Raw genomic sequence first — 72089 nt, forward strand, 5'->3', positions numbered from 1 at the left:
ATCTAGGATTTTCATCGGGACGGACATTACTACTAAGGGGTTTCCTCAACAATAGATATCCTAAAGGAAACCATGAGGGGGATAGAATACACCGGTGAACACATCATTCACAACACCTACAGGTTATGAACCTACTAGCGTTCCACAGGACTATCTAGACAGAGTCCGTGGTCGTTATCCATACTCCGCTGAATAACTATATCAACAACAACAACATCGAGGCCTCTCATCTGTTTATCACACATCAACTATCTACCCATGTTCTACCCAACATATTAGTAGATAAAAATATATATATTTATACATAGTTTAAAACCTGTATAGCATTCTCATTCTATACATATTCCACATAAAAAATGAGGCACACACACACATAACACGTATTTCATAGAGAATAAATCATACCTATGAGATAGAAGAAAGTGAATATACATTCACACATATAACAACAAAATATACACATAACACGTATTTCGTATAAAATACTTCATAGTTATGCGTTAGAAGAAAGTAACTACACACTCACTTGATCAGAAGATGATCGGACAACACTACGACTTGTAGAAGTAGTATTCTTCGGTAGATCTGGAAGATCTTCACAAAAACCGGGCTCCTCGCGGGCAGAGCTTCGGCTCGGGAATCTTACTTCTCGGGATCTTCGGGGCTTCGGAACTTGCTTCGGGGCTCGGGAATAATACCAGGGCTTCGGGGTATAAATGGCACGTAAATCGAGGCAAAAACTAGAGAGAAAGGAAGAATTTGGCAAAAGAATAAGGCTGCCCTCGCATGCCCTTTTATAGGAGGCTGAGACCTCACATTACGCTGGGCGTAATGCTCTACGCGAGGCGTACTCCTCCGAAATCGTCATTGCTTACGTATCCGAAGAACTCGAGTGCGAGGCGCGTCATGCTTCGTTGTACGCTGGGCGTAACCCGGATAAGTCTGGTGACTCCCCTTCGGATAATGTCGGATTTAATAATTAAATTTATATATTAATTATTTAATAAACTTCAAAAATTAATATCTTCTTCATACGAACTCCGTTTTCGACGTTCTTTATATCCACACGTAGGTGAGACTACGCTATACAACTTTTGTTTAGACTTTGTCTACTAATTTTAAATTTATTTTTAGTATTTATTTTTAGTAGGCCGGGACAGGAAAACGCCGTTATAAAATCATAACTTCTTCATCCGACGTCCGCTTTCGCCTATCTTTTTATCATTTTACTACTATTAACGAGATCTTCGATTCTCGTTTAGATTGTTTTGGCTAAAAACCGCTCGGTCTCAAATCGAGCATTCGGTCTGCATACTGCTAAGTCGAAACTCAGAAAAATCATAACTTCCTCATACGAAGTCAGATTTGGGCGTTCTTTTAATGCACGTTCTTGGTTTAACGAACTCTACGACTTTCATTTAGATCACTAAGGCTAAATACCGATCTAACGTAAATTTCACTTTTTACGTCATTCAGCGTTGCCGGTTCTGTCGCGAAACTTCACCAGGTCATAACTTCTTCGTTATAACTCGGATTTTGGCATTCTTTATATCTCCGGAATCCTTGATTCAACTACTACAACATTATCCTTAGATATCGAGCTTATCTAACATTTCATTTTGACACTTATTTTTATTCTTAATTCAATTAAGTCACACAGTTAAGCACAAAACACATAATACTCAAATAATACACTTCTATTATTTCAAAACGGGTTACAAAGGTTAACCTAGACTATTATATCAACATTAATGACAAGCACAGAAACACAGGCGTTACAATTCTCTCCACCTTAGAATGATTCCGTCCCCGGAATCACACATCAACAAACAAATGCGGATAACGACCCATCATGTCACTCTCCGTCTCCCAGGTGAGATTCGGCCCATTCGTGTGTTTCTATCGGACAAGCACCAACTCGACCATCTTGTGTCGTAACTTCTTAGTCTTTCGGTCAACGATTGCCTCTGGTTCTTCAATCAACCTTTTGTTCTCATCGATTCTCAACTTCGAAAGTGGAATCATGTCGGGAACTTCTCCTGTGAACTTCCTCAAATAACACACATGGAAAGTGTTATGGATTCCATTCAGTTCTTCTGGTAGTTCAAGCTTGTAAGCTTGGTTCCCAATTCTCTGAAGAACTTTAAACGGTCCAATAAACGTTGGACTTAATTTTCCCCTTTTACCAAATCTTATAAGTCCCTTCCACGGCGAGACTTTAAGTAAAACCGAATCTCCGACTTCAAAAGTCATCGGTCTTCGCTTGTTGTCTGCATAGCTCTTTTGACGATCCTGAGCTGCTAACATTCTTTCCCTAATTATTTTCAACTTTTCAGCAATTTTATGGACTATCTCCGGTCCCATAAACTGCTTTTCCCCAACCTCAAGCCAACAAGACGGCGTACGACACTTCTGTCCATATAAAGCTTGATAAGGTGCCATCTTAATGCTCGAGTGCAACTATTATTGTAGGAAAAATCTACCAAAGGTAAATGTTCATCCCAATTACCTTGGAATTCCAGGGCACATGCTCTCAACATATCTTCAAGTGTTTGTATCGTCCGTTCGCTCTGACCATCAGTCTGTGGATGGTAAGTTGTACTTAAACACAACTTGGTACCTAATTCCTCTTCTATACTTTTCCAAAATCGCGAGGTGAAACGGCTGTCACGATCTGACATAATCGTTAACGGAACACCGTGAAGCCTCACAATTTCCTTCACGTAAGAATTCGCAAGCTTATCCATAGACCATTTCTCCTTGGCTGCTATGAAATGCTCACTCTTAGTGAATCGATCAACGACCACCCAAATCATGTCGTGACCATTCTTTGTTCTGGGCAGTTTAGTAACAAAATCCATAGCAATGTCTTCCCACTTACCCATAGGCACAGACAATGGTTCTAAACTCCCGTACAGTTTCTGATGTTGTGTCTTGACTCTAGCACAAGTCACACACTCGGCCACATACTTTGCAACATCAAGCTTCATCGTCGGCCACCAGTACTAGGGTTTCAGGTCCCTATACATTTTAGTGCTACCGGGATGAATCGAGTACATGGTCTTGTGAGCTTCTTCCATCAGAAGATCTCTGACTCCTCCTGTCTTAGGTATCCAAATCCGATCTTGGAACACCTTTAGTCCATGACTGTTTATACCGAACACCAAAGTTTTGCCCAAACGTTCCTCCTTTCGGTCATTCTTCTCAGAAGCTTCCTCTTGAGCTTTCTTTATACTTTCCATAATGGTCGAGACAACTTCAATTCTCAACGCTCTTGGCCTTTTCCTTTCAAGATTAACTATCCGACTGAGAGCATCAGCAACAACATTTGCTTTACCGGGGTGGTAAAGTATCTCACAGTCGTAGTCCTTAAGTAACTCTAGCCAGCGTCGTTGCCTCATATTCAATTCTTTCTGATTAAAGAGATATTGGAGACTCTTATGATCAGTGAAAAGTTTACACTTCGTGCCATAGAGGTAATGCCTCCATATCTTCAGAGCGAAAATTACCGCTGCCAACTCCAAATCATGAGTCGGGTAGTTCTTTTCATGCTCTTTCAATTGTCGAGACGCATATGCGATCACCTTATCTCTTTGGGTTAAAACACAATCCAATCCAACCCCAGACGCATCGCTATAAACAACGAAGTCTTCAAATCCATCAGGTAGAGAAAGTATCGGTGCCTCGCATAGTTTCTTCTTTAGCTTCTCGAATGCTTCTTTATGCTTATCACTCCAAGCATAAGAAGCTCCTTTGTGGGTCAAAGTTGTCAATGGACTAGCGATCGAAGAAAAGCCTTGGATAAACCTTCGGTAATATCCGGCTAATCCTAAAAAGCTTCGGATCTCCATGGGACTTTTCGGTTGTTCCCACTTTATCACAGCTTCGATCTTCGCTGGATCAACCATTATCCCTTCTTGGTTGACCACATGACCCAATAATTGGACTTCTCGAATCCAAAAATCACACTTGGAGAACTTTGCATACAACTTCTCCTTCTTCAAAACTTCTAACACTTCTCGCAAGTGTCTGCCATGCTCCTCTTGGCTTTTCGAGTAAATCAGAATGTCATCTATGAACACTATCACAAATTTATCAAGGAATGGATTACAAACCCGATTCATTAAATCCTTGAATGCTGCTAGAGCATTGGTTAGTCCAAACGACATAACCAAAAACTTGTAGTGTCCATATCTAGTTCTGAATGTAGTCTTCTTTATATCCTGCTCTCTTACTTTCAGCTGATGATATCCTGACCTTATATCGATCTTCGAGAAATAGCTCAAACCTTGCAATTGATCAAACAAGTCATCAATCCTTGGCAACGGGTATCTATTCTTTATCGGTGCTTTATTCAGCTCTCTGTAATCAATGCACATCCTCATGCTCCCGTTTTTTTCCTTTACAAATAAAACCGGAGCTCCCCGGGGCGATGAACTAGGTCTAATGAAACCTTTGTCCAATAACTCCTGAAGTTGCATCATCAGCTCCTTCATCTCCGTCGGTGCTAATCGGTAAGGTGCTTTTGCTATTGGTGTCATCCCTGCTAACAAGTCTATTCTAAACTCCACTTGTCTATCAGGCGGTAATCCGGGAAGATCTTCGACAAATACTTCCGGATAATCACACACGACAAGAATGCTCTGCATCTCCTTTTTCTCCTTCTTTGCATCAATCACAAATGCTAGATACGATGTACATCCTTTGGCCAAACACTTTCTGGCTTTCATCAATGAAATGATTCCAGAATTTACTCTGCGTTTATCTCCATACACCATAAACGACTCTTTCCCTGGCGGGTTTACCTTTACAATCTTCTTCTTGCACAATATCTCGGTGTCATTGGCGCTAAGCCAATCCATTCCCAACACGATGTCGAAACCATTAAGTTCTATAGGCAATAATTCCTCGCGGAACTTATTCCCATTCTAGTCAATTAAGATGTTTTTCATACGATGGCTACCAGGTACAAACTTGCCACTAGCAACTTCGACTAATAAGGCATTATCTAGTTTATCAACAGGCAAGGCTAGCTTCCTACCAAATTCATGCGAAATAAAGGAGTAGTTGGCTCCAGAATCAAATAAAATTTGGGCAGGCAATTCGTTAACGAGAAAGGTACCTGAAGCGACATCAGCTTCATCTTTAGTAGCTTCCAGTGTCATCTGGAATGCTCTCGCCTTCGGCTTTAGCGGAATGTTGGGTCTTGTTGCCTCCTTCTTTTTCGGGCAGTCCCTCGACAAGTATCCCTCCTCACCACAACCATAACAAACTTTCTTAGTGAGGGTGCATTCATTGGCATAGTACCCTAGCTTTCTACATTTAAAACATGTGGCCACTACCTCACATTTTCCATGATGCTTCTTCTTACATTTTTCGCACCATTTCGCTTCGCCTCCTCCTCCTCTCGAACCATACTTCGAGAACTTGTTTTTCTTGTTGGACCCTGAAGGTCCATCAAACTTCCTTTTCTCACCAACTTCTATCCTTTCTAGACCCTTTTCCTTCTATTGGGCCTCCATATTTTTAGCTGCACGAACAGCGGTTTTTAGAGTGGTTGCCATCTTGACTGTCGGGCCAAAGTCGGCAGGCAGTCCATTAGCGAACCTCTCAATCTTGGAGAGTTCCGTTGGCACTAGGTACGGAAATAACTTCATTTTCTCAGTGAATGCAGTAGCATAGTCATCTATGCTCATCCTCCCCTTCTTCAAGTTTTGGAACTCATTGTTCAGATCAATCAGATCTATCTCTGAACAATACTGCACCCTTAGTTGTTCCAAGAACTCCTCCCATGACATTTTCAGGGCATCTCCTCGTGGCATAGTATCTACCAACAATTTCCACCAACTCAAGACTCTATTCTTCAGTTGTCTAACTGCAAAGACGGTCTTCTGTTTGTTGCTACACTCGCAACTTTCAAATACCATCTCCATTTAGGAGATCCAATCCATAATCTCAACAGGCTTTGGGCTTCCAGAAAGACTTGGCGGCTTGGCGCCCAAGAAATTCTTGTACATTTGCCCATCCTTGTTGTTTCTCCTTTCCGAATCGTTCATTCGTTCTCCTTGAGTCCCATCTTGACTTACCATGCGACTATTGTTCCCTTCCTCCAATTTCTCGGGAATCAGTTCGGGTTCCTCAATAGGTATGATTGGTTCATCCCTATTTTCATGTAACATCCGTCGCATTTCTTCCCTTTGTTCGGCTAACATAGCCCGAACCATGGCTTGCACCCCAGCCATCGTTATTGGTTCTGGTGTTGCTGCTACAACAGGTGCTTGCTCAATCACTGGTGGTTGATTCCTGTTTTCATCTGCGTTTCCAACACCACTCCTGGTTCTTACCATTTTTGATCTACACACCAAATAAGGTGAAATAAGATCCTCATCCATGATAGATAATCAAATCATCCTTATTAGTCCGAAACGTTTACATGCTAGTTCTAATACCATCGTCATACTCTTATAATCCTACACACATAAGGTTTCCAGATCTGGTCGGCAACAGACCATAGATCCGAACAATTAATATTATATATGGCAACATATAACATTTAGCACATAAAAGCATTTTAGGAAACTTTCCTAAAATAACCTAGTGCTCGTGTCTGAAATATAACAGGCACACATCTAACAACCTTCACTTAGCATTCTAAGTTTAAGTCTAGAAATCCTACAAATTCCTAGTTTGCTTAAACTAATGCTCTGATACCAACTATGACATCCCCAAAATCACGGCCAGAAAAGACCGATTTCATTTATGCTTTTTTTAAAATAATTTCAGAGTAAATCCTTTTGATTTAAAAGAGTTGCGGAATTTGTTCCCAAAACAAAATATAATAAGATAATATTTATCAAAGAATTTCATCAAGAGATGCATTTTCATTATATAATCAAAACTCGGGATGTCATGTTCCGATACAGACCATAAAGCATAAATGATAACATTACAAGTCATTCAACAAATATATACATATACAGACTTGTAAACAAAACAACTTGATGATTCATCCATCTTATGCCCTCGCGCCACTACCTGTAATACAAATAAACTGAGTGGGTCAGGCTTGGGAGCCTGGCGAGCATATAGGGTTTTCAACCCACAATAAATAATTATATTTAATTTCACCAACCAACAATAACCCGATTACCCATTCCTGTTATCCTCACTTTATGTCCCTAAAACAACATCTATCTCAAGGGACCTTATCTAGGATTTTCATCGGGACGGACATTACTACTAAGGGGTTTCCTCAACAATAGATATCCTAAAGGCAACCATGAGGGGGATAGAGTACACCGGTGAACACATCATTCACAACACCTACAGGTTATGAACCTACTAGCGTTCCACAGGACTATCTAAAAAGAGTCTGTGGTCGTTATCCATACTCCGCTGAATAAATAGATCAACAACAACAACATCGAGGCCTCTCATCTGTTTATCTCACATCAACTATCTACCCATGTTCTACCCAACATATTAGTAGATAAAAATATATATTTTTATACATAGTTTAAAACCTGTATAGCATTCTCATTCTGTACATATTCCACATAACAGATGAGGCACACACGCACATAACACGTATTTCATAGAGAATAAATCATACCTATGAGATAGAAGAAAGTGAATATACATTCACACATATAACAACAAAATATACACATAACACGTATTTCGTATAAAATACTTCATAGTTATGCGTTAGAAGAAAGTAACTACACACTCACTTGATCAGAAGATGATTGGACAACACTACGACTTGTAGAAGTAGTATTCTTCGGTAGATCTGGAAGATCTTCACAAAAACCGGGCTCCTCGCGGGCAGAGCTTCGGCTCGGGAATCTTACTTCTCGAGATCTTCGGGGCTTCGGAACTTGCTTCGGGGCTCGGGAATAATACCAGGGCTTCGGGGTATAAATGGCACGTAAATCAAGGCAAAAACTAGAGAGAAAGGAAGAATTTGGCAAAAGAATAAGGCTGCCCTCGCATGCCCTTTTATAGGAGGCTGAGGCCTCGCATTACGTTGGGCGTAATGCTCTACGCGAGGCGTACTCCTCCGAAATCGTCATTGCTTACGTATCCGAAGAACGCGAGTGCGAGGCGCGTCATGCTTCACTGTACGCTGGGCGTACAGCCCTACGCTGGGTGTAACCTGGATAAGTCTGGTGACTCCCCTTCGGATAATGTCGGATTTAATAATTAAATTTATATATTAATTATTTAATAAACTTCAAAAATTCATATCTTCTTCATACGAACTCCGTTTTCGACGTTCTTTATATCCACGCGTAGGTAAGACTACGCTCTACAACTTTCGTTTCGACTACGTCGGCTAATTTTGAATTTATTTTTAGTATTTATTTTTAGTAGGCCGGGACAGGAAAACGCCGTTATAAAATCATAACTTCTTCATCCGACGTCCGCTTTCGCCTATCTTTTTATCATTTTACTACTATTAATGAGATCTTCGATTCTCGTTTAGATTGTTTTGGCTAAAAACCGCTCGGTCTCAAATCGAGCATTCGGTCTGCATACTGCTAAGTCGAAACTCAGAAAAATCATAACTTCCTCATACGAAGTCAGATTTGGGTGTTCTTTTTATGCACGCTCTTGGTTTAACGAACTCTACGACTTTCGTTTAGATCACTAAGGCTAAATATCACTCTAACGTAAATTTCACTTTTTACGTCATTCAGCGTTGCCGGTTCTGTCGTGAAACTTCGTCAGGTCATAACTTGTTCGTTATAACTCGGATTTTGGCATTCTTTATATCTCCGGAATCCTTGATTCAACTACTACAACATTATCCATATATATCGAGCTTATCTAACATTTCATTTTGACGCTTATTTTTATTCTTAATTCAATTAAGTCACACAGTTATGCACAAAACACATAATACTCAAATAATACACTTCTATTATTTCAAAACGGGTTACAAAGGTTAACCTAGACTATTATATCAACATTAATGACAAGCCCAGAAACACAGGCTTTACAACCCTTAAGATAATTCTTTAAGGAATATCAAAGAAGATAACGGTGATGGGTAATCGGGTTGATTGTTTGATGTTTAAATATAATAATTATATTATTGTGGGTTGAAAATCCTATGTACTCACCAGGTTTCCCAACCTGACCCAGTCCAGCTTATTTGTATCACAGGTGTTGATACGAAGCTACTTTATACTGAGAGATTTAAAAGAGATGTAGTTCACTAGTGTAAATGAATGTAAGTTCTGTTTATGCTTATGCTTCTATATTGACGATGACATCCCAAATGTTTTAAATGAATAAAAATACATTTCTTCGAAAATGCATTGATAACGTATTTATCATGTTTTTTCTAGGAACAAATTCTGCAACATTTTTATTAAAAGAAGTACTCTGATTTTTACAAAGCATAAACAAAAATCGGTCTTTTCTGGCTGTGAAAATGGGGATGTCAAAAATGCCTCCATATCTTCAGAGCGAAAATAACCGCTGCCAGCTCCAAATTGTGAGTGGGGTAGTTCTTTTCATGCTCTTTCAGCTGTCGAGACGCATATGTTATCACCTTTTCTCTTTGGGTCAAAACACAACCCAACCCAACACTAGACTCATCGCTATAGATAGCAAAGTCCTGAACTCTATCGGGTAGAGAAAGAATCGGTGCCTTACATAACTTCTTCTTTAGCAACTCGAATGCTTCTTTGTGTTTATCACTTCAAGTATAAGTAGCTCTTTATGGGTCAAAGATGTCAATGGAGTAGCGATCGAAGAAAAGCCTTAGATAAACCTTCGGTAATATCCGGCTAATCCCAGAAAGCTTCGGATCTCCGTGGGACTTTTCGGTTGCTCCCACATCATCATTGCTTCAATCTTTGCTGGATCAACCATTATCTCTTCTTGGTTGACCACGTGACCCAAGAATTGGACTTCTCGAATCCAAAAATCACATTTGGAGAACTTTGCATACAACTTCTCTTTCTTTAAGACTTCTAACACTTCTCGCAAGTGTTTGCCATGATCCTCTTGGCTATTCGAGTAAATCAAAATGTCATCTACGAACACTATCACGGATTTATCGAGGAATGGTTTACAAACCCTGTTCATCAAATCCATGAATGTTGTTGGAGCATTGGTTAGTCCAAACGACATAACCAAGAACTCATAGTGTCCATATCGTTTTTTGAATGTAGTCTTCTCTATATCATGATCTCTCACCTATAGCTGATGATATCCTGACCTTAGGTCGATCTTTGAAAAATAGCTTGAGCCTTGCAACTGATCGAACATGTCATCAATCGTTAACAGTGGATAATTATTCTTTATCGTTGCCTTATTCAGCTCTATGTAATCTATGCACATTCTCATACTCCCGTCCTTCTTCTTTACGAATAACATCGGAGCTCCCCAGGGTGATGAACTAGGTCTAATGAAACCTTTGTTCAATAACTCCTGAAATTGCATCATCAGCTCCTTCATCTCTGTTGGTGCTAATCGATACGGTGCTTTTGCTATTGGCGTCGTTCTTGGTAACAAGTCTATTCTGAACTCCACTTGTTTATCAGGTGGTAATCCAGGAAGATCTTCGGGAAATACTTCCGGATAGTCACACACGGCCGTAATACTCTGCACCTTCTTCTTAGCATCGATCAAGAATGCTAGATATGATGTACATCCCTTGGCCAAACACTTTATGGCTTTCATTAGGGAAATAATTCCAGAATCCACTCTGCGTTTGTCCCCATATACCATAAATGACTCTTTCCCTGGTGGGTTTACTTTTACTATCTTCTTCCTGCACAATATTTTGGCATCATTGGTGCTAAGCCAATCCATTCCCAGCACGATGTCGAAACCATTTAGCTCAATAGGCAATAATTCCTCGCGGAACTTATTCCCATTCAAGTCGATGAAGATGTTTTTCATGTGATAGTTAACATGTATAAACTTGCCACTAGCAACGTCGACTACTAAAGCATTAACTGGTCTATCGATAGGAAAAGCTAGTTTTCTACCAAATTCATGCGAAATAAAGGAGTAGTTGGCTCCAAAATAAACAAAATTTGGGTAGGCAATTCGTTTATGAGAAAGGTACCTGAAGCGACATCAGCTTCATCTTTCGCAGCTTCAAGTGTCATCTGAAAGGATCTCGCCTTCGGTTTCGGTGGAATGTTGGGTTTTGTTGCCTCCTTTTTCGGACAGTCTTTCAAAATGTGCCCTTCTTCATTACATCCAAAGCACATCCTCTTGTTGGACGGACACTCGTTGGTATAATGTCCAGTTTTTCCACATTTGTAGCAAGTCACTTCCTCACTACATTTCCCAGAGTGCTTTTTCTTTTGCTTTTCACACCATTTCACTTCGCCTCTTCCTCCTCCTCCAAACTTCTTCGAATTAGACTTCAAAATTTTACTTTTCTTGTTGGAACCTGAAGTTCCTTCAAACTTTCTATTTTCGCCAACTTCAACCTTGTTGGGGGTTCTCCCCTTGATCATGTCCTTAACAGACTTGGCAACCCAAATAGTTGCCTCTAGAGTAGGTGCCTGACGTACTGGTACCGCATACTCCTATAGGAGTCCCTTTGCATACCGATCAACTTTTGTCAGCTCATCTGGGATGATGCGCAAGGCAAAATCCATCTTTTCTGTGAAGGCATTAGTGTATTCATCAACTGACATGATGTCTTTCTTTAATGTCAAAATTTTGTTCTCCAACTCAAGAAGATTTTGGGCCGAGCAGAACTTGCGCTTGAATTGCACCAAGAACTCTGCTCAAGTCAGTTGCAGTGGCTCATTAGGGCTTAGGATCTTCCCCATAGTGTTCCACCAACGAACAGCGCCACCCTTGAACTGACGTACTGCATATATGGTTTGTAGTTTTCCCTTGCAACCGCATGTCATTTAGGCCAACTCCATTTATGAGATCCAATCCATAACTTCAATTGGATCTTCCTTTCTAGTGAAGGTCGATGGTTTGCAAGTCAGAAAATCTTTGTACTTGCATCCAATTCCATCATTTCCTCCCTCTTGGTTGTTTTATCTAACTAACGGTGGGTTGGCTAGACCAAAAATCTCACTAAAGTTACTTCCTCCTTCACGATTCTGCTAAAGCAGGCATCTAGTTTCTTCCATTTGACGATCCAACATCATTTAAATCATCACTTGTACCCCAGCCATTGTCATTGGCTCAGGTGCTGCTGCTACAACAGGTACTTGCTCAATCACTGGTGATTGATTCTTGTTTTCATTTGCGTTTCCAACTCCACTTCTGGTTCTTACCATTTTTGATCTATACACCGAATAAGGTGAATTTAGATCCTCATTCACAATTGATATTTAAATCATCCATATCACTCCGAAACGTTTACATGCTAGTTCTAATACCGTAGTCATACGTTTAGAATCCTAAACACATAAGGTCTCCATATCCGGTTGGCAACAAACCTTAGATCTGAACAAATAATATCATATATGGAAAACATATAACATTTAGCACATCAAAGCATTTTAGGCATCTTTCCTAAAATAAACTAGTGCTCGTGTCTAAAATATAACAGACACTCATCTCACAGTCTTTACTTTGCATTCTAAGTTTAAATCTAGAAATCCTACAAATTCCTAGTTCGCTTAAAGTAATGATCTGATACCAACTGTGACATCCCAAAATTCACGGCTAGAAAAGACCGATTTAATTTATGCTTTTAAAATAATTCAGAGTAATCATTTGATTAAAAGAGTTGCAAAATTTGTTCCCAAAACAAAATAAGATAAAAATTTATCAAAACATTTCTTAAAGAAATGTATTTTCATTATATAACAAAGTCTCGGGTGTCATGTTCCGATACAGACCAAAAGCATAAACAATATGAAATAGACCGTACAACAGTTATTTACAACTACTGGTCTATAATCCAAAATATCTTGATAAGTCATCCAATTTATGCTCTGGTGTCACTACCTATAATACAAAGAAAACTGAGTGGGCAGGCTTGGGAGTCTGGTGAGCATATAGGGTTTTCAACCCATAATAAATAATTATATTAATTTCATCAACCAACAATAACCCAATTACCCATTCCCATTATCCTCACTTTACGTCCCTAAAACAACTATCACAAGGGACCTAGCCTAAGGATTTTCATCGGGGCGACAACACTGCTTTGGGGGTTTTCCAGCAATTTATGTCAAATAAGGCAACCATGTGGGGGATGGAGTACAACAATTGAACACCCAAGTTCAATAACACCTACAGGTGCGCGAGTCTGCCAGCGTTCCACTGGACTGTCCAGAAGAGTCGGTGGTCATCATCTAAACTCTGCTAGATGACTGAATCAGCAACAACATCGAGGCCTCACATCATTTTACTTAATCACACATCAACTATCTACCCATGTTTCACCCAACATAATTGTATATAAAAATACATATACAGCGTAAAACGTGTATAAAACATTCATTCAACACTTATCTCAAATAAACAAATAATATATAAACACATAGCACGTATTTTATAGAGAATACTTCGTATCTATGTGCTTGAAGAAAATGAATATACACTCACTTGATAAGACGATGATCAGACAGCACTACGGCTCTTTAAAGTAATATTTTTCGATGAAACCGGGATGTTTTCTAAAACACCGGGCTTCACGCGGGCAGAGTTTCGGCCCGAAAACTCTTTTTTCTCGGGATCTTCGGGGCTTTGGGACTTGCTTCGGGTGTCAGGATGATACCGGGACTTCGGGGATATTTCTTTCAATAAAGGAGAAAGTATAAGGGGTGAAGGAAATGAAAAGTAGCAAAAAAAACCCGGAGGTCTCGCTTTCTGTTTATAGGAGGAGCCTGGCCAGGCCGAACGCAACGCGTTCCGGCGGGGCGAGGTCCTCTACCCAATGACAGTTCGTGTCAGCTACGACGTGGCTCATCCGAGGCTGAGCAAAACGAATGTGGGGTGTTCCCCTTCTGAACGCGGGGTGTTCCCTTTGGATAAGCTTCAGTATGTGTGCCTCGGACTTCAAAAATTCATAACTTTCGCATACACAGTGTCGTGCCGGTTCTGTCGCGAAACTTCGACAGGTCATAACTTCTTCGTTATAACTCGGATTTCGGCATTCTTTATATATCCGGAATCATTGTCGCGACCACTACCTCTTTATGTATAGATATTAGGCTTATCTAATATTTTGTTTTAACACTCATATTTATTCTTAATTCACTTAAGTCACACAATTAAGCATAAAACACATAATACTAAAATAATACATTTTTATTATTTCAAAACAGTTTACAAAAGGTTATCCTAGAATATTACATCATCATTAATGCCTAGCCAAGAAACATGGGCATTACAAAATTTGATATAATAGTTCGTATACTGAATTGATATAATATGTTGATTATTTTGAATTATATGATAATATATATATTTATTATAACTGCATAATTTCAATCGTTTGAATGACTTCTACCCACGAGTTACACATGAATAAAACTAAATATAATATATGGTTTAATGTTATTTATAGTAGTTTTTATTGTTAATTAATTTTGTAAAATTTATTTGCTTGATTTTTTAATTTCTATCATTATAATTATTTAAAATATCAGAAATTGTTTTTTGATTTTAAAGGTAACAATATAATCATTTATATAGAGTTATTTTTAACTATTGTTATTGTAAGTTATTTTAAGCAACTTATTTGAAAACTTTTAACCATTATAAAAATATCTTTAGGGAAATATTTTAGTTAAATTGATATTATAATTTAGTTTTTGCATTTGGCACTCCAAATTTATCACTTTTAACTATTCACAAAATATTCATTGGATTTTTTAAGTGGAACTGAATTTATATTTAAGTTGATACTATAATGTTATATATAAATTAACAGTTTAAGTATTTTGTCCAAACTGTTCCAAAGTTGTAGTTTTAAATTGATAATGGTTTACATATAACAACATATTAAATCTAATAAATTAAGTATAATATGTTAAAAGTTGAAGACATAATTTTATAAGTAGAAGTAAAAATATTATTTTAATATTGAAATTTAGTTTATTTATGATTACACTTTAGGTTTGATATTTATTTAACCTTATTAACCAAATTATAATCATTATTAGAAATACACTACAATTTATCACTTTTAACTATTTACAAAATATTATTTGGGTTGTTTAAGTTAAACTAAAATTTATATTTAAGTTGGTCCCGTAATGTTATATTTAAGTTTATAGTTTAAATATTTTATACAAATTGTTCAAAAGCTGTAGCTTTAAAATGATAATGGTTTACATCCAACAATATATTAAAATTAATAAATTAAGTATAATATGTAAAAAGTTAAAAAACATAACTTTATAAGGAGAAGTAAAGATATTCTTTTAATATTGAAATTTAGTTTATATATGATTACACTTTAGGTTTGATATTTATTTAATCTTATTAACCAACTTATAATTATTATTATAAAGAAATTGAAAAGAAATGAGAGTTTCAAATGAATGTGGTGAAAAAAAATATTTCATTTATAATACAGTACTAGGTGAATACCCACGCGTTGCGCAAAATACAGTAATATATTTGAAATATTTAGAAATATGTTTTTTTTAAATATATCAATGAAGTTGTTGTTAGTTCTTATATAATAAATTTTACAATAAGTTGGTATAAACATTATTTTTATTTAATTATATGATAATATAAACATCTTTTAAAATTATATAATCTCAGTTGTCTCAATGGTATCTACCTGCGAGTTACTCATGAATAAAATTAAATATAATATATAGTTTAATGATATTTATAGTTGTTTTTATGATTAATTAATTTTAAAAATTTTATTTTTTTAGATTCTAATTTCTATCATTGTAAGTATTTAATACATCAAACATTGTTTTCATTCTTAAAGGTAACAATATATTTTTTAATATAATGTTGATTTTTAATTATTGTTGTTGTAAGTTATTCAAAATAATGTATTTGGAGACTCTTAATTATTTTATTCTGGTTTCAGAAATTTAACTTTTAAAATTTAATTGATCAATATTGTTAGTTTCTTTGATTGTAATTATTTAAAACAACAAACATTGTTTTTGTTTTTAAAGATTACATTATAATTTTTTATATAATATTACTGTTAACTATTCTTATTGTAAGTTATTTTTAAGCTATTTATTTGAAAATTCTTTAATAATATAGAGAATAGTTTCATAGTCATTTTTGTTAATTTAGGATTACAATTTAGGTTTAACATTATAATTTATAACTTTTAACTATTTATAAAATAGTCTCTCGATTTTCTCAAGTTTAAGTGAAATTTTGATTTAAGTTAATCGTTAACATTATATTGAAATTAATAATTTAACTATTTTGCATAAAATCATAGATTATATAAAAGTTATGACTTTACAATGACAATTGTTCACATACGACAACGTATCTAAATTAATAAGTTAACTATAGTATGTTAAAAAGTTAAATTCATAATTTAATAAATAGAAGTAACATATGATATTTTAATATTGTCGTTTAGTAATTTCTGATTAGAATTTAGTTTTTTCATTCATTTAATATTATTAACCAATTTATAATAATTATTAGAAAGAAATTGAAAAATCATAGAGGTTTTTAATGCATGTGGTGCAAGTAAAAATGTCTTTAGGCGAATATTCGCGCGTTGCGCGGAATACAATTATAAATTTAAAATATATGTTGTTTAAATATAAAAACGCTAGAGTTAACTTTGATATAATAATTCTTAAACTTATTTAGTATAAAATATTGATTATTTTGATATATATGATCATATTAAATCTATTACAACTATATAGGCTTAATCGTCTCAGTGGACTCTATTAGCATGTTACTCATAAATAAAATTAAATAGAGTATATGAATTAATGTTATTTATGGTTGTTGTTATGATTAATTAGTTTAAAAAAATATATGTTAAAAACTAAATTTGAGTAAGTTTTTAATTTCTATTATTGAAGTTATTTAAAATATCAAACATTGTTTTTGTTTTTAAAGGTAACAATATTACTTTGAACTATTATCGTTGTAAGTTATTTGTAAGATATTTATTTAGAAATTATTAATGTTTATAAAAATGGTTTTAGGAAATACTTTAATTGATTTGGGGTTACAATTTAGTTTTTAGGTTTAACACTATAATTTATAACTTATAACTATTTACAAAATAGTCATTGGATTTTCTTTAAGTTTAATTGAAATTTCCATTTAAGTTAATACTTTAACACTGTATTTAAATTAACAATTTACGTATTTTATATAAATTATTCAAAAGCTGTGACTTTAAACTGGCAATTTAGGAAATAATATATCAAAACTAAGTAGAAGTCAAATATATTAATTTAGTATTCAAGTTTAGTTAATTTTAGGATTACAATTAGCGTTTTACACCTATTTAACATTATTAACCAATGTATAATCATTATTAGAAAAAAACTGAAAAGTAATAAGAGTTTCAAATACATGCTGTAAAAAAAATATATCTTTCAGATTTACATGGAAAATTTAAAATCTTCACGACTTTTAGTTAGTTACTTTTTTGAAACGATACAAAACAAACGATAATATTTAACATATCTAACTAAATATTATCCACATCACGGTATATAACATATGATTGATAATATCGATCTGATCTAATATATATATATATATATATATATATATATATATATATATTAACGATCAAAGCACAACATAAAACAATTGTATTAAAAGAATCTAAACCAAGAAAAATATAAAAATAATTAGTATATAACAAACTTACAAATCAAAATCTATAACATAATAATATATCTCAAAAAGTAGTCATAATACCTCAAACCAACACAAAACCCTTTAAGGTTGTCTTCTTTATGAAGTTTGTATGTGATTTGTATGCATGTCTACCCAAAAGATTGATTTTTTTTGTAGTAAACATTTCATAAAGTGCTTATTAAACATAATATAAGTTGTAAAACCTTTGAGTGTTAAATCATTATTAAGGGGCTGTTTGTTTTTTTTGTGAAGAGCTGCACAGCCACTTTTGTCTGCGCCGCCCAGACAACGCGCAGATATATGCCCTCGCAGAGTGTTTGTTTTTTGGAAGTGCGCAGACCAAAAAACGTCTGTGCGAGGTCTTCCTGGCGTAGACATGGGCCACTGTCTTCAAAGGTCTTCAGACCTCATTTTAACAAAAAAAAAAAAAGAAAAAAAAAAAAAGACCACCCGTTTTTTTTCTCTTTTTGCTGAAAATACATTTTTAATCTTTATGACATGAAATTAAGTTTGAAAAATTAATTTATTTCAACAACTGCAGATGTTAAAAACAAACAGTCTTCTTATTGCAGACTGCAGTCATTTGGTCCACCTCTTCTACCGCAGAGGCTTGCAGATGTGGTCCGCAGACTGCAGACATTTTGGCTTCAAAAAAACAAACAGCACCTAAGAAGACTTTTGAGTTGTATTAGTTAAAGAATTGTTATGATTGATTAATTTAAAATTTTACTTATGCGATTATTTTCTAATTTCAATAATAATGTTCATTTAAAATACAATATATATGTTGTTAACATTATGCAATTTACAAATTGATGTTATTATCATTTAAAATTATTGTTCTTTAGTCTTAAACAACTTATTATTATAATAAGTTAAAGAAGACTTTTAAGAAATACATACCTTTAAAATCAAAAAACAAAGTTTGATGTTTAAAATAATTATAACGATAGAAATTAAAACATATAGCAAATAAATTTTAAAAAAATTAATAAACAATAACAACAACTATAAATAACATTAAACCATATATTATATTTAATTTTATTCATGTGTAACTTAAAGGTAGAAGTCATTTAAATGATTGAGATTATACAGTTATAATATATGTATATACTATCATATAAGTTGCGTAAAAACACCTATATAGCTGAAGTCTTTATACATATACGCTTTTTTTTAATATAATAATAACATTGTTGTTAAATTTGATATAATAATTTATATACTAAATTGATATAATATATTGATTATTTTGAATTATATGATAATATATACATCTATTATAACTTCATAATCTCAATCGTTTGAATGACTTCTACCCGCGAGTTACACATGAATAAAATTAAGTATAATGTATGGTTTAATGTTATTTATAGTTGTTGTTATTGTTAATTAATTTTATAAAATTTATTTGCTTAATGTTTTAATTTCTATCATTGTAATTATTTAAAACATCAAACATTATTTTTGATTTTTCAGGTAACAATATAATCATTTATATGGAGTTATTTTTAACTATTGTTATTGTAAGTCATTTTAAGCTACTTGGAAATTTTTAACGATTATAAAAATATATTTAGGAAATATTTTAGTTAAATTGATATTACAATTTAGTTTTTGTATTTATCACTATAATTTATCACTTTTAACTATTTACGAAATATTCTTTGGTTTTTTAAGTGGAACTGAAATTTATAATTAAGTTGACATTGTAATACGTAGAAACACATATATAGTTGAAGTCTTTACAAATATATATTTTTTTCAATATAACAACAACGTTGTTGTTAAATTTGATATAATAATTCGTATACTAATTTGATATAATATACTGATTATTTTGAATTATATGATAATATATATGTGACAACCGTCAAATTCTAGTCAAGTCAAAGTCAAACAAAGTCAACAAGTCGAACCGGTCAACTCAACTAACCCTTGTATACTAGTTTTTACGTTATGAAATTTCTATACAACTTGTTATTCTAATGAGAAATCATCAATTGAAAAGTTCGTATATCTGGATTTCTTTAACCTAAAACTATGGTAAGTAATGAACCAAAGCGATAAAACACTATTGCATACTCATCGGGAGTGTGTAAGATCCTTAAACATGGCTTAACGGGGTTTACGGACCTTGCGTTGCGAAGCCGGACACTCAAAAAGGTCCTATAACATTTTTAAATCATTCGGGTCATCCCGACCCTTAACCAGGTCAAAAATCAGTTAAAACGGGGTAAAACAGCCTAAAGGAACCGAAACCACCCCTTGGGGAGCGAACCCTCTTAGGGTCGAAGGTCCCCTATAGGGACCAAACCTGCTAAGAACCGAAGTGGCTTGAACCGAACCCGAACCTCACAACCAGGACCGAACCTCCTTTCGCCTTCGCTCCATCTACTTTCGCCTTCGGTTCCAGCCTTCTCAAGGCTGAACCCTCGCACCTTCGGTCCCCCATGCGAGAAGCCTCGTAGATTCAGCCTTTCTTCCCGGTTTTCGACTACGACTTTATTTTAGGCCCGTTTTCCATTATTTTTACGTGGGATTTTCACCCAAAATCATGTTTTAACATATAAAACCCCATACTTCATGAATAATCACGTTTTTGAGTGCAATCATTGTCCAAAATTAGTGGGTGAGATACTTAAGGTTGAGTGTTGACTTTGCTTTAGTGTATGACACAAGCAACCACCCCATGCCCACTCCATGACCCACCCTTGTCCTTCCACCATACCTAGTCATTCCATAGTACTTTTCCCACCATTTTCCAGCCACAAACTTGGTCAAGGGCCGGAAAACCCTCCTCTCTCCTCACATTTCTCTCATTCCTCTCATTTTCCACCAAATAACAAACTTCATTTTCTCTCACTTTCTCTCTCTAAAATTTCGAGATTCAAGGCTATTCTCCAAGATTTTCTTCTACTTTTGGTAAGTATTAACATCCTCCATATGATTATTTCACTTCTTTCTACTCAAATCATGGATATCTTACACAAACATCATCACATTCATGTTAGATCTTCGAATCTTCAAAGCATCTTCTAAGTATTCTTGAGTTGAACACTTATTTTCTTCAACATCCATCCACTAATAACACACAAGGTGAGTTCATACCCCTACATTTTCATGTTTTCTTCAAGTTTTAGGAGGGTAATACAAGTTAAATCACCATAATATAACTTAAACTCTATCATCAGCTTTCAACAGGAAAGTTGAGTCCCATTCCCGGGCTGTTTTGACATTCATAAACTTTTTATTTTCCAAAACTGTTTAATATGAAAATAGTTCAGGTTAATACCTTTAAAATGACTACTTGCACATCTCCACACGATTTTTCTACAATTTATGACGATTTTTACAAAACAGCCTATCATTTCAGAAACCACTTCGGACCAGTTTGTGAAGTTGGACATTTTTACACAAGTTAAAGGTCACTAAAAATCATGATAAAAATTATTAAAAAAATAGACACATTTTATAATCTCTCAGAATTTACGAATTCTGATTTCGAGTTCAAATGAGTTTTCTATGATTTTTGTAAGAATAGGAACAACAAGGTAAAACTAGAAAATGGTTAACAATTTCATTTGCACCTTGTAGCTTGATGAGCAAGGTGTGTGTTCTTATATATATATATATATATATATATATATATATATATATATATATATATATATATATATATATATATATATATATATATATATATATATATACACATGTTGTTGATAGTACATATTATTACCCTAGTCTAAAGGTACGAATCATATACAAGGGATTACTACCACTACAAATAATATTAATAAGTTATAATAGGCATAGTTAAGCCTTTATACACCACAAACAAATATGCTAAACTATAATAGGTATAGTTAGGTTGCATATGCATTACAAACATTATGAAAAACTATAATAGTTATAGTTTATGTTACATTTTCATTTCAAACTCATTACGAAAGGTTTTCTTTTCATATAAAAGGTGTACAAATACAAACTACCGGGTCTATACAAAGGGGTACATTACAAAGTTCCGGGTTTTCATATAAAATGGGTACAAATACAAAGTACCGGGTTTTCATATAAAAGGGGTACAAATACAAAGTATCGGGTCTATACAAAGGGGTACATTACAAAGTACCGGGTTTTCATATAAAAGGGGTACAAATACAAAGTATCGAGTCTATACAAAGGGGTACATTACAAAGTACCGGGTTTTCATATAAAAGGGGTACAAATACAAAGTACCAGGTCTATACAAAGGGGTACATTACAAATTACCGGGTTTTCATAACTAAAGGGGTACATTACAAAGTATCGGGTTTACACAAAATGGTTTTATGATATTAGAACTACAATCCATCTAGAATTTGTTAGTTTCCGATTATAATTGCTAAGTGTATATGTCAGAGTTATATAAGAATTTAGTTGCGATCGACTTAAAATTGGTGGGTCCGCCTTACTTCCTGTTCCTTGTTTGGTTGTGGACCTAGGGAAGACCTTTTTTATTCAACGGTTTATTTAACTTAAATTTTATATAACTTATATACACTGGATGATTATAGAGGAAATCTATGGGTCCTTCTAGGGTACATTATTGCATAACATAGGAGCTTTCCTTACACATATTATAAAGAAAATATTGGATTTTCTGGAATCATACTCATTCGCTTTTACAAGGAAAATGACATCTTTATCAAATAAAACTCTTATGAACTCACCAACTTAATTGTTGACACTTTTTCAAAACTACTTGTATTCTCAGGGAAATAGTAAAACAGGAAATCAGCGGCTTTTGAGGATGGAACGCTTAGGCGTTAAACATTTCATTTTTGTCAACATAATATAATTGATTTAGAAACATGTAAACTCATACTATGGTGTAACTTTTTCAATTATATTTATGTTGGTTGTTTTTACTTTGAGCACTATTATACTCGTTGTTGTGATACTATACATGAAGTCCTCCACCCTCAGACGTTTCCACCATCCTTGGTTTGGGGGTGTGACAATATACATCTATTATAACTTCATAATGTCAATCGTTTGAATAAATTCTACCAACGAGTTTCACATGAATAAAATTAAATATAATATATGGTTTAATGTTATTTATAATTATTGTTATTGTTAATTAATTTTAAACAAATTATTTGCTTAATGTTTTAATTTCTATCATAATAATTATTTAAAACATCAAACATTGTTTTTTGTTTTTAAAAGTAACAATATAATCATTTATATAAAATTATTTTTAATTATTGTTATTGTAAGTTATTTAAACTACTTATTTGAAAACTCGTAACGGTTATAAAAATATCTTTAGGAAATATTTTTGTTATATTTATATTACAATTTAGTTTTTGCATTTATCACTACAATTTATCACTTTTAACTATTTACAAAATATTCTTTGGTTTTTTAAGTAGAACTGAAATTTTATTTAAGTTGACTATGTAATGTTATATTTAAATTAACAATTTAAGTATTTTGTCCAAACTGTTCAAAAGTTGTAGCTTTAAATTGATAATAGTTTACATATAACAACATATTAAATCTAATAAATTAAGTACAATATATTAAAATTTAAATACATAACTTTATAAGTAGAAGTAATATATTATTTCAAAAATAAAAATTAGTTTATTTATAATTACACTTTAGGTTTGATATTTATTTAACCTTATTAACCAACTTATAATCGTTATTAGAAAGACCCTACAATTTATCACTTTTAACTATTTACAAAATATTTTTTTTGGTTGTTTAAGTTAAACTAAAATTTATATTTAAGTTGACCCTGTAATGTTATATTTAAATTAATAATTTAAGTACTTTTATACAAATTGTTCCAAAATTGTATCTTTAAAATTATAATGGTTAACATCCAACAATATATTTAAACTAACAAATTAAGTATAATATGTTAAAAGTTAAAAAACATAACTTTATAAGTAGAAGTAAAGATATAATTTTAATATTGAAATTTAGTTTATATGTGATTACACTTTAGGTTTGATATTTATTTAAGCTAATTAACCAAATTATAATTATTATTATAAAGAAATTGAAAAGTCATGCGAGTTTCAAATGAATGTGGTGAAAAAAAATCATTCCTTTATAAGTATACTAGACGAATACTCGCGCGTTGCGCAGAAACACCTATATAGTTGAAGTCTTTACAAATATATGTTTTTTTTAAATATACCAATAACGTTATTGTTAAATTTGATATAATAATTTGTATACTAAATTGATATAATATATAGATTATTTTGAACTATATGATAATATATAAATCTATTATATCTGCATAATCTCAATCGTTTGAATGACTTCTATCAGCGAGTTACTCATGAATAAATTTAAATATAATATATGGTTTAATGTTATTTATAGTTGTTGTTATTAATAATTAATTTTAAAAATTTATTTGCTTAATGTTTTAATTTCTATCATTATAACTTGTTAAAATATCAAACATTGGTTTTATTATTTTAAAGGTAACAATGTAATTATTTATATAGATTTATTTTTAACTATTTTTATTGTAAATTATTTGAAGCTACTTATTTGAAAATTTTTCATGATTATAAAAATATCTTTAGGAAATGTTTTAGTTAAATTGATATTACAATTTAGTTTTTGCATTTATCACTACAATTTATCATTTTTAACTATTCACAAAATATTTTTTGGTTTTTTAAGTGGAACTGAAATTTATATTTAAGTTGATATAATGTTATATTTAAATTGGCAATTTAAGTATTTTGTCAAAACTGTTCAAAAGTTGTAGCTTTAAACTGATAATGGTTTACATACAACAATATTTTAAATATATTAAATTAAGTATAATATGTTAAAGTTAAAGACATAACTTTATAAGTAGAAGTAAAAATATTATTTTAACATTGAAATTTAGTTTATTTATGATTACACTTTAGGTTTGATACTCATTTAACCTTATTAACCAACTTATAATCATTATTAGAAAGACACTACAATGTATCATTTTTAACTATTTACAAAATATTCTTTAGGTGTTTAAGTTGAACTAAAATTTATATTTAAGTTGATCCTGTAAGGTTATATTTAAATTAACAATTTAAGTATTTTATACAAATTGTTCAAAAGTTGTAGCATTGAAATGATAATGGTTTACATACAACAACATATTAGACCTAATAAATTAAGTATACTATGTTAAACGCTAAAAACGTAACTTTATAAGTAGAAGAATTTATATTCTTTTAAAAGCACACGAAAAGACGTCATTTTACACAATTTAAAAATCAATTAGAGTGATTTCAAACTGATATTAGCAATGTACTATGGGGTTCCACCAATAATAGCAATGAAGTTTGAAAGAGATTTGTAGCAACAACAGTAAGATAAAGTTGCAGCAACAGCAACTACAAGTGCTATATCTTTTAAAAAATGAACGACTATAACAAAAGCAAACTTTTACCTTCCAAAGCTTAACCAAGGGTAGTATTTTAATCATCATCAGTACCCTCAGTGATCCGATAATTCCAATCTATCTCAATAGTGAACCGTAATTCAAACGATATTAAACTTTTGATACTTTATCTCCAAATCTAAAACTTAGAATCTTTGATTAGAACCAAAAGACTTTGTTTGATCGACTCTAAAGTGATTTCTTTGGACCTCACTCGCGATGTTAATTTAAAGTTGTGAATATCGACGGGGGCTCGTGCGGTACTAAGGAATGACCTCCTAAGAATGATGGGAATATCTCCGTCTTCTTCCATATCAAGTACAACAAAGTCGGTTGGAAAATGAATTTATCAACTTTAACAAGTAAATCTACTATTATACCTCATGGATATGTGACAGATCGTGTAACACCCGCAGATTCGGTCTAGTCAATTAAGAAATAATAATCGTTAAAAATGATTTTTTTATAGAAGATTATCTAGGATAAATAATCTTAACCAAAGTAATAGTTTGGGTTAACAATTATAGCCTATTTGACGTAATAAAGAATAATTATTTGAATATTATATGTTTCATGATTATTATAATATAATAAAATAAGAAAAATCAGTCGAATCGTTCGTAAATCATAAAATAAGTGCGTCGAAACATATATATTATTATATATTTAGGAAGTATACGTCATCCCGATCCCGAAAATATAAATTTCGTCGAAATTAATTTAATATATTTAAAATGTTGTTATATGTAAACCATTATCAGTTTAAAGCTACAACTTTTGAACAGTTTGAACAAAATACTTAAATTGTTAATTTAAATATAAAATTACAGTGTCAACTTAAATATAAATTTCAGATCCACTTAAAAAATCAAAGAATATTTTGTAAATAGTTAAAAGTGATAAATTGTAGTGATAAATGCAAAAACTAAATTGTAATATCAATTTAACTAAAATATTTCTAAAGATATTTTTATAATAATGAAAATTTTTCAAATAAGTAGCTTCAAATAATTTACAATAAAAATAGTTAAAAATAAATCTATATAAATAATTACATTGTTACCTTTAAAATAAAAAAACATTGTTTGATATTTTAACAAGTTATGATGATAGAAATTAAAACATTAAGCAAATAAATTTTAAAAAATAATTATTAATAACAACTATAAATAACATTAAACCATATATTATATTTAAATTTATTCATGAGTAACTCGCTGATATTATGGCGTAACTTTTTCAATTATATTTATGTTGGTTGTTTTTACTTTGAGCACTATTATACTCGTTGTTGTGATACTATACATGAAGTCCTCCACCCTCAGACTTTTCTGTCATCCTTGGTTTGGGGGTGTGACAATATACATCTATTATAACTTCATAATGTCAATCGTTTGAATAAATTCTACCAACGAGTTTCACATGAATAAAATTAAATATAATATATGGTTTAATGTTATTTATAATTATTGTTATTGTTAATTAATTTTTAAAAAATTATTTGCTTAATGTTTTAATTTCTATCATAATAATTATTTAAGACATCAAACATTGTTTTTTGTTTTTAAAAGTAACAATATAATCATTTATATAAAATTATTTTTAAGTATTGTTATTGTAAGTTATTTTAAGCTACTTATTTGAAAACTCGTAATTGTTATAAAAATATCTTTAGGAAATATTTTTGTTATATTTATATTACAATTTAGTTTCTGCATTTATCACTACAATTTATCACTTTTAACTATTTACAAAATATTCTTTAGTTTTTTAAGTGGAACTGAAATTATATTTAAGTTGACAATGTAATGTTATTTTTAAATTAACAATTTAAGTATTTTGTTCAAACTGTTCAAAAGTTGTAGCTTTAAACTGATAATGGTTTACCTATAACAACATTTTAAATATATTAAATTAAGTATAATATGTTAAAACTTAAAGACATAAGTTTATAAGTATAAGTAAAGATATTATTTTAAAATTAAAATTTAGTTTATTTATGATTACACTTTAGGTTTGATATTTATTTCACCTTAATAACCAACTTATAATCATTATTAAAAAGACACTACAATTTATCATTTTTGACTATTTACAAAATATATTTTTTTGGTTGTTTAAGTTAAACTAAAATTTATATTTAAGTTGACCCTATAATATTATATTTAAATTAATAATGTAAGTATATTATACAAATTGTTCCAAAATTGTATCTTTAAAATGATAATGGTTTACATCTAACAATATATTAAAACTAATAAATTAACTATAATATGTTAAAAGTTAAAAAAAAATAACTTTATAAGTAGAAGTAAATATATTATTTTAATATTGAAATTTAATTTATATATGATTACACTTTACGTTTGATATTTATTTAACCTTATTAACCAACTTATATTTATTATTAGAAAAAAAATTGAAAAGTCAAGGAAGTTTCAAATGAATGTGGGGAAAGGAAAAATGCATGTGAGTTTCAAATGAATGTGGTGAAAGGAAAAATGCATTATTTATAAGTAGAAGTAAATATATTATTTTAATAAAAAAACATAATTTTATAAGTAGAAGTAAAGATATTATTTTAATATTGAAATTTAGTTTATATGTGATTACACTTTAGGTTTGATATTTATTTAACCTAATTACCAAATTATAATAATTATTATTATTATAAAGAAATTGAAAAGTTATGGGAGTTTCAAATGAATGTGGTGAAATGAAAAAACAATGGAGGTTTCAAATGCATGAGATTCAAGAAAAAATGCTAGCTTTATAAGTATGTATGATATATATATATATATATATATATATATATATATATATATATATATATATAATTTTCCGATAGTTAGTGAACATCAAGACTGAAAAAAGATTTTTGCATTCTTATTTAGTTTTATGAAACAAACAAAATATCAAAAAAATTAAAAATACTCTTAAGTCTGTAAAAAATAAAGTGAACAAGAAATATTTTTTGCATTATTTTTTTACGAAACGAACAAAACGTCAAAAAGTTAAAAATATTCCATAGGCGCAAAAAAATAAAACCAACAAAACATATTTTGTTGCATTATTTTTTTAGGATACGAACAAATCATCAAAAAGTTAAAAATACTCTTAAGTCGTAAAAAAATTACAAAAAATAAACATAATAAAAAATAATTATGTATTCAGATGATCCGTTTTTTTGTAAAAAATAGTCGCTACGGTTGGTAGGCTATTTGATTTTGGTTAAATAAGAACCGGTTTTTATTGGATTTTTGCGTGAGATATGAATTTATAGTATAATCATGTATAATTTTCGATAATCCGTGTTTTTAAAAATTTAATTTCGAATTAGCGTATATAAAATCTAAAACATAATATAGAAAATAAAAATAAAAAAACAATCCAAAAAAAAAACTAATTGTAAAAAATCTTTTTTGCTCATGGAGCTATATTTTTTATTAGGGATTACAATCCGGAACAGAATGTGAATAAAATTTAAATGAAAGAGAAAAAAATTAGAAAAACAAATAAATTAATCAGAAAAATAATTTAAATAAAAAATTAATAATAAAATATATTAAAATAAAAATGACCTAATTATTTAATTTAATAAAAATAAAAGAAAAATAATAGTTATAAACAAGTTCATAAAAGAAGCTAAAACAAAAAAGAAATATAATAATTAAAAAATAATTAAAGATGTGATGTGAGTGATTTGATTATAGGTTTTTTTTAAGAAATTTGGAGGTTTTTTCTAAGAAACTAAAATATTCATTATAAAACTATTAGGTGTGGGCAATATGTTATTATGTTCAAAATGTGTCACTTCATCATTCTACTTAGACATTGGTGTTATAACACCAAATATGAAAATTGACAACACCAAATAACATGTGATAACACCCATTATTTGTTTTTTAACTTCTATTTTTCCAATATGTTATTTTTTTGTTTTTTATTTATGTCATAATATTTAAAAACATATATTAATAACACATGTAATTTAATTAAATCATAAATTAAAAATAACATTTAAAAAACTAAAAATAAAATTTTAATAAATCTTAAATTACATTTTTTTCCTAAATTATTCATCTTCGTTACCATCGTATATATGATCTGCCAAGTCTTTTCGAAGTTGTCTGTGTTTTCGTTAGTCTTGAATATCAACGACTTTGTAAGTATTTCGTTGTCTCTAGTTGAAATTGCATGTGTCTAGGTTCCGTAGTCAAATACTCCGTAATATTTCGTCATTTATTTTCAATCACCGTGTTATGCATTATGATACATGCATAAATAATATCCCGTAGAGTGTCCAAATGATATGGTCGTGTCACATGTTAACTATGTGCCATTTTGATTTTAGTGTAGGTTATTATACAAATAATTTAGGTTATTATTGTTTTCGTTTCAAAGCCAAACAAAATCATTTCTTAATAGGATATCGCTTTTATAAGATAAACAAGTAATTTAGTTGTCATTCAAAGACAAACAAAATAATTTCTGAATACGATGTTGCTTTTATAACATATATAAATAATTCAGTTGTCATTATATTCCAATTACTTGTATTGTTAAAACTTAAATCTCTAGAACATTTTGCTATTATATATTGCCTAATTAAATAAATATCTTTTACGCTTTCTTGGATTTTGTCTATATATTATTTTGCTATTTTTATTGTTTTACGTGAAAGAAACAGATATCGGTTTAACCTATAAAGTGAATAAGTTAAAAACAATTTTTTGGAGGGGAAAAAGAAAAAAAAAATCAACCAAATCAAGTCGATTCATGTTAACCCCTCCATATTCTATAGAAAAAAAGGACCAAATCAAGTAAGATGAAATCTTTGTTACATCTATTATAACTTATAGCAATTCATTGGACAATAATCAATAGATGAGATGAAATTAAATATTAATTACAGAAAAGGGCAGGCCATATCTTCTCTTAAGTCCAAGTTGCAAGAGAAGCCATTAATCCAGCCCCAAGAAAAAGCGCAATAAAAGACACCATTTGATCCCCTAATTTGCTTCCCATCCTCTTGCTCAAAAACTCAGCAGCAATCAAATCCACTAAAGCCATATAAACTAAAATCCCAGCAGAAATAGAGTCCAAAATACCTTCAATAACCAGAGCTTTAGGGCTATTAGGATTATAAAATGAAGAGATCCCTATCCCTATCCCGACACTTAAAGGTGTCGTTATCGCAAAAAAAAACGCCATCACTGTGGATCGAAGCATCCCGAATCTTGCCTCTGAGATGCAACCAGACAATGCAAACCCTTCAAAAAACTGATGAAAAGATAGTGCCCCGAGCAATGGTCTAATCGTACATGGACTTTGTGAAACTCCTAGCGATAGACCAATGATGATCGAATGTGACACTATTCCAAGTTCCAGTACCTGTGTAAAAGTTAAGTTATTAACAGGTACAGGTACACTGATACTGATACTGATACCGATACCGATACCGATATTGGTACAAGTATTACCTGAGAAACGACAACATGTCTTGCAACGCTGTCGGTATCATCACCAAAACCATGAGAGTGTGAGTGGCTCTCCGAGTGGTCGTGCATTTGACCATATTGACCATCCACACTCGCGATTTGAATCCCACCCCCATCCTCGTCAGCACCGTCATCTTTCACCACCAACGGAACCACCACGGATGCAAAAGCCAAGTCATCAGGCTCAATTTTACTAGTTTTAATCTGCTTATTCTTGTGTTTGCTCTCATAATATTGAGTGGTTATGAAGTCAGCAAGCAGTGTGGTCAAAGCAGCCATCATTGCAATGAAACCAGCAAAAGGGAAAGTTGACCAAGGGATTTCAGGGAGACAAGGGTTAGATAATGCTGACATGGCATCTGGTAGCATGTGGACGAATCCTGTAGCAAGGATGACACCAGCTGCAAAGGCTTTAATGGCAAAGAAGAAACTGGAGTCCGTTTTGAGAAGTCGCCAGTTCTTGCCAACTAGTGGAACGGCGGACCCTAGGGTTCCGGCGAGAAAGATGGAAGCAATGGCCACGATTTTGAGAATCAGAGCAGTTTTCTCATCCCGGCATGCTTCTAATTCCGGCGACCCACTGCAACTACTGGTTGACATTGATATTGAAAGATTGCTTGAAAGGAATCCCTTTTTTGATCCAAAAGGAAGAAAGTATCAATTTTGGTACTTGGAACAGGAAGCTATCATGAAGTAGTTGCTGACTGACAGAATTGAAGAATTCCCTCAAACTGTTCAAAATAAATTCATTTTCATTGAAAACTAATTGTCGTTATTACAATAATAACGCCAAAAAAATCTCATTGACAAAATCGTAATATCTTTGTCAAATTCTGGAAATGTAATTGCTCATTTTCACCAATAAACAAAAGATGTTCAGATAAATATGTAAAAGATGTTCAGATAAATAACTTCTCGATCATGAGGTGGTTTATTAAGCCACAGATAAACATGTCTAATAATATCGAAACAAAACTGAAATTTAAAGCAATCAACAAAAGATGGACAAGCTATGATCATCGATCAAATGGAACTAAGCAGATATGCTATTGAACGGATAAATGGATTGTCGAAATCACCTGGTGAAAAGGGAACGTTTTCTTTGATTATGTGTAGAAAAAGCAAAGGGAAGAAATCCTGAGAGAAGAAAGAAAAACAGTGAGGAGTTACAGATTTGAAGAAACAACTGGAATTAAATGAAAGAAAGTAGAAAGGGAAGAATTGCCTGAAGCGGCGACATGGAAGTATTCTATGAATGATAAATTTGGGGAAATAAGATAGCGTCTGGTGTGAGAATTGAATAATATTAATGGAGTTTGAGGAAGATCATGGACGCACGCTTTCTTTGTTGTCTCTCTCCTTCTCTTGCAGTTGACAATTGGGAAGAAAGTGAATATAAATGCCTTTTCGAAACTTTTTTTTATTTTGAAAATACTATGAAAAAATTCTCTCTACATGAGAGCTTTTTTATTCAAAAATTGTTTTAAAGAAATTTGTAGATATACATACAAGTTATTGCATTGGCCTTTTCTATTAAATTTTGTGGTGGGCAATGTATAACTTATATAAAAAATAATAAAATAACATAAATAAATTTGTTTGTGTGGGCCACTGTATTTATATTCAATTAATGGTAAGCACCAAACGTATATAAAAGATAATAAAATAGTATAAATAAATTTGATGAGTCCAATAAATAAGTTAACGAATAAGCTTTTATATTGGAGATTTTTGTTAAGTTTTTTGAGTTAATCAGTTGAGTATGACATGATACAAGAAAGCTTTTATGACTTCAATAAAAAAACTACGAGTTTACGATTATAAAATACATCATCAACCTGAAAAAGAAAAACATATAATATTAACCCAAAAAAGACAAATATATGATATCTACGATTCCAATTACGCAGACGTGGAGCTAGAATTTCAGGATAAGGGGCTTACGTCTTAACAAAATATTAAAATATTTTTTGTTTCTAAATAACATAATCGAGTCTGTAAAATTGATAAAATAGCCGTTTATAAACACCAATTTTCATCGTTATTCTACTAGTATTAAAAAAACTAATTAGAACATACATATATATTGTATTATGATCAATTTTAGAGAAAATAGAACTAAATAAAATTTATAAGATTATAGGTAGTATTTTACTCGTTTTACGTTAAGATCGTCTTTATTTTAAAGAAGAGAAATCATCTATAACTTTATATGTAGATAGTAAAAGCTACAAATTATATACCGGTTAATCGTCAATTAAATAGAAATTTAAGAACAAAATGTACCTATTAATCTACGATTAAAAGAATATTAACATGAATTAAAATAAATGGGTATACAGAATAGGCGATTAAGTTAAATGGATATGGACGGCGTAACATTTTCCAATAAGATTGTGGGTCTCATTTACTTTTAATGATAATTGACAAAGGCTTATTATTTTTTAATATAATAATAGAACTTTAAAAAAATAGAAGGGGCTTAATAATATTGATAGCTGATCTGAGCTTCAAATTATTCATAGATTTATTAACTATATATATTATAACAAAACTTTGAAAGGGATTAAGGGGGGCAAAATATCTCGTAGCCCCTTATTGTCTCTGCCCCTGCAATCATATACACTCAACGACTCCTAAAATCATATACATCAAATCAATAAACCTGGCTAAATGAGTGACATGTGTGTCGAATGGGTAGTTAATATCATAGTAAATTATTTGAACATTTTTATATGTTGTATTGTATCTCAGGGAAATAGTGTATGTATCCCTAACGATTTAACAATTTATATGAGTGGAAAAGATATATATAATAACATCCTAAATTATTTTCAATGTGATTTAAGACCTGTCAAGAAATGCAAGCAATCATCTCATATTTATATTCATGTTCCTTAATTTATATGATTATATTGTCTCTTTCAAAACTTTGTTCTCTACATAACATATTTTTAAAAAGAATAAATAAAATATTTGACAAATTCATCATCAATTGAGTTATTTTTAATGAAAGTCATAGAGTAACATTTTCTTCGTCTTCAAATAAATTACATTTTAGAAAAGTATAAATAAAATATTCGACAAATTCATTACCAGTTGAGTTATTTGTAGTGATATTCATGGAGTAACTCAAATATAAAGCTAATTGTTTGATATATAAGTTAAAAGATGTTTGGATACGTTGCAAACGTTATTATATGGTTTGGTAAAATCATTATAACTTATTTCTTGTTTTGGTTATGAAATTATTAACTCAAATATAAAGCTAATGGTTTGATATATAAGTTAAAAGATGTTTGGATACATTGCAAACGTTATTATATGGTTTGGTAAAATCATTATAACTTATTTCTTGTTTTGGTTATGAAATTATGACTTTTAGATGAGAAACAATTATTGACTTTCTTTTTTAACAATTTTTGGACTTTTAATTTTTCCAAAAAAGTAAAATAAGTCTAATATTTGGCAAAATAGAAAAAGTTCTTTTAAATCAGTGTTTTGTCACGAATAAAAAGTAACTTCTTCAAAAATCATAAAATCCTATTTTTTCCTAACTTTTAGTTTTTAACTCTTAAAAGTCATAAAAGTCAAACCAAACACATTTTAAAGATCTCATTTTATAAAAAAAATCCTTTTTACAAAAGGACTTTTAAGGTGAAAAATAAATCTCAAACACACCCTAAATGGTTGTATTCTTTTTATACAAGAATAAATTCCACCAACTTTACGACACATAAACAAAAAAAAAATTAGTAACCCAAAAATGATGTGTAACAATAAATCATGCTTAATAAAGAATTTATATAAGTGGGTATGTATCACCTCTTTTACAACAAATTTGTGTCATATCATATAGCACATCATCTTCCACACCATCCCGATTTTAGCTAGAAAATGGTCACTATACCACCACATCAATGACGTTATTAAACCTATACCGAACAACCTTATCAAGAAAGATAAATTGTAATGCAAAAAAGATAAGTTTAATGCAAGAATTATTAGAAATGTAAATCCATCAGAAGACTTGTTTGCTAAAATAGCTTAGTTATTAGTTATATTATCTAATTGTTTTAATATCCCGAGATTAAAGATGACAGTTTTGCCGTTTTTCTAAAGTAGTTTAATTATCATATCATATCATACTATATTATAAATGAAATATTTTTTCTTTCACCACATTCATTTGAAACTCCAAACTTTTCATATTTCCATACAATATACTTAATTTATTAACTTACATATGCTTTTAGTTGTAAACATTATCATAAATAGAAGAATTTGTGACTTATCAATATGATATACTTAGGCCCCGTTTGATAGTTGCTGATCGAGAAAGTGCTGACCGAGAAAGGTCTGTCTCAGTAAGAAATTCTAACTGAGTAAGAAATCATGCTGTTTGATTGAAAATCTGACTGAATGTGCTGACTGGTGCAAAATGATCATTTTACCCCGATGTTCTACACGTTTCTATGCAATATGAAGATAACAACAACAACAACAACAACAACAACAACAACAACAACAATAATAATAATAATAATAATAATGTATAAAAAACTTCCAGCATAATAGACATTAAATATATTATTTTAGAAATAAAAAACAAAAGCTCATTCAGCTTGCTGGTAAACACTATCCCTTTTACAAGGGAGACCTAAGTTCTAATCCCGCAACCTTCATTAGCTATGAATTTTTAACCAAGCCAAGGGTACTATTGGAAACCCTCACTTTCTTTCTGGGTCAGCCATCTCCCAACTTCTTTCTCGGTCAGACCTTGCTTTCTGAGTCAGACGTCAAGATTTTGTCTATCAAACACCTTTCGTCTGACCGAGTCAGCCAAAAATGTCTGACCTGACTCGGTCAGATGCATATCAAACAGGGCCTTAGATTGTTAACTTTAATATATAGTTAAATAAATAAGCTACATTAATATATCAAATAAGCTTAAAAATTTAGTGTAAAATTGAAAACCTAAAGTAAAATATCAAATAATGTTTAAAAAAAATTCAATATATATTTTTTAACATAGTTAAAAGGAAAACATTAAATATAACAAATATAAAAGAACCTAAATTGATGAATCAAATTAAATAAAAGATGTCTGAAAACTATATTTTATAATAACTAAAATTCAATTCAGATGTTTTTAAATCAATTTATAATAATAATAAGACAAAATTGCAAAAATGGTCCCTGTGGTATGCATTTTTTTGGGGTTTTAGTCCAAACCTTGACTTTTTTGGATTGGTGGTCCTTTTGAGCTAGTTTCGTTGCGGATTTGGTCCCTCAGTAAACTGAAATGACTGTAATACCCTTGTGGTATTTATTTTTCATTTTTCTTTGATTTTTTTAAATATAATATCTATTTATTTATTTTAATAATTATTTTAATAATAAAAAATGGCCCACTTCTCTCTCTCTCTCTCTCTCTCTCTCTCCAGAAAAAGAAATACACCCAATTCCCATAACCACCGTCTTCTTCCTTCTTTCATCTTCTTCCTTCTTCCCTCTTCCACCTTCGTCCATTTCTATTTTTCTTTTAACATACCTTGTTTCAACAGATTGAGTCTGATACATCGAGCAGTGTAAGTAGGTTATTACAAGGTATTTGATTTGGATGATGAATCAATATCCGGTTTGTAAATCAACAAATGAACGAAACAGGTGTGGTGTGGGGATCTCGGTGAATAGTAGAGAAGAAGATGGTGTCTGTAATGGAGGTGTGGTGTGAACTCGATGGTGATGTAGAGAAGATGGGGCCAGATGCCTCTCTATCAATTTCTAGGTTTTAATTTCTTGGTGTACCTACATCTGTATGTTTTTGTGTATACCTACATCTGTATATTTGGTCTCCGATTTGGCCCTCTCATCCCCGATTTCGTTCCAGGTACATTGGATGGACTTTAATTTGTTGGTTTTTGAAGTTGCTTTTGTATATAATGTTGTTTATTGGAAAATCTTGGTAGTGATTCCAACAAGTGTCAAATGGTGGAGCTTGTGAAAGAACTAAGAACCGACACAAATGAAGGAGGTGGCAGCTACTGTGATTTACCTCGGTGGAAATAAGGAAGGCGGTTGAAACAGTGGGTCACGACAGGGGAGGGCAGAGTGGGCTGAGAACGACGGTGGCAGCCGGTGGTGCTCGCTTTGGCGACTCCCGCTGCTTCTCTTTATTTCTTCTGGCGAGGTCGACTCGTGAGAGACGATGGGAGGAAGGAGTAAGGGTCGGGGATGTTTGGGGCTGCTGTACTCGACAAAATAAACACGGTGGTGGTGGGTTTTTACCATGGCAGCATGGAGTGGCGGAGGGAGCTGCTCCGGTAGCCAGCAACAGTGGTTCTTGGTTGTAAGTGAAGAAGAAGGAAGGGGAAGGTTGGTCCGGTGAGGTATGCACGAGAGAGAGAGAGAGAGAGAGAGAGAGAGAGAGAGAGAAGTGGGCCATTTTTTATTATTAAAATAATTATTAAAATAAATAAATAGATATTATATTTAAAAAATCAAAGAAAAATGAAAAATAAATACCCCAAGGGTATTATAGTCATTTCAGTTTATTGAGGGACCAAATCCGCAATGAAACTAGCTCAAAATGACCACCAATCCAAAAAAGTCGAGGTTTGGACTAAAACCCCAAAAAAATGCATATCACAGGGACCATTTTTGCAATTTTGTCTAATAATAATAGGTAAAAATAATAGAAAAATAAAAATTAAATTATGTTAGATTATAAACAGTTGTTGATAATTTAAATAATCATCATGATGAAATTAAAAACACCGTCAATTTTTTTTAAAAAAAATTAATAAATCATAACATTAGTAAGTTAAAATAGTTGACAAATATAACTTATGTTGTACGTAAAATATAAGTAGAAACCATTAAATGATTAGATTTTAATAAGCGTTGTTTTATCTATTGTTCAAAATAATTATAATTTTATATAAACTAAATGTAATAATTATTATTTTATAGTTAATATAAATGATATAAATATTTTCAATAACATAAGATTATCAAAAGTTTTAATTTTATTCTGTGCAACGCGCGGACATTCGCCTAGTTAATTATATAAGCAAGACCAATAGAAACACCTACACCGCATTCCACTCGGCCATCTAAGCGCCACGTCATTTTCTTTTTACTGCCTAAGTTGTCCACCGCAAGAAGATTCAATGCACGGTATAAACATCAACGGCTTGGCCATAGTGTGGTGGATGTATTCCTTTTGTTTTAAATGAACAAATGAAAGTTATATATGTTTTAAAGAACAAATTAAGTAAATTATCTTATATGTAAGGGATAATGTCATATAAGTCTTAAGTTTGTCAGAAATTTATGTTTTCACCATTTGACGAAATTTTGACTCGTTTATGCAATTATGCCGCAAACTCGCAATTTTTTTCAAGGTTTGCCCTTTTTAAGAGTTAAACCGGTCATCCTAGGCCACATGTGTGTTGACTAGGCGTGATTAGTTAACGTTGATACCCACATGAGCGTCCTCAATTTCAATAAAAAAATTAATAATTTGGGAAGGAAATGGGAAAGCAAGGATTTGTTTATTAGGCAAACTCGCAAGAAAAAATATTTGTTTTTGCCCCTTTTACAGGTTAAACCGGCCACCTTAAGCCACATGTGCACTAACTTGGCGTGATTAGCTAACATTGATGCCCACATCAACATCCTCCTTTTCAGTGAAAAAAATAATCATTTTTGGAAAGGAAATTTGTAACATCCGCAGATTTTGGCTACTCAATTAAGATATAATAAGCGTTAAAAATAATTTTTTTTATAGAAGATTATCTAAGATAAATAATCTTAACCAAAGTAATATTTAAGGTCAACAATTATAACCTATTTGACGCAATAAAGAATAATTATATAAAAATTATGTGTTTCATGATTATTATAATATAATAAAATAGGAAAAACAGCCGAATTGTCCGTAAATCGTAAAAATAAGTGTGCCACACACACACACACACACACACACACATATATATATATATATATATATATATATATATATATATATATATATATATATATATGTACACGTCTTCCCGATCCTGAAAATATAAATTTCGTATAAATCCTACTCCGTATGAATTATATATGATTTTAAAATATAAAAGTCAGTCGTGCACAATAAATGTATGGCGTAAAAACCTACGAAGAGAATGATTGACTTTTACCTAAAGCCACCAAACACAAAATCGTAGTACTCTTTAAAATAAGAATTTTGTGAAAAAGAATGTCAAAAACGGAGTCCGTACGTGAATGTTTTGATTTTAGCAATATCATTTAATTTTATAAAAAATATAAACGAAAAATAAAGTCAAAATTAGCCGACGGAGTCTAAACAAAAGTTGTAGATCTCTACGCGCAGATATAAAAAACGTCAAAAACAGAGTTCATATGAACGAGTTATAATTTATAATAGCATATTTACATATTAAAATAAAGTATAAAATACACACACACACACACACACACATATATATATATATATATATATATATATATATATATATATATATATATATATTGTGACATCCCCATTTTATCGGCCAGAAAAGACCGATTTATTTATGCTTAATTGGAAAATCAAAATATACTTTTGAAGAAATATGTTGCAGAATTTGTTCCCAAAAATATGATAAAGAATTTATCAAAGCATTTCCAAAGAAATATATTTTCATTATATTAAAACATCGGGATGTCATTGTCAATACAGATAAAAAGCATAAAAAGAAACAACATAGGCCTTACAACATCTATTTATTCTAGTGGCCTATAATTCATTGATCTATCATCAGATCATCATTCATGTGCTCTCTTGCCACTACCTATATACAAGAAAATGAGTGGGTCAGGATTGGGATCCTGATGAGCTTATAGGGTTTTCAACCCACAATAATTAAGTTTATTAATTTCTTTAAATCAAACAACCTGATTACCCATTCCCGTTATCCTCACTTTCTGTCCCTAAATCATCTAAAGTAAGAGACCTAGCCTAAGGATTTTCATCAGGATGACAACACTGCTTAGGGGATTCCTCAGCAATGTATGTCAAATAAGGCAACCATGAGGGGGATGTAGTACATCTAGTGAACACTTAGTTCAAAAACACCTACAAGTTGCGAGCCTGCTAGCGTTCCGTTGGATTGTATAGAATAGTCTGTGGTCATCATCTATACTCCGCTAGATGACTGGATCATCTTAAACATCAAGGTCTCTCATCAATTTTATTTCCTCTTTCATCATCTATTTCATCTACACATCTTTACCCATCATAATCATAGGTATAAAATATATATACAGTTTAAATCAAGTAAAACATGTATATTTTGTTCATCCATCGTAAATATCAAGTACACAGATAATATGCACACATAGCATGTAATTTATATTAAATACTTCATATCAATTTGTAAGATGAAAGTAACTATGCACTCAGTTGTTAAAGTGATGATTCCCAACTCGGGCAGCGCTTCACTTCTAATAATTCTATTTTCCTTCGACGAACCTAGTATCATTACCGCTAGATTTTATTATAATATTTATTGTGACTATTTGCGAACGATGTTGTTTTATAAGTGTTAAACAATACTTTTCAACCACTATGTACAGATAGGGGCCAGACATGAAACACCGGAGGGCAGGACCATTTTGGCATTATAGCACTTCTGAAATCCAACAAACCTATGCGGCCCTTCAAACCAGATTCCGTGTGTAACGACGTAAAATTTCAAACAATTTTTCTCATTTTAAAAACACAATATAACTCATTTCATAGTTCTCAAATCACATATGTCTCAAATGTCAACAAATAAAACACAAATCCCATAATCATAAAGACAATCTCTCGCCAGTGTGTACAATCATGCCGGTGCCTTGTCGCGATCCTCGAAACTACCTGAAACACATAACACATAACACGGTAAGCATAAAGCTTAGTCAGTTCCCCAAAATACCACATATCACACATTATCCACTCGAGGTTATAACTTTGTAGGACCTTCCAGTCAATATGTCTCAGTGGGGCCCTCCGGTCCCATAACTCAGGTGGACCCTCTGGTCCCTCAGTTCAGCAACTCAATATAATACACAATAAACATATCACAATACAAATAGCAGGATATCTCAATACTAAACACAAGCACATAAGACCCACTGGTCACACATAAGTTACCACTCAAGGTAAGTATAGTGAGAAGACTCACCTCGTAAGCTAGTGAATGAACATCTCGTACTCGGGATCTCGAACTCTACCCACTGGTCTAGACTCCGCCTAACACATAATAATTATCCCTAATTAATATTGGCCCTCAAGAAGCTATACTAACCCTTCTACAACTCACAAAAAGGTAAAAGACCATTTTACCCCTCCATAGGCTTAATTGTAACGCCCGTAGATCCGGGCTAGTCAATTTAGAGGCAATAAGTGTCAAAAACGACTTTTCGGAAAGAGATTCTTTATAATAAATAGTATTAACCAAGTTGTAGAATATGTCTCAAGGTTTCCGTACATATAAAGAACTCTGAAATCCGAGTTATAACGCAGGAATTATGGTCCGTCGAAGTTTTACGGCAAAACCGACACGGCACCGGGAAGCATAAATAGTGAATTTATGATAGAGCGAGATTTAGCCTTAGTGATCTAAACTAAAGTCATAGAATATGTTAAACCAAGAAAATCCATAAAAAGAACGCCCAAATCTGACTTCGTATGAAGAAGTTATGATTTTTCTAAGATTCGGCTTAGCAGTGCACGACCCGAAACTCGAATTTCAGTTCGAGCAGTTTTTGGCTTACGCGACCTAAATGATAGTTGAAGATCTCATTAGTAGGAACTCAACGGTAAAAATACATACGAAAACGGAGTCCGTATGAAGGAGTTACGAATTCTTCGCGGTCATTTAGCAGTCTAATCTCCTCCTACTGTTAAATTTAATATCGGTCGAGAATTAGCCGACGGAGTCTAAACGAAAGTTGTAGATATTGATTTTACCTACGCGTGGATATAAATAACGTCAAAAACAGAGCTTGTATGCGAAAGTTACGGGGCTTAGAAGTCGGCAGGGTGCTGCTGCAAAAGGGGTGACGTGGTTGAATATGGGCCAAGGCTTTCTCCCCAAGGAAAGCCATCAGATGATGACACGTGGCACCAACTCGGCGAGTAGGTCCTCCTACTCTGCGAGTTCGTCAGGATTTCACCCTATAAATAGAAGTGTTGGGTTTCTCTCATTTCTCACACCTTTCCCCACTTCTTTCTCTCTCTACACTCTCTCTCTAGCTTACCTTAAGCCCCCTAAAGCCTACGTAAACCCCCTAGCACCCGAAGGAAGCCCCGAGGCTCCCGGATTCCCGAGAAAAGAGCCTTTCGGCTCAGAAACGCTGCTCCAGCGAAGCCCGATTTTCGAGAAAACCCGTTGTAAGTGAGCCACGCCTAACCTATCTTTAGTATAGCTTATGTTTTAATATAGTAATGTTAGTAGGACCTTATAATAAGTATTTGGGCTATTATTATGAGTCATATTGAGTGTTATTTAACGCTTATATAATAATAATAATAATAGTTGGACTATTAATTAGTCGCGATTATCGTTAGACTAAACCCTAGTGGTATTGATACTAGGTTTTATCGAAGGAAATCGTTTTGAGAGTATCGAAGCGCTGTTCGAGTGCTGAGTCACCACCTTTCAAGTGAGTGCATGGTCCCTTTCCGCTTACACATAGATATGAAGTATTTTACATAAATTACATGCTATGTGTGCATATTATCTAAATAATTGCTATCTATGCTGGATGAACGTTTTATACATGTTTTCAATGATTTAAACTGTATAAGTATTTTATATCTACAAAATATGTAGGGTAAAAATGGGTAGATGAATGATGAGGAATAAAAGCTGAAATAGAGGAACACTAGTAGTGCAGACCTAGTGCCCTATAGGTATACATTGACAACAGTGGACCTAGTACCCTATAGATGAGCACTGGCAGCTGCGCCACAACCCGTAGATGTTTTAGATATACGTTAAACGTCCTAGCAACTACGCTCTAAGGATAGTATCGGCAGTTGTGCCTAATAGGGAGTCTTATGACCATGACAGTAGCGTTTAAAGGTCAATATTGGCAGAAGTGCCTCATAGAAAATGTCCAAATTCTGGTAGCTGCGCCTAAGTGATAATATTAGCAGCTGCGCTTGACCAATGTGTCATTGACAACAATGGAATTCATGTTGTTTCCTTAGGATGATCCTTAGGAATGAATGAATGAGAAATAACGGATTCTTAGGGTAGATCCTTAAGAATAAGGAAGATAATGGGGATGGGTAATTGGGTTGATTGTTTAATTGTTTAAACATAATAATTATATTATTGTGGGTTGAAAACCCTATGTACTCACCAGGTTTCCCAACCTGACCCATTCAGTTTATTTATGTCACAGGTGTTGTTATGAAGTCACATTACACTGAGCAATTAAAGAGATGTAGATCAATAGTGTAAATAAATGTAAGTTCTGTTTATGCTTATGTTTCTGTATTAACGATGACATCCCAAACGTTTTAAAATGAATAAAATACGTTCCTTCGAAAATGTTTTTTTAATAACGTATTTATCGTGTTTTTTTGGGAACAAATTCTGCAACATTTTTATTAAAAGAAGTACTTTGATTTTTATAAAGCATAAACAAAATCGGTCTTTTCTGGCCGTGAAAATGGGGATGTCACATTAATAGTCCTTAATCTTGACCAAACCCAAAAATTTAACGAAAGCCAACAGTAGGGAGTACGCTGCGCGTACCACCTCCCTATGTTGGGCGTACTCGGCTGACACACTGAATCGGGGGTGCTCGACCAGTACGTTGCGCGTACTTGGGGTTACGCCCAACGTACGCCCCTGTTTCACACTCTTCATGTTTTTGGTCTTAATCAGTTAAGACATGGACTCATATTTTAGATCTGGTCACTCTAATGTCCCTTAATCCATAAATTCAGTGACTTTAAGCCTTTGCATGGATGAAAAGGTCACCAACACTCAAAACACACAACCCCTTTCCTTAAGAAGCTCACATCTCATGCATGGATCACTCTTAACGTCCAAGATGGAATTTTTATGACTCTATATCACTATATACACTGAAAAGGGGTAGATCAAGGCCTTTAGAGTTCATTTACTCATAAAGTCTCCACCTTTTGGACTAAAACCCTAAATACACCAAATGAATGAACCAAAGCAAAGGATAAGAAAGCCTGAAGCTTTATACCTTTTTAGGAAGCCTTTCACGTTGGCTAAGCTCAGATCCAAACTCCTAGTCTCTCTCTCCTTCTATTCCAAGCTCTTTCTCCACCTCAAGACCACAAAGATGTACTCACAAGCTCCTAAATGCACTCTCCAGCTACAAGGACGAAGAATTAGGGTTTAGAGGTTTTGGTGGCTGGGAATGGTGGCCATAAATGAGTTTATCATGTCCTTTAAATAAGGAGCTTGCTCACAATTAGGGTTTCATTCTGCGCCTATTACGCCCAGCATAGCGTACTAGGTGGCTATCCGCGTTACAAACACGCAAACGAGTACGCTAAGCGTACTCTCAAGTATGCCCCGCATACTCGCTCACCACTCTTTTCTCAATTAAGGGTCAAAAATGAACAAAAGCTCAAGGTCAGGGTTTTTATAGAATATACCTAGACTTGGGATGTTACACCACATACCGCGAGTAGTTAAAATATATTATAATAACACTTTGTATATTATATTTTATAATATATTTATTTTTATAAGTTTATAATAATGATAATAAACTTTAACATAAGTTATACTTACAGTAGGGTAAGCATAACTCACTTACTAGGAGGTTTGGCTAGGAACCAGACTCTGAGGGGGTAGAACTTCCGCGCTGAAACGCTCTTCTTCTCGAAGCCTTCTGGCGCTCTGAGACTCACCTCTTAGCACTTGGGAAGTACTAAGTCTTGGGAGAGGTTTAGAGAGAGAAAGAAAAGGGTTAAGGTGTGAGATTTTATGGAAACCCTCACACCCTTTTTATAGGGAGCATGATCTTTGGTATGTTGGGCGTACTCCTCGTAGTACGTTCTGCGTACTCAGTACGCTGCACATACGAGGGGGGCACCTGTCATCATCCGAAGCGAGGACCATATGGAGCAAGAAAGGGCTCGGATCGTGCCACGTCACCCACTTCGCATCAGCCCACTTACGACTTCTAAATTCTGTAACTTTAGCATACGAGCTCCGTTTTTGACGTTATTTATATCCACGCGTTGGAGACGTACTCTACAACTTTTGGTTAGACTCTGCCGGCTAATTTTGACTTTGTTTTTAAAGTTATATTTTAACAGTCTTGGACAGGTAAAGTCCGTTAAAAATTCATAACTTTGTCATCTGATGTCCGTTTTCGTCTGTCTTTTTATTATTAAGCTCTTATTAACGAGATCTTCGATTCTTGTTTAGGTTGTGTCGGCTAAAAATCAGTCGATCTAAACTTCGAATTCCAGGCTGCATACTGCTATGCCAAAATATTAGAAAAATCATAACTTCCCATACAAAGTCAGATTTGGCGTTTTTTTATGCATGCTCTTGGTTTAATATATACTACGACTTTCGTTTAGATCGCTAAGGCTAAAAAGTATTTTATCGCAAACTCACTTTTTACGTCACACAACGTCGTGCCGGTTTTGTTGCGAAACTTCGACAGGTCATAACTTCTTCGTTATACGTCTTATTTCGGTGTTTTTATATCTTCGGAATCCTTAACACATCCACTACAACTTTCTTTATAGATATTCGGTCTATCTATTATTTTATTTTTGACGTTTATTTTTATTCTTAATTTATTACATCATTATAAACAAGTTTAATGCACATAAATCACATAATACTCAAATAATTATTCTTTATTACTTCAAGATGGGTTACAATTATTGTCCCTAACTATTACATCATCATACTAATGCTTAGCCTAGAAACATGGGTGTTACATATATATCATTAGAAAGGTATCGACGATGTGGTCGTTATAAGAATAGTGTTGAATACTTTCGCCATTAGTTTAGTATAAATATCATTTAATCTATTTAAAATAGTATTATAAAGCCCTCACTCTTTTAAGTCTAGTGTTTGGGCTTAGACCCATTTCAGTGGTTCTTAGGGGTAAAGCTGGAAACTTTACCGCTCTAGATCTAATTTTGGTTGAGATCTGAGTTGTGAAGCTCTTAGAGTCGATAATGTCGGCTTAATGTATTAAAAGGTTGGGTTTCTGGCAAACTCGACTGTTTATGGATAAACTCAGCGAGTTAGCTCGATTTTCCCCGACTTTATAGATAATGGAGAAACACAGTGAATTGAAGGACAACTTGGCGTGTTGGGTCAACTCGGGCCGTTAACCTTGACTTTTGACCCTATCTTTGACCAAGTTGCTCTAAGGGGGTACTTGAGGTAATCAGAATTATAACTAAGGAAATTATGGGCTTAGGATAAGGCCCATATTGGGTTGGACCCAATTTGGAAAGTTGGGCCATTAGTGGGCCTTTGTGGATCTTTTGGATTTAGGCCTTAGTTTTGATGCATGTTGGGTCAGGGGTAAAATGGTCATTTTACCCCAAGTATGAATGGTGGGCCTTAGAATGGAACCCAATTGCTAATTGGGTGTTATTTTGATCTGATAGCTCGGAGGTGTCGTCATGGTAGCAACTAGGGATTTCTTTCAGTAAACTTCTGCATTCGAGGTGAGTCTTCTCACTATATCCATGGGTTGAAGGCACCAATTCCGACCCATTACGTGTTATGTGGTATGTTAGTTGTCTTTGTAATACTTGAATGGAAGACCCCAGGGGGAGCCTGTGACATTTGAATATCAGACCATGGGGGACAACCCATGACATTCCAGGTAAAGACCATGAGGGAACCCATATCATACTAGATAAAGACCATGGGGGGAGTTCATGACAACTATATGTATGTTGCATGATAATCTGTGTTTGTATGTTTTATGATATTTTGGGAAACTCACTAAGCTTCGTGCTTACGGTTTTTAGTTTATGTTTCAGTTACTTCGATTTTCAATTGGGAGAGCTTTGGATGATTGCAGAGCACACACCACCTATTTTCGTATTCTGCGAACTACTCTGATTTGATGATGTTATGTTAAATGTTTTGTTACCCTGGTTATTGGGAATAATATGTATTAACGATTTATATATCTAAAACAAAAAATTTTTATGGCATGATTTTTGGTCGTTACATACACACTCATTAGCAACATTGTGGATTCCATGTTTATTATATTGCTCTGATTTTCGACAAATGTAATTTGGAATAAATGGTTTTCTTAAAATGTATTTATAATTGTGAAGTTTTACCTTTATAAAAATGTAATTTTTTTGTTGTGAAAATGCGGCGTTACAGTCTCCTTCATTTGGCAACCGACTCTATTATGATTGACATCGTTATCCAACATGTTTAATCTTTTAATCTCTTGTTTTCCGCTTTATTCTAGCATAATTGAATTTAGCGCATTGTCGATTGACTATCACACCTTCACCTACTATCCTCTCCTTCGAACGTCACTACTCACTACGATTGCTGACTACAAAGGTGGTCGCTACCGCACCCTTACGCCCACCGCCATCGTCTATGAAGTCCAAATTGTAAAATGTAAAGTCTATACTAGCTTACGATTTTGAAATCCAAGTATGTTTCTCACTTTCTCTATAGGTAAATTTTGTTATAAATTATTCTACGATCTTCTCTAAACCATTCATTTTACATCATAAATCTACACCTTAATTTGTTCGACTCACACCCTTCTATTTCATTCATGATATACAAGTACACATAAAGCTTGTCATACAATTACACATGAAGCAGCCACTTGGAACAAGTTTGAAACTTGAGATTTGGTATTGTAAGTTGGAACTTTGTATTTTATATTTGATTTGAAACTTTGTATTTTATTTTTCTTTTGGAACTTTATATTTGATGGTTGAAATTTTAGATATTTATATTTGAGAGTTTGGACTTATTTTTTACTTTAAAATTTAGTTTTATCGATTTGAAAACTAAACCAAACCGAATTGTAATTTGGTTTGAGTTGCCTTGAATTTGGTTTGAACCTAAAAAATTTCAAACGAATGAAACTTAAAAAACCATAAATCAAAATGATTCCCATCCTAAGAGAGAGAGAGATAAGAGATAGACGGTTTAAAAGATGATATATTGATATCGTTCTTCCCATGAAGACATGATAATTTTATGGGAATATTCCTTTCTCATTAAACCTAACTTATCAATAATTTATCTCAATTAACTAAAAAAAAAGCTATTTATAAGTTATTTTTATATTGTACAAGACAAATCTATGTAGTAATAATACATGCAAGGAATGGGCCGGCCTATACAAGAGCTGAAATATAATTCATAAATAAATACACAAAATATACATTACACTAACAGTATTTATTGCTACAATTATCAGTAAAATTTAAAAAAAGATAAAACATATATCATGGAACCCTAACCTATTGATGATAAACATGTTTTCCAACTGACCCATTCTGAAAATTATAAAATTTGATCCGTATTTTCTTCCGAAAGACCGAATCCTACCAGCAACAATGTTGGATTAGGCTGGGAATCTAAAATGATATGGGCCCAGTAGAAAACAGCCCTAATTTAAAACCGATTTAAATTTATTCCCACGAACACTTGCTACTGAACACTGAAGAACTCGGACGTTTTCTGTGATATTACGAGAGACTTCGAAGAAGACGCTAGATCGAGGGAAAAAAGTATGTTTCTTCCTCAGAATTTTCTTGATTATTTTGTTCTATAGGCACATTCTTGTTAGCATAAGGAAATGCATCTTTGAAGATCCGAATCTTTTCGGTGACTAGAAATTTAGTGAAATAAAATGCAGTTCTGCTGTAAATCTTTGATTTATTTATCATTTTCCGTGACATTACGAATTACGAGTTAAAAGAAGCTCGTGGAGTTGAAATTGTTAAGGCCTCACATTTTTTTTTGCTGTAGGAGCTACGTTGTTAGTCATATATCATCTGTTGTAATGTACATTTCTGATCCGGTTGTCAGGCTTCTCGGATTGTCCTCATGACCATGTATACATAAACTTGAACATGACAAAAAGGCCTGTAGACCTCACAGAAGTTAGATTTTACGAATACACATGTCAACATTAGCTCTTTCCTAGTGAAAATTGGCAAAGTGACTGTTCTATCTGTTGTTAAGAATAGTTTATTTTTCGTTTTCACTTTTCAATAGAAAACCTGAATTTATCAAGAATTATGTCTGCAAATTGGAAACCCTAGAAACAAAAATCTTGAAACCCCTAGTTATCTTTGTCACCATCATATTTTTTGCTTGACCCAGGGTAAAATGAATAAGTCCATGGACGTGCAAAATGAATAAGAAAAGAGTACAAGAAATCAGTTAAACATCAGCTGAAAAGGCTTATTTGCTATCTGTTTAAAAGTCCATGGGCTGTTTTGTTATCATTACTTTATAATTTGTTTTGAATTTATGGTGAAAGTTCATTTGCCCAAGTGGTTCTTTCCCCTATTCTTTTATGTGCAATGTACAGAGCAATTTAAAGTTCCTACTTTTATATTATATCTAACTAGAAACTTGATCTCTTTTGTTTCAGATCATAAAAACTTTCAAGGCTATTGGATTTCTTGCTTCTAATGGCTGTATGTTACTATGTTATCTTCATAACTGTTGGAGTTACAACTTACAAATTTGCAATAAGTCTTGTTTATACCCAATCATTTCCCTTTGGTAGTCAACATTTGACTTGCATCTCAGGTTGAAAAACTTTTCAAAGATGAAGCTACTGAAGAAAAGGGTGAACGGGCCCGGATGGTGAGCCTTCTAAGTCTCCCATGACTTATTTTATTTGACTTTATTTCAATTTTCAAATTATTATTACAACCTATTTTCATGATTCAGGCATCCTTTGTTGGGGCCATGGCAATTGCTGATTTGGTAAAAACAACTTTAGGACCTAAAGGAATGGTTAGTCCCCTTTTTAAATCCAAGCCTGTTTCTTATTATTTGTGATTCATGCATCAAGATTTTGATATTTATATCCATCTACTTAATCAATTGAAGTTATTACCTTTTTGCAGGATAAGATATTACAATCCACTGGTAGAGGACACAGTGTCACTGTGACTAATGATGGTGCCACTATCTTAAAGTCTCTCCATATTGACAACCCTGCTGCCAAAGTCCTTATTGGTATCCTAGTAAATTGTTGTTATTTATGTAGTTAAACTAACTATCATGTCAACTTGAGATTTTCTTAAAAAAAAGAATTAATTCTTAGTTTAATAATCAGACATCTCAAAAGTTCAAGATGATGAAGTGGGTGATGGGACTACTTCAGTGGTAGTCTTGGCTGGTGAACTTTTGAGGGAGGCTGAAAAGTTAGTAGCATCAAAAATCCATCCAATGACAATCATTTCAGGTTTTTCTTCACCCCCTTTTTTCTAAATGTACATTTTTCTTTAGTGTATATATTTGTTAAAATGCCAGGTCACTTATTTCAGGTTTCCGGATGGCTGCTGACTGTGCACGTAGCGCATTGCTGGACAGAGTAATGGATAATAAAAAAGATGCAGAGAAATTTAGATCTGACCTAATGAGGATTGCAAAGACCACTTTGAGTTCAAAAATACTCTCACAGGACAAAGAACATTTTGCAAAATTGGCTGTTGATGCTGTTATGAGGCTAAAAGTAACTAGTTCATTACATTGTTCATTGTTGTGACTTCAAAAAGTTGATACATTTCATCTTCAATATGTTAGGGAAGCACAAATTTGGAATCCATCCAAATCATCAAGAAAGCCGGAGGGTCACTAAAAGATTCGTTTTTAGATGAAGGGTAAGTCTCAAAATCTTATTATTATTATTATTATTTTATTCTATGGTTCTTAATTAGTTAAAAATATGTGTTTATGCAGATTTATTCTAGACAAAAAGATTGGACTAGGTCAACCAAAACGTATAGAAAATGCAAAAATCTTGGTTGCAAATACAGCAATGGACACAGATAAAGTAAAAATCTACGGGGCACGTGTCCGAGTCGACTCGATGGCAAAAGTTGCTCAAATCGAAGGAGCAGAAAAGGAGAAAATGAGAGAAAAAGTACAAAAAATAATTGGTCATGGAATCAACTGTTTTGTTAACAGACAATTAATCTACAATTTTCCCGAAGAATTATTTGCAGATTCTGGCATTCTCGCAATTGAACATGCTGATTTTGAAGGAATCGAACGTCTCGCTTTAGTGACAGGTGGCGAAATTGCATCCACTTTTGATAATCCGGAATCTGTTAAACTCGGACACTGTAAACTTATTGAAGAAATTATGATCGGTGAAGATAAATTAATCCACTTTTCCGGTGTCCAAATGGGTCAAGCCTGTACCATTGTTTTGAGAGGAGCAAGGTAATGTAACTATTAACCAATTTTCACTTTACTACCTTTAACTTTTGAATGTTGACTGAATGTTTTGAATTGCAGTTTTCATGTACTTGATGAAGCTGAAAGATCGTTGCATGATGCTTTATGTGTACTGTCTCAGACTGTGAATGATAGCAGGGTTCTTTTGGGTGGTGGGTGGCCGGAAATGGTGATGGCCAAGGCGGTTGATGAGCTGGCAAGAAAGACACCTGGCAAAAAATCTCATGCGATAGAAGCTTTTTCACGTGCACTTCTTGCGATTCCAACAACTATTGCTGATAATGCTGGTTTAGATAGTGCTGAGTTGATTGCTAGGCTTCGTGCTGAGCATCATAAACAGGAGAGTAATGCTGGGATTGATGTGATAACGGGCTCTGTAAGTTTTTATTTTTATAAAATTAAGTTTTATTATAGAAAATTGTTATTTTAACTTTTTGGTTTTTGATTGTTTACAAATAGGTTGGAGATATGGCGGAGTTGGGGATATCGGAGGCATTTAAGGTGAAGCAGGGTGTGTTGTTGTCTGCAACAGAAGCTGCTGAAATGATTCTGAGAGTTGATGAAATCATCACTTGTGCACCAAGGAGGAGAGAAGATAGAATGTAAAAATGTAGTTTATGTGTTTTTAGTTGATTAATAATGAACTTGATGTGGACATGATTTGGTGGATTTAGTGGACTTAATATGTTTTGGTTGTTTTTTGTATGTGAGATCACGTCTTATTTGTTGTAAGACCAAAAAAAAGGGAACCATAGGCATAAATATTTTAGGATAATAACATAAAAACCCTTTAGTTTTCAAGTTTCGCCGGTTTTACCCTTTTGTAGAGTCTAGATTCATTAAAATAGTATGTTTGCCAATTTTTTTCTTCAATTTTATTATTAAAACTCTTACCATTTTTTCCGCTTCAACAAAACCCTTAAGTTTGGTTTTCTGGTTCATTAAAACCTTTAAGTTTGATAGAATTTTTTATTTTTATCGGATAAATTTATAAAGAGGATAAAATTTTTAAAAAAAGTTGTGAATTTTGATGCATTAATGGACATAAAATACGACTTTTGATAAAGCCGATAAAAACTTACAAGCATAAGGGTTTTGATGTGATTTGCCCTATAATATACATATGAACCATAAATTTCAATAGGCACTCGGTGTTCTATGTGGTATTTGAAAATGTGTCCTTCAATGTTTTATAAGAAAGTCATGAAAAATAATGTTTTGATGAAAGGGAAAATGACTTGTAAGGGTAACGAAGTATTAGACTTGTACAAAAAATACCATTGAACTTTTTTTTGTACATATATCACCAATCAACTATAGCTTTTGTACACATATGACCATTAAACTTCACCTTTGTTCAAAAAATATCATTATGTTACCGGTAATAGTAAGTCACCAGCCACGTAACATGCCACGTGGCATGCCATGTGGCTGCTGACGTGGATTTTATTGTATATTATGTACACATTATACTATTAAACTATTTTTTGTACACATTATACCATTAAACATTTTTTTTGTATACATTTTACCATTAAACTTTTTGTACACATTTTATCATTAATCTTATATAATTTATTCAAAAAATACATATGTTTACATAAAATGGGTTTTCCATCACCTATTATGACCCCTTGATTTTGTAAGGTTTGGGGGAAAGAGTTTTTTTTTTTTTTTGGCAATGATAGTAAACACTTTCTTTTACAACTACATTGTGAATTTATGTTGGTCATATATCGATTGAAACCCACAAGGTTTGAACTGGAGACTTCTATCTGGAGTGGCGAAGAAATAATCAATTGTTCATTATTTTAGCTAATGTCTAATAAACATATTCTTATAAGTCATTTTCTTAGGAAACTACGTTTGAGGCACACTTATAAACTCATGAAACATTTTGTACGTGTTACCTTATTATAATCTCCCCTCTTCTTGATTATGGTTGATGATTAAAAAAATGAATTGAAATTATGTCGTTGTTTACCGATAGGAAAATGACTTATAATGATAAGTTTACTAAAATTTAGAAAATCAGTAAAATCCACATCAGGTGATTGGAAACCTACTTTTATGTAATAATTTGTATTTTTTGAAATGATATTTTTTTTTCAATAAATTATATAAAATTAATGGTAGAATGTGTACAAAAAAGTTTAATGGTAAAATGCGTACAAAAAAAGTTTAATGGTATAATGTGTACAAAAAATAGTTTAATGGTATAATATGTACATAATAAACAGTAAAATCCATGTCAGTAGCCACATGGCATGCTACCTATTATTATCGGTAATATAATGATATTAGTTGAACAAATGCGAAGTTTAATGGTCATATATGTACAAAAGTTATAGTTGATTGGTGATGTGTGTACAAAAAAAAGTTCAATGATATTTTTTATACAAGTCTAATACTTTGTTACCTTTACAAGGCATACAAATTGCGTCACCCAGAATCATATAAAGCAAAGTTGAAGGATCGTTTATGTACATTTACAAACATGCAGCATTGGTATAAGCGGAATATCCACATTACAATGCCGCCTGATACCCAATTTCTGGGTTATTAATCAGGACGAAAGGAGGAGATAACAGAGCAAAAACCAAGTTCAGAATCCAGAACCACTGATTTACAAACTGCAAGTGATTTGGTGCTGTTTTCATCAGTTATTACTTGGCAGGTATATGAAACTTCCTCTGATTTATGCTCGTTTTTGTTCGGTTTTGTTAAGCAAGTTTCTGCTCGTAGTCGGCAATTGAAAATGATCTCGTATCTTAGTTTATAGTATTCACTGATGGAATGAAGATATAATCATCAAGGGAGTAATTCGATGATTCGGAATTCTGATAAATTGAAGATAAACCTACTCTTTTATACTAATTTCTGCTCCTTAGTTCTTACTTGTTGAATTTTAGGGTTAGAAAACCGATAACCTAGCAGAAATGCTACGAATTGAGAATTGTTTCAGATAACATCTAACAAAATCCATATTACAGGTACTAAATTGGAGGTGAAAATGGCACATCTACTTTCCGCTTCTTGCCCACTGAACATCTCCTGCTCCAAAACCAGCCCTAAATCATTGAAACAAAGCTCATCTTCATTCCCCACTTCACTCACTCTACGCACTTCAATCCAACCATTCAAAACCCTTTCATTAAACAAAAACAACACAAAGAAACTTTTCTCTGTACGTGCAACCACTCTCCAACAACCCGGAACAAAACCAGGCTCCACCTCCGGCCAAACCTCCGGTGAACAACCAAGGCCAACCCGTGTGATGGTCATTGGCGGCGATGGTTACTGTGGTTGGGCCACTTCCCTCCATTTATCCAACAAAAATTACGAAGTTGCCATTGTTGACAACCTTGTTCGCCGCCATTTTGATGATCAACTCGGGCTCGATTCACTCACACCCATTTCATCAATCCATGATCGTATCAGAAGGTGGAGATCCCTCACACAAAAAGACATAAACCTCTACATTGGTGATGTCTGTGATTTTGAATTCTTATCAGAAGCTTTCACATCTTTCAAACCTGATGCAGTCGTTCATTTTGGTGAGCAAAGATCTGCACCATACTCCATGATTGACAGGTCACGAGCTCTCTACACCCAACAAAACAATGTCCTCGGTACCCTCAACGTCTTATTTGCTATCAAAGAGTTCTCTGAAGATTGCCATTTGGTGAAACTCGGGACAATGGGAGAATATGGAACACCAAATATCGACATTGAAGAAGGGTATATCACCATAACACACAATGGAAGAACAGACACTTTACCTTACCCAAAACAAGCAAGCTCCTTTTACCATTTGAGTAAAGTACACGATTCAAACAATATCGCATTTACATGTAAAGCTTGGGGGATCCGAGCCACTGATTTGAATCAAGGAGTTGTTTATGGTGTAAGAACAGCTGAAACCGAGATGCATGAAGAACTCTACAACCGATTCGATTACGATGGTATCTTTGGAACAGCCTTGAATCGATTCTGTGTTCAAGCAGCAGTGGGCCATCCCCTTACTGTTTATGGCAAAGGAGGGCAGGTTCGTCATTTCATATACTTATTATCTTGAATGTATTGTCTAAACAAATCAATGAAAGTACATTGTTATTTTTTGCATTTAACAGACTCGGGGTTATCTAGACATTAGAGACACAGTGCAGTGTGTGGAGCTTGCGATTTCAAATCCAGCAAAGCGCGGTGAATTTCGGGTATTTAATCAATTCACAGAGCAGTTTTCAGTGAATCAACTTGCATCGCTTGTTACAAAAGCGGGAGAGAAGCTTGGAATTGAAGTGCAAACGATATCTGTGCCTAACCCTAGAGTTGAAGCAGAGGAACATTACTACAATGCTAAGCATACGAAACTCATTGAGTTGGGACTCGAACCACATCTACTGTCTGACTCACTTCTTGACTCGCTCCTCAATTTTGCTGTTCAGTTTAAAGACCGAGTTGACACGAAACAAATCATGCCGAGTGTTTCTTGGAGAAAGATTGGGGCCAAGCCAAAAACTGTATCTGCTTAATATTGTTATGTACTTGGTGAGTTGCTTTGGGAACTCGACTCAGAACTGGACGATTTTAAAATATGAGATTATGGTTTTTAAACTATGTTAATGTGATGCTAAAAATGATGCAGAAACTTGAAAACCTATGCTTACGTGGGAGGTTTTTTTTTGAGTGTTTTGATCTTATGTTGATCAGGGCTTTAGATCTTAATACAAGGCGTTGAAGATAAAGTCTCAAGTCAAGTCATGAATAGAGTTGAATGTTTTTTCATATATTTTGTTAAGTAGAGGTTTTGACTTAAAAAATAAGACAAAAGGAAATAAACTATAAGTGTTCAATTCGGTTAATTACATTTTAAAAAAAAAATAATAATAAACTACTCCAAATCCTATGATTAGAATTATTAGCGAGACATCCTAGGGTTTTGGTTATTGACATGGAGAACTTGTGAAAGCAAAGCTTTTGGAACTGATGATATGATGTGTAGGTTATAAATGTGGAAAAAATAGGGTGTCATTTGGGAAAGATTGTAAAATGATGTCAAAAACCATTTTTATAATTAAATATGACGAGCGACAATGTTCAAACACGCTATATGAAGCTTTGTTATGGGTATGGTGAAAATATCTTAACACAAGAAGGAAAAAACCCCGAAGTATGTTGTTATTTATTACATTACTAGACATTAAGAAAATTTGATGTAAATGTGCATGAATCAAGGAAGTAAACCATTGGAGTTGCCTAATTATGTCATTTGAATAATGTTGTAACCTAGGAAGGCTTAAAAGATCAGAAGGTGAAAGTTGGACACAGGGAGGGCCGGCCCAAAGGCCGGGCGAGCTAGGCCATGGCCCAAGGCAGTAACAAATGATGGGGCATCAAAAATTATGTATTCTTTATTCGTATGTATTTTTTTTGCCCAAAATAATAATCACAACATAAAGCCAACTTGATAAGGGCGTATGTCTGAGAATGCACGAGAGTAGCTAACAAGAAACAAGTAGATGCCTTCGTCTTTTTGGAAAAAACAACCTCCACGCCTAATTCAAGGAGTCCGACAGAATTGAAGAAGACGAGGAGACGGAAGGAATCGATTGGATCAACGCTAACTTGCATCTTTATCCTGCTGCGATTTCCCTAATAAATCAATTAATCAAAGATTTAACTATTATAAATTCCCATATGCTCTCCTCTTTACTCTGTATCTAATATGTAATCTCTTTCAAGTTTCATCTCTACTTTCTTACTTGTTACTTCTGAGATAATTTCTTAATCTCTTTAATCATTGTTTTTAATTCTTCCTTTCATTGAAGCTGTGGCATGTGCGATGTATGGCTAGTAGCTCGAACATAACCAAGTCCTTCAAGTATTTGACTAATTGGCTGTTTGGATCTGTCAATATTGTGAAGCAATAGTTTTCTTATATAGAGTTTAAGTACACATTTTGTTGTTGTTTTATAATTTATAAATGATTTAATCTGTCGTCATTAATTAAGAAATAGTCATATTGTTTGAGTAATTAAATGATTTGTTTAATTGCTCTCACAATGAACCAACACTAGTTAATAGAATTTGGTTGTTTGAGTATTTTAATGATAACTAGATATGTTGCCCATGCTCCGCATGGGCCGTGTGCGTCTGATTTGAGTATCGTTTTTGTTTATAGATTAATAGGCGTTGTTGACTATTTTAGTTGACTTTAGATTATTTTCATATGGATAAACAGTCGGAGATGGATAAATGCAGGAAAAAAAACAAAAAAGTTAAAAACGAAGACCAATATAGAAAAAATATACCAAAAGAAAAAAAATGACAAACACAGAAAGTGCAAGTATGAAAACACTTAAAAAAACGTGAGTTTCACTATTCCTAACTCGTTGTTGATCTTTTAGCGGAAAAACCCGGCCGTTGTCCCGAGCCATTTTTTGTGTTTTTTATAAAAAAATGTAAAAGTTTTGACTACAAGGACCAAAAGTGTCAAAATGACTAAAGAGTTAAAGGGGTTAGAATTAACAAGTTTTTAAAAAAGGGACCAAAGTTGTCAATTCCATTAAGTTTTATGGCCAAACTTTGAATATTAAAAGGTTCATAAAAAATGTAAAATTTTTTATTGCAAGGACCAAAAATGTCAAAATGGCTAAAGAATGAATGACAAAGTTGACAAAAAAATGTCCAAATTAACTATTCATAACTTTGAACTTTTTTAATATATATATATATATATATATATATATATATATATATATATATATATATATATATATATATATATATATATATATATATATATTAATTTGTTTGATTTTGAGTTGATTACTGTTACAGTATGCTTTGTGCCTTTCTCCAATAATTTACATGTGTATTAGAAGGATTGAAAGTATAATTTACATATCACAGGAAACAAATCTACTTGTTGCAATACCAAGCTTTCTCCATCCATTGTAAACCGTAACAAAGAAGTTTTTAAAAATCAAAAATTGTACAGGTTTTATATGCAGACTAAATGGCCTAAGAAAGACTGAATTGTCCAGCATAATTGATATTTTTGCAATAAAGAATATACCAACATAAAAACATCAATTTAGGTGATGTTAACAAGTTTTTGTTTGTATGTAAAAAAATTTTTTATATATAAAAATGATTTTAAATTGGTTTTACTACTCTACGTTGTATATGGGTTCGGTACAAATATAGGGGCATCAATAAGTGTTTTTGCCCAGGTTGTTGCTAATAAGACACACCTTGGACACCCAATTGACTACTTTTTAAAAAGTCAACTTATAGTTAACTACTTATAATCAGTTTTTTCGGAAAACAATTCAATTTCAACCAATAAAAATATTTCAAAATTAAATTAGGTTGTCTATATGGTAAAATGAGGTGTCTTTTTAGCCAACCCCTTTTTCCCACGGCATGAAAAACGTATGATATGGACCGGCCATTAGGATCGCACATGAACTCAGCCGAACCCGAACCTAATCAAGTTCGAACTCGGTTTGTTTAAATTTTTTTCGGCTCGAGCTCGTCGAGCCTTATGATACGGAGCTCGAGATCAACTCATGAATAATTATATGGGATTGGGCTCGGCTTGGACTCATACGACATACCTTAATTCCCTGAAAATGAAATGGTACTGGTTAAATACTTATTTTTTAACGTATAAAAATAAAAAAACAATTTTTTCAATTATATATATGCAGACTTGTTTTGGTTGTCGAGCCTAATCGAGCTTAGTAACACTTGAGCTCAAGCTTGTTTAATAAACAATTGTAATATTAAGCTCGAGCTCATTTAAAATCGATCTTAAATTGAGCTTTTAATAAGTCGATCCCAAGTAGTTTGACTCGTTTTTATCCCTAGTTAGCATGCATTAGGAAAGTAGCACGATGTGATCAAGAATGAGATATTTGACTATTGCAAAGATGTTTTCTCGTATATACGAACTGTATGAACATTAAGCAAACATTTTTGGTCAAAGCATGAGAAAATTGACCCAAGGGAAATTTAATTGGGTGCAGACTTGGGGTGCCAACGTGCCAAATATCTTGGTCCGAGCTGGAATGAAAATGAAAAATGGAGCATGCTTGTGTAAGGCACAATCCGAGTTGACCTAGTGCCAATTTAGGCATGGCCTGTGTTTGAAAAATAGTTGGGTCTGACTCATTGACTAAAATTTGACCAACATAGATTTAAGCCAAAAAAGTCATATCAAACTTTCCATAAATAGTCGTGTGCGTTCTAGGGTGCGATTTGTGTGTGTAAAACCTTAAGAATGTGAATTCAAGTGCAATTAATAAGATAAACCTACAGAGAATCAAATATCTTCCGACAATTTGTTCTTATCTATCCCTCTATTCATTATACTCATTAGATAAAAAAAAGTGTCAAAATAAAGAGAGATGATTAAGAAAAAAAATTAATAGTATCCACTTGTTATAATCTTATATAAGTAGAATGATATTTGATTTTTCAAACCTAAATTAAGGTTGAATCAAGGTAAAGGTTATTGATTATATCTTCTTTTGGAAAGAATTGAGTTAGTTAACAGTTTCTAAGATGAGAAACTATACTTGCATGTTTGAATTAAAGATGGATAAGATACAATTAAGATATAAGTCATAATTACATGAGTTAATGACTTCAATTAAGAAACAATAGTAAAATGCAAGTAAAAGAATTCAAGGACTAACTCGATATCAATAAAATTATTAATTTCTTGATCAATATAAAAATAAATGGTAAGAGATTATCATGGTTTACTACTGTTTTGATGTATAAATTGCAATGTAAAGATTGTTGGTGGATATGGAGGATTTTTGGGAATTTAATAGTGGACTAAAAAGTCTAAATTTGACAATTGTGCAAGATGCAAGAATGTGGGAACTTATAACTTGAAAGGCACATTACATGATATTGAAAGTAGGGAAAGTGTTGATATAAATAAATTGAACTATTGAAGGATAGAACAGCCTAATGATGTCACTGTAACATAATGTAAATAAGAGATTGGTCAATATGAAAGCATGATGTTATTATTGTTATTCTAAGACTTTTTGGAGTAAAAACATTTGTTCTTAGGTAATTTGACAAGTTTGGGATCAAATATAGAGCAAGATCAAGGTAGTTGTTAATGGTTATGATAGATTAACCTTTGACACGAGTACATGTGAATTTTATCTCTTGGATTATATTTCACAAACCATATTATTTCATTATACATAAGCTTTTACCATCATATGTTACATTGAGTTGCAAAGTTTTCATTTCTATGAAATATTATGCTTAATATAATCTTTTTAATAATATGTTACCACTTGCATCTCTAACACTATGTGTGTACTTTGAACAAGATTGCATAATAGCCTAGTAAGGGTCTAGACCAAAGGTCATTAGTGGGACCAAAAGAATAAATTGCAGAATAGCAAGGATGATTAAGTTTTAAATGACTGTTTAATTATTTTTATTGAGAATGATGTGTTTCTACAAGTTTTTGATGACGGTATCATTGATCGATTTTAAATCATTACGACTAGAAAAATACAATTGTAACTTTTCTTAAATTGTTTTTTTCTTTCCGATTTACGACTTTAAATATTATGAAACTCTTTGTATTTACTATTTTGAGCAATGACAATGTTTGTATCCGTATCAAAAATTCTAGTTACGCCACTAAGCTGATGGATGGATTTAGAGGGTTTCCAGCTTGGCTGATGCAACCTTTCAAATTTTATAGCATGGTGTAAAAATTTTGGAAAATTTTCGATGTAATATAAATTTTCTAGCATGCAACTTCTAAAATCATATGTGCAACCCATGTAATTTTATCCTGCATCCGCCATTAAATTGTATCTCTTGAGACTTTTTATCTTACGTATCTCTTTTTTCATGATATGTATTCCATGTGTCTGTGATAGATGACTTTTTTAGACTTGATTTTTGGGACATCTAGAAGATCGAAATTTTAGGCATAGCATGTTGCCATCTTGGATAGGAAACACCTGGTCAATCTTTTGTTATATAAATGTAGATATATAATTTACTTTGCTTTCATATGCCTTTTTGTCGATCGTTGTAACCCCAATACTCCATTCCATTTATGACCTTGTCTAGAACCTTGCTTCCTGTTGTAGTCGATATTATAAGCAATAATGTCTCTTTATTATCATATTATGCTTATTCCCAAAGGCATGAATAGGGGTGTTATCAAAACGAAATCATATCACGCAACTAATATTTCGTCAATTTAATTCACTATTCGATTTAGATTCAACGGTTATTGGTGTAACACATAAGGTTTTTCTCTGCAAAAAATGCATTTAAGATAATAAGTCTTTCGGCATCATTTGACAAATAAATGACTTCATATCATTGGTTGGACATAAGCATCAAGACAAAATTTGTACAAACTCATAGAGTTTAAAACCCATACGATTCTCACCCCTTCAGATATTTATTTTGAGTTTTGACAGGTAAATAGTTTGTTATTATCTACTATGATATCAATTTGAAGTAAAATAAGCGATAATAATCACTAATCAGTGTCATAAATATTATAAAGAAAAAATAATAATAATAAGATATGTTGACCAAAAGAGGGAATAATCTCGTTATCATCCTCCGATCTTAATCTGGAAACACCAAGCATCTGCTAGTGATGAGGAGAAGTGCCATTTTTTTCGCAATATTTCTGGTGCTTCACTTCGATCATGTTCGGTCCAGCAGTAGTACGTCGGAATATCGGCTTGCTTCTTCATCGGAGCAGCCTTATCGAACGGCGTTTCACTTCCAGCCTCCCCAAAACTGGATGAACGGTGAGTCTTTCTTCTTCATTTTGACTTCGTTTTCCTCTTCAGCTTTCCCCTTCATTCTGTACGTGTTCTAACTATCACAACGCCTCCATCCATATGTGACGGTGAACTTGTCTCCCCATTGATTGCTGGATGATTCAATGGCGCAGATCCTAATGGTACGTAACTCTCGAAATTCAATTTTTGGTTCGTTGGTCCTCTGTTTATTGCATCAATTAGGTTTCAAAACATTTTAGTTTTGTTGCAAATTACTGACTTTGAGTAATTTCCAGTGGGTGCTTTTAACAATTAGATTATGATTTGTTTACAATCGAACACATATTATGTTGGAAAGCACGTTGACTCTTTGCTTATGGTAAATGCATATGCATCCAGGACCAATGTACTACAATGGAGTATACCACATGTTCTATCAACAGAATCCATTTGGTCCTCTCTTTTCGAATCAAATGTATTGGGGACATTCCATATCACATGACCTAATAAACTGGATCCCTCTAGACCTCGCCATTTCCCCAACCGAACCTTTCGACATCAACAGTTGCTGGTCCGGTTCAGCCACAATCCTCCCCGGAAACATTCCTGCTATGTTATACACCGGAATCGACTCTGAAAACCGCCAAGTCCAGAACTTAGCCTTCCCAAAAAACCTATCTGATCCGTATCTTCAAGAATGGGTCAAATACACCGGCAATCCAGTCATAAACCTTCCGGAAGGGATTCAACACGATGACTTCAGAGACCCCACCACCGCTTGGCTTGCAGACGACGGAAAATGGAGAATACTTGTCGGAAGTCAGAAAGATAAGACCGGAATCGCGTTTCTTTACCAATCTGAGGATTTTGTTAATTGGAGTAAATACGATTCCCCGCTTCTTACAGTTCCAGGAACCGGAATATGGGAATGCCCTGATTTCTTTCCGGTGTGGGTTGATAGCACGAAGGGGGTCGATACATCTGTTATGAATTCGAGAGTAAAGCATGTGTTGAAAGTGGGATTATTTGATTATGCAACAGACTACTACATGATCGGGAATTACAGTCCTGCGAAAGAAAACTATGTTCCTCAAAATGAATTAACGCTTAATACTTTGAGGTATGATTATGGAAAGTATTATGCTTCAAAGTCGTTCTTTGACCCTGTGAAGGATCGAAGAATCTTGATGGCGTGGGTGAACGAGTCTGATTCTGAAGCAGATGACATCGCAAAAGGATGGTCCGGACTTCATGTAATTAATTATCCAAGATTTATTTCGTTCTTAATACATTTCTACTTTTTATAAGATTATAAATTCGTTTATAACTTTGATGCAGTCATTTCCAAGGAGTGTTTGGTTGGATCAAAACCAGAAGCAGCTAGTACAATGGCCTATCGATGAAATCGAAATGTTGCATGAAGATGAAGTTAGTTATCAAAATACGAAGGTTGTGCTTGAAGGTGGTTCTTTACATAAAGTTCTGGGCATAACTGCTTCTCAGGTATATTATATATAAGCCATAAAATAAAAGTCTTTCTCAGGCATAAATGCTTCCATTTTGGTTAATAATTTATTGTTCGAAACTTGAAAAGGCTGATGTGAAGATTTCGTTCGAATTGACTAATTTGGAAGAGACTGAAGAAATGGATCCGAGTTGGGTTGACCCGCAGCTTATCTGCAGCGAACAGGATGCATCAAAGAAAGGCAAAATTGGGCCGTTTGGGCTGTTAGCTTTGGCTTCTAACGACTTGTCCGAACTAACTGCAATTTTTTTTAGGGTTTTTCAAAAGAAGGGACGATATGTTGTGTTAATGTGTAGTGATCAAAGCCGGTAAGTTTTTGTTGTTGAAAATATTCAAATAGTAAACAAAGATTTAACCTATTCAAAAACTACATATATGTATCTCAGGTCTTCTACGAGGAATGGAATCGACAAAACAAGTTATGGAGCATTTGTGGACATAGATCCTCAACAAGATGAAATTTCACTCAGAACCTTGGTGCGTAATTAAACCTACTTATTTCGTTGTTTTGTGTATGTTCAACATTAGGTGTAATGTAGTTTGGTTGGATGTGGGGTTTTTACAGATAGATCACTCGATTGTTGAGAGCTTTGGAGGAGGGGGAAAGACTTGCATTACGGCTAGGGTTTACCCGACATTGGCCATTGGAGAAGAAGCGCACTTGTTTGCCTTCAACAATGGAACTGAAACTGTGGTGATTTCTGAGCTGAATGCATGGAGTGTGAGAAAAGCTCGAATTAATGTTGAAGAAACCATAAGCTATGCGGAAAAATGATGTGGAAGAAGATATGAGAGAGAGAGAGAGAGAGCGCTTAAGCTGTATTCTTGGTAAGGAGAGATGGAATAACTTATTACATTGGAAGCAAAGATAGCCAGATTAGATGATTTGAGTACTTAAAACATGTATGAAAGCTCATTTTTTGTGGTCTAACTTTCGCGTTAGTAAAAATTATTCAGGGATATTTATGAAAAAAAAAATCGATGTTTTTGTAAGATTATATAAAATTATAAAAAGTTTGTAATTAAAACAAAGTCGACGAGCTCTCTAAAATTTATCATTTCGAACCTAATAACCAAGAGGGTCTACCCGTTTATGTGGTCGATTGATCTTCCCTTTTATAGAGTATAAGATTGAAAGGAGTGAGAGTCACTACCAATCTTGTTACACTTGCTAGATGGCCTTGAACACTGCTCCCGCTTCCCTTTGATAGAATTCATTCAACAACTTTATATTCCAACCACTCCCTCCTCATTTTCCACCAAACATCTAGATACATTTAATTAAAAAAAACATTTATATACATTTTAACTAAAAAAATATTTATATACATTTCAACCTAATCCATTTAACTTTCAACCACACCCTCATCTATAATTCAAATACTATAAAATCAAACCGCACTCTAAACATTTCACATACACAACAAAATATCATTATTTTCCTCACAAACTCTCTTAATTCATCAAAGAAAAACATCTTCATCTCAACCGCAAAAAAGTCCAAAGAACCAACAAAAAGAAATCTTCAAACATTCCATCACTAAACCTTCCACCTCAAAACACTCGGTCACCAAACCTTCCATACACAAACCTTTCATCACCACAATGTTATTGACTTTCATATGATCAACTCATTCACTTACCCGCTAGCTTATTATACTTTCCCTCTATGGCTCCACAAATGTTTCCATTCAATCTGTACTCCTCAGCCCATGCATTTTTACCACAACCAATCTCAACCACTACCTCGTCCAAATTTGGATCTTGATCCGTTTGAGACGGTTCAAGAAACTCAATTCTTTTCTCAACCTCAACCCTAAAGTAGTTTTCAATGCCAACCACGCTGCCTACTCGACGAGTCAACCGATTCTTCCGATGAGGGACTCGTTGAAGAGTCATTTCAAGAGCCGAAGTCAAACCAACACGAATGAAACACGATATGTGTGTATGACGAGAATGAAATAATCTCAGAGACACAAATACTAAAATATGCTAATCAAGAATGGCTACAAAGAATGATGATAATCAACGGTGTAGTAATCCATACCGATCTTCACTACCATTTGACCGATCATCTTTGGACGATGGACAATCTTGATCTAAATATGCAACCGGAAGACGAATTGGAAGGCCAGATTCAAAGGAAGACTCGTTTCTTTAGTATTTTTTATGAAGTGTGTTTTTTTATGTATTAAGTCGTGTTTCTACGTATTAAGTCGTGTCTGTTGGTGTTAAGTCATGTTTGCCGTGGTTTGAATTATTAAACCGTGTTTCTAGGTATTTTAAGTTTTAATTTATTGTAATTTTTTAATTTAATATGAAATGTTTGTGTTTTAAAAAATATAATTAATATTATATTAGTTGTTTGTGGTTTAAAAAAAATCTTTGTTCAATATTTGTACATAAAAAATGTTTGTGTATTAATATAAAATAATTTAATTAAATTAGAAAAAGAAAAAAATGGAGTGCTAGGAGTGTTACTACTCTCTACTAAATGCTAAGATTAGGTGTTAAATGGAGAAAAATGAAGTGACATTAAAAAAACTGACGTGACAAGGTACTAGGAGTGTTACCACTCCTTCCAGCCTAAGAAATGTGGTATCCACCAAACTCTGGAATAATATTTAGATTCTTTCATCCATTTTGATGAAAGAAGGTATAAATTTATAGTCGGAAGAGATTTTGGTGACCAGATTAATTCTACACTTTCACTCCTTTTTGCTTTTTGAAAACTATCACCACTTTCACATTTTTCTATGTTACCAACATTACTTACATTTCATCAACCACCTCTTCTCCGTCAAGATCATTAAATGTATTTGGAACCACCTTATCAAATTCACTAGGACCTCCATGACCTTCACTACTACTATTATCGGATGAATCATGAAATTTATCATCACTTTGTTAACAATATTCCTACCATCACTTTTTCTTGTATAAAAGCCATGACTCCCATTTTGATACACATATTTCCAACTGCAAGATTATTTAACTCATCGTCATCCGAAAATAAAATATTACCCCACAACAAGGCAACCTTCTTAAAAATGCTTGAGTTCCAAGCACACAATGGAAGTCTAGAAATCTCCAACCAAACTAACATCTCTTTAATCACGAACACATTGGTAACTAGTAGGAACTTAGCAAACACATTTTGAATTCCCACATTTGACATAAAATTGCCACATATTTCAGAATCCTCACATGTTACCCACACTCATTACCCTCCAATATAGCAAATCTTTATGTTCATAAACCCCTATTCACGATACAAATTCTCTAATCATCACTTTATGAATTTCCGAAGTAGGCATTTTTTCCAAAATCCTCACTGTTTAACATCCTGTGTTGAGATAATTCCAAAATTTAACCCTAAGTATGAAGATTATTGCATTTTAGCCCTTGTATGTGAGAAATGTTGCAAAATGGCCCTTAGTGGCATTTTTGTAAATAATAGGCGTGGGACACGTACATTGGGCGTACATATCATACGCTAGGCATATGTGGTAGGATCCTAAACCCCAATTTTTAGGGTTTGGAACCTATTTAAACATCTTTGTGGCCTCCAAGTCTCTTCTCTCATCAACCTCCACCACTTCACTCGACCTTAGCAAACCCTAGACCCTTGTTTAAGCATTCTTGACCTTTGGTGTGCATTTTAGTGACCTTGAAGGAGAAGGAAAGAAGTAGAATCACCTTGGAAGCTTGAAGAAGCTTTGGATCTAGAACCTTCACTTACCTTGCAACCTCTAGGAGGTATAAATTTCTGAACTTGACTTGCATTTCTTTAGATCTTGTTAGCTCTTGATTCTTGAAGCATTTTGGTCCCAAGTCTTGACCTTTATGAGTATGGCATGCTCCATCCCGTATAAGTTGTACTTTCAGAAGTTGTAAGATGTCTAGAAGCATAAAAATATGATCTTGGTTCTTAGCTCTTCCCCATGCATGTGCTAGGATGTCCTAATGGATTAAGAAGTTAGGGTTTGTTAGTATTAAGCACTTTTAGCCATGCAAAGTCATAAAGTTGGAAACTTTCACTTATGATGATATTTTGAGCTTAGATCTGGACCTGGACGTAAGGACTTGATGTATTAAGCTCCTAATAAGAATTTGAGGTGATGAGGTATGTACGATGGGTGTACCAAATGGTATGCTGCACGTAAGCGATCAAATCCCCGACTTCTTGGTCAAGAGGTGTACGCCCTGCGTACAGCTGAGTACGACCAACGTACTCGGCTGGGTTGTTGACTTTAAACTTTTGACCAAGGTTGGCATAAGGGTAGTTTGGGCATTTTAGGTATTTTGGGATTATTAGCTAAGCATGGGTCAGCGGTTTCGTTTAGCTGATCGGTAGAGTCGTTGTTGGAGTTGTACTCAGTGCTATGTACTTTTTACTACTCGTGGGACTGAAAGTTGAGTTTTCCACACTATACTTGTTGGTTGAAGGCACCAATGATGGCTCACTAGATTATGTATTCTGGTTATATGATAGTGCTATGCTAGGATATGAATGATTAGTTGATCTTTATGATTATATGTATTTGTTGGTTCTGTGTTTATGTTTACCTGTTACATATGTCGACATTGTGGTTTGGTTGAGGCGGTCCTGCTTTGTGCTGAAGGCCAAAATACCTAGGGCGGTCCGGATAGGCTGTAGGCCCTGCAAGGCGGTCCGGATACTCTAATTTTGAATAATACTTTTGAAACAATGGTTTTCTAAACATTTTATGGATGAAATGGGTTGTTTTTGAAAATTTTAAATTTCTCTGATTTTTGGGATGTTACAAGTTGGTATCAGAGCCCTGGTTTAAGAGAATTGGATGAACATTCATGTGAATCTAAACTCAAACTAAGGATCTGTAAAAGTTTTCAAAATAAAAAAATGGTTTTCAAATATTGTTTGCAAAAGTAACTAAGGAATGATGAAATGTGTACGATCAACCGAAGCAAGGAAGTATATCCCAAGTTACCCACACTATTATTTGTTATGATATGGTAGAACAACATGCTAGTTGTAGGGTAGAGATCTTTAGGAATTGCATGATAGAATTTTCTGATGTATGATGCCTTATTCCTAGGGAGTTTCTTGCTTATTGTTGTAGGAATCTTTCGGGTGTGAATTGACTACTACTTGAATACGATAAGTCGCATACTACATGGTTTAAATAATTTTAGAGTGAAGGATTTGGTCCTATTGCATAACTCTTGTCTGAGTCCAACTGTTGTAGGTTGAATATTTTAATATAAAATTATTTAAGTTATGTTGCATGTGACTGCATTCATGAAGTAGTTAACTGGAACCAATGGGGGTCGTTCGACAGTTGATAGTAGGGTGAGGTGTGGATCCTAGGATAGCTTAGGGAGTATGTAGTGCTCATGATGCGCTTTTTAGCAAGTGTTGGGTAATATCATTATGAGTGAGTTTGGATGTAGCATGTCAGTTCTAGAATGTTTAGTCACTATCGAGAGAGTAAGGATAGGATGTATGCGTATCCTAGTTGTTGTATTTGTTTTAGGTGGTCGTGATGATCCTTGAGACAAATACGGGTAGGAGTGGAAGGTAGTATGGGCCCACACTACTGAAAGCACTAGACCCATACGCGTTGCAAGGAAGTCATAGAACCGAGGGGTAGTCTCTTCACAAAAGGGATCCGGTTTAGGATTTAGAGCTGTTGGTTGGGATAGGTCAGGGTTGACTGTTGATCAGATACATGAGATGATTATTGTCAAGGTTTCACAGATATTGTAGGAAGAATTGTCTGGTATCGTGGATCGGACCATTGGCAGGCTAATTGCCAAGTTCGAGGAGCGAACATCAACTTTGTAGACTATGAGAGGGACTACTGAGATGAATACTGGGGGAGATCATGATATGGGGACATAACTCAGAAAGAAAATGAGGGCTCATTCAACTATTGACGAAGAGTTCGAGGCTGCTAACATGGGTACTCAAATTCAAGGGAGCTATGATATATGCGGGAAATGTAGGTGAACCCATGGGTTTGCTTGTCACAAGTTCAAATGCTATAAGTGTGGATAGCGAGGGCATGTCTTTCGTAATTGTAAGAAGGATCAGATGTGTTTCCAATATCAACAACCGTTTCATCTCAAACCCGACTGTCCTACATGGGTAGCAGAGGGAGTACAAGCCCAGATGTCCATAGTCCGAAAGGAGGTCAAGGATGAAACGCAAGAAATCACAGGTATGAAATTTTGATCCTCATTTTAATTTTGAGTGGATAGCCATTCATGTAGTAGCATGTTAGAATTATTATGCATCTATAGGCCTTAATGGGTCAGTGATTCAACTTTCGAGATGCTCTGTGCATCATAAAGTAGGAGGGCCGTTCGTTAAGGGTTGGAAGATATAATGTTGGGAAGGCTTCTGACATACCCATTCAGGGTTTGGGATTTCCTCACGATTGCTAGTTACTATTCAGGAATTGTCATATGTCATTTTGTATACCGCGAGCATCTAAACGAACCATTTTTTGGGTTGCGATGTGGATAATTAATGTCTGCCATTAAGGGAGCAAGCTCTGAGTGGGAGAGAACTGCACATTCTGCTCGGTGGATCAGATTCCACAAGGTCGGAGGATCAATAGCCAAATTGATTTTGATGGGTTTTGCATGACAAGCCGAAGGAAGTTACAAAGTTCGTTGGATTTTTGGTATTCAAGACTATTGAGATCTTTTATGATAAAGATGATTGGGAGATTGATCCGAAGCGGGTGTAGGGTGAGTTGTAAAAAATTCCTGCTCTCGGGGTTGTGCATGCAGTTCTTACGTCGGAGGATTCTAGACAAGATCTCACTATAGCCGGTTGTCCCTTCTAGGACAATAAAATAGAGTAAAGAAGAGTGTGTGTTGCTCGGACTGAATATCAATTAAGGATGGTAGGGTGAGAAGGAGTCAGTCTAACCTTGGTTTTTATGGCATTCAAAGTTTGGGGTTCATTAAGTGAGCAATTGTAGGATCGGTTCGGTTATTAAAGCTGGAAATTTCTTTGAGAAGGTTGTATGAATGGTGATCCATCTGAAAAGCTTAGGATCCGGATGCTATGGATTGTGAGTGAGTAGTAAAATTCTTGAAATCATTAGAGAATGACTAATTCCAAGTGGGGGAGAACCGCTTGGAAATATCGGTAATAATTTCAAATGTAGATTATCTTGGAATTTGTGTCTAAGGACAAGAGAATAGTTGGTTTTGAGCATAATAAGGGAATCAAAGGCCAAGGATTTGGATTATCTCGGTCGGAAGATCCGGATCGTATTAAGTTCATTGCAATTGAGGAAATGTTTTGAGAACGTGGGGTAACCGTAGAGTTCCCTAGGTAGTAGTCAGGCGTAAAAGAATGGTAAGTCTATGATTTGGCCATAACATTATATGGGATGAGTTAGGCCGGGTATGAGAATCTAGCAAGAACGGTGGGGAACAATGAGCTTCTCATTCCATTGATTGGATAATGTCACAACATGTCACGGACCCACATGGATTTCATCTATGATATGGCAGGTGTAATTATTGGTTATCAGATTAGGGGTAAGCTCGAATATAGTTAATGGTTAGGCAGATCGAGGGAAGGCTTTGTAGTCAGTGGATGGAAGGGCTGTTGAGCTAAATGAATGCTTGGGTTAATATGGTATATTGGTATGCGACCAATTAATTTCCATTCAGGTCTCGCCAACACATTTATATGTTAAGTATTCTTTCCGCATGTTTTTATGGTGTTCCTAGTCAGAGACTAGTGGTAGGTACGAAAATCGGATGATCACCAGTTCTAGAGTGAGGTTTCTAAATCTAGGACTGACGGGTTCCCAGTTCCGGGAGGTATGATAGGTGTCGAATCCATCAAACAAATAAATCCTATTTGCACTTATATTATTTAAAAATAATAGTAATAGTGGCAAACAAGGTCGATCCTTAGGGGCTCGGTTTTAATCCATAAATATACCAAAATAGTCATGTTTTATTCCTATGCATAAAAAATAAATATGAGGGATGATTTTTGCAATTGTTTGTGATTTTAAAGAATAAAGTATGTGAAGTCCTATTGTTAGCATTGCTAGATGGGGCAAAAGATTTTGTCATCTATAGTGATGTTTCAATGAAAGATCTCGGACGTGTTTTGATGCAATGTGGTAAAGTGATTACCTATCATTCCCAAAAATTGAAAAAGGACGAGATGAGATATTCGGTGCATGATTTAGAGTTGTCAGCTATAGTTTTTACTTTAAAGATTCGGAAGCATTATGTGTACGATACGTAATGCAAGTTGTACATTGACCACAAAAGTATTCATCATGTGTTCTTGCAAAAGGATTCAAATATGAGGCAGAGATGATGGCTTGAGTTGATCAGTGATTATGAATATGAGATAATTTATCATGCGGGAAAGGCAAATGTTGTAGTGGATGCTTTAAGCGTGAAGTTCGTATTAGAGGAAGATCTATAAGAATTGAGTTAGTATCCACTTTTTTGGAGTATATTAGAGTCGATCAAGTAGAAGTGATG

The 72089-nt window shown here is 33.4% G+C and overlaps 4 protein-coding genes across 8 annotated transcripts; 3 read left to right on the top strand and 1 right to left on the bottom strand.

Annotated features, from left to right (window-relative positions):
• Positions 1-30064: 30064 nt before the first annotated feature.
• Positions 30065-32184, bottom strand: ZIP9 (ZIP metal ion transporter family). 4 transcript variants are annotated; one of them, XM_079029676.1, is made up of 4 exons: positions 31967-32184; positions 31821-31878; positions 30724-31371; positions 30065-30634 (listed from the first exon to the last, which is right to left on the bottom strand). In XM_079029676.1, the coding sequence occupies exons 3-4, from the start codon at positions 31339-31341 to the stop codon at positions 30179-30181; spliced, it is 1074 nt and encodes a 357-aa protein (XP_078885802.1). In that variant the 5' UTR covers positions 31342-31371; positions 31821-31878; positions 31967-32184; the 3' UTR covers positions 30065-30178. The 4 variants fall into 4 exon arrangements, with proteins under 4 accessions (XP_078885802.1, XP_078885800.1, XP_078885803.1 ...); XM_079029674.1 differs by having other exon boundaries at positions 30724-31472; XM_079029677.1 differs by lacking the exon at positions 31967-32184 and having other exon boundaries at positions 31821-31960.
• A 16183-nt stretch (positions 32185-48367) lies between these two features.
• LOC145091859 (T-complex protein 1 subunit beta-like) lies at positions 48368-51950 on the top strand. The gene is made up of 11 exons (XM_079029678.1): positions 48368-48550; positions 49423-49468; positions 49584-49640; positions 49728-49793; positions 49907-50018; positions 50119-50247; positions 50330-50517; positions 50589-50665; positions 50745-51230; positions 51306-51621; positions 51705-51950. Exons 2-11 carry the CDS (start codon positions 49463-49465, stop codon positions 51849-51851), a joined length of 1584 nt encoding a protein of 527 aa, XP_078885804.1. The 5' UTR covers positions 48368-48550; positions 49423-49462; the 3' UTR covers positions 51852-51950.
• A 1837-nt stretch (positions 51951-53787) lies between these two features.
• SQD1 (sulfoquinovosyldiacylglycerol 1) lies at positions 53788-55865 on the top strand. Its single transcript, XM_079029679.1, has 3 exons — positions 53788-53922; positions 54239-55293; positions 55379-55865. The coding sequence occupies exons 2-3, from the start codon at positions 54259-54261 to the stop codon at positions 55778-55780; spliced, it is 1437 nt and encodes a 478-aa protein (XP_078885805.1). The 5' UTR covers positions 53788-53922; positions 54239-54258; the 3' UTR covers positions 55781-55865.
• A 5931-nt stretch (positions 55866-61796) lies between these two features.
• Positions 61797-64503, top strand: LOC145091861 (fructan 6-exohydrolase-like). 2 transcript variants are annotated; one of them, XM_079029680.1, is made up of 7 exons: positions 61797-62074; positions 62221-62229; positions 62447-63300; positions 63386-63550; positions 63642-63880; positions 63959-64049; positions 64138-64503. In XM_079029680.1, the coding sequence occupies exons 1-7, from the start codon at positions 61918-61920 to the stop codon at positions 64345-64347; spliced, it is 1725 nt and encodes a 574-aa protein (XP_078885806.1). In that variant the 5' UTR covers positions 61797-61917; the 3' UTR covers positions 64348-64503. The 2 variants fall into 2 exon arrangements, with proteins under 2 accessions (XP_078885806.1, XP_078885807.1); XM_079029681.1 differs by lacking the exon at positions 62221-62229.
• Positions 64504-72089: the final 7586 nt, after the last annotated feature.

The sequence above is a fragment of the Lactuca serriola genome, chromosome 3 (assembly GCF_051521515.1).
Source record: "Lactuca serriola cultivar US96UC23 chromosome 3, Lser_US96UC23_V15, whole genome shotgun sequence".
NCBI lineage: Eukaryota > Viridiplantae > Streptophyta > Magnoliopsida > Asterales > Asteraceae > Lactuca > Lactuca serriola.

Coding starts and splice junctions, on each gene's coding strand:
- ZIP9 (XM_079029676.1), bottom strand. CDS start 31,341: ATGTCAACCAGTAGTTGCAGTGGGTCGCCGGAATTAGAAGCATGCCGG. Junction 30,635..30,723: donor GACATGTTGTCGTTTCTCAG/GTAATACTTGTA, acceptor ACTTTTACACAG/GTACTGGAACTTGGAATAGT.
- LOC145091859 (XM_079029678.1), top strand. Junction 51,231..51,305: donor ATTGTTTTGAGAGGAGCAAG/GTAATGTAACTA, acceptor TTTGAATTGCAG/TTTTCATGTACTTGATGAAG. Junction 51,622..51,704: donor TTGATGTGATAACGGGCTCT/GTAAGTTTTTAT, acceptor GTTTACAAATAG/GTTGGAGATATGGCGGAGTT.
- SQD1 (XM_079029679.1), top strand. CDS start 54,259: ATGGCACATCTACTTTCCGCTTCTTGCCCACTGAACATCTCCTGCTCC. Junction 55,294..55,378: donor TTTATGGCAAAGGAGGGCAG/GTTCGTCATTTC, acceptor TGCATTTAACAG/ACTCGGGGTTATCTAGACAT.
- LOC145091861 (XM_079029680.1), top strand. CDS start 61,918: ATGAGGAGAAGTGCCATTTTTTTCGCAATATTTCTGGTGCTTCACTTC. Junction 63,551..63,641: donor TGGGCATAACTGCTTCTCAG/GTATATTATATA, acceptor AAACTTGAAAAG/GCTGATGTGAAGATTTCGTT. Junction 64,050..64,137: donor AAATTTCACTCAGAACCTTG/GTGCGTAATTAA, acceptor GGGTTTTTACAG/ATAGATCACTCGATTGTTGA.